We start from the raw sequence: 52,012 nt of genomic DNA, 5'->3' as shown, positions 1-52,012 counted from the left end.
GTCTAAGTATAAATCTAATTTGACCATAGTGTGTGCTTCTATTCATGTGGTGTTAAATTCTGTTTGTTAGTATTTTGTGGAGGGTTTTTGCATCTATGTTCATCAGGGATCTTGGCCCATATTTTTCTATATTCATAGTGTCTGGCTTTGGTATCAGGATAATTCTGGCCTTTTAAAATAAGTTTGGAATATCGTTTTGATATTTTGGAAGAGTTTGAGAAGGATTGGTATTAATACTTCTTTATATTTTTGGTAGAATTCACCAGTAAAGCCATCAGGTCTTGGGATTCTTTCTTGGGAGGTTTTAGATTACTGATTCAATATTCTTTCTCACTTGTTACTGGTCTGTTCAGATTTTTTATTTCTTCATGATTCAACCTTGGCAAGGTATGTATTTCTAGGAATTATCTGCTTCCTCAAAATTTCTTAGAGGTCATTTATACAATGTTATATAGTTTGCTGGGAGTTTTAAATGATTATTTTAATATAAATAGTGTTTATTTGCCTATGTATGTCTTTGTTTCTCTTTGCACAACTTTTGACAGTTTATATTCTAGGAATATATGTATTCATTTCAGATTTTAATTATTTAGTATTCATTTGTGTTATTAAATTCCATTACTGTTATAACTGATTATTTTCTATATTTTATTCTACATTTTGTTTACTTTTTATCTTTTATTATTATTTTTCACTTTCCCATTGATAAATCTTGGCAGTGATCTGCTTATCTTAGAAAACTTTTCTCAATATTTTTTGGTTTGTGTTTCTTTTTTGTAGTTTATATTTAATCTTATTTCAGTTATGTCAGAAATTATCATTTCTACTTTTTCTTTTTTGTTGTAACTCATTTGTTCTCTATCTCTTTACTTATTCTGTTGAATTGAATGCTTAGTTTATTTATTTTAAAGTTTTCTTTCTATTTCTTGATAAATGGTGTTAAATGTGCATAGGTCCTAAACAGATCTGTTATATTTTCCTTGTCACTCAATTTTAAATATTAAAAAGTTTTCCTTTGAAATGCCAGTCTCAATAAAAGATTATTTAACATTGTGTTATTCACTTCCCAGTTCATTAAAACTTTGTTTAGCTACCTTTTGCCATTGGTTTACATTTTTCTTTCTGCATGATAAGATTATGTGTTTGTGTGTGTGTGTGTGTATAAATATATATATATATATATATATATATATATATATATATATATATATATATAATAACCAATACAGTTTGGGGTAACCCAAACTGTATTGGTTATTATGATTTTATTCTGACTTCATTTGTCATTAAGTATATGACCTAGTTTTGTCCTTTTCATGTCCAGTTGAAAATAATGAGACATCCTTCTTTTCTTTTGTGCACAGAATTATCTGTAGAGTTCACACCTTGATCTTATTAATTTCATTTCTTAACACATTTATTTTTGCTATTTTTTTAAAAGTTTCTGAGACAAGTATGTTAAAATATTCTAAGATAATTTTTGATGTATATGCATTTGGTGTTCCATGAAAGTATCAAACTTTTTGACAAAAAGTTCCACCTCAATTCTGCAGATAAGGGGTAGTCTTTTCAACAAATGGTGCTGGAAGTATTAGACATTAATATGCAAAAATATAAATAAATAAATACATACATAAATAAGGTAACACAAATGTGAAAGACCTAAATGTAAAATCTACAAGAAATAAAATTCTAGAGGAAAACAGAAGAAAATTTTTGTGATCTTGTGTCTCAGAAAGGACATAATTATTATCAATCATTAAAAATGTTTCTACTGGACTTTATCAAAATAGTGAATGTCTGCTTTGTTAAGCATAGCATTAAGAAAATGAATACAGTCCAAATGCTGGGAAAAATGTTTTCAAGATAGATATATGATAAAAGAATCTTAACCAGAATACAAAGAAGTGTCCAAACTCAGTAATAAGAAAACAAATAGCTCAGTTTAAAAATGGCCACAGGATTTGAACATTAAAGGAATATCTATAAATGGCAAATAAGGAAGTGAAAATATGGTCAACATCATGAGGAATGAGGGGAATGCATATTAAAAATCATAATGAAATACCACTACACACCTATGAGAATGACTAAAAGGAATTTTAGAAAATGAGAATATCAAGCATTGGTGAGGATGTGGAGGAACTCGAGTCCAGCCATGTTGTCGATCCTTCATAGATAATGTGCTATTCTTGTCTATCTGCTTTTATAATTTACTCCTAACTTTATGTTAAGTAATATCACTATGATGTGCATAGGAACGATTTTCTTTGAGTTGATTTATTTTGAAGTTCACTGACTTTCCTAAACCTGTAGAATAATATCTTTCAACAGTTTGAGGACCAGTGGCCCAGTCAAGTTGATATATAATGTGAACCATGGCAGTGCTCATAGCGCCACTCTTTAACACACAGTTGCTTAAAAATGTTGTACACTGTGCTATCTTCCATTCTTCAAATGACTTGTACAATAAACGTGATCCATGTTTAAGGATTTAAGAAATTCTTGAAAGTAGTGCTTCAAGAAATTAAAATGTGTAATTTAACAGACATCTTGTTCACCATTTTATCTCCATTTTTAAATTTAGTGCTCTATCTAGAATAGAATAGCTTCTTTCTTTTATTTAGTGGGATAAATTTACTAATTGGATGAAATAAATTTTAAGGATGCATCTATAGCCTTGTCTAATCCTGTCTTACCCCTGCTACATAAACAGCATGAGACATGTGTTTGCCTAAACAAGTAAAACGACACACTGCCTTTTTTGTATGCTCTTCTAAAGGCAGGTGATGTCTCTGAATCCCAATCTACCTCAGGAGGGCATGTGCATAAATTTCTACACATGAAGAGACTGTATAAGTACTAATAAAAATAGAATAACTTGATATAAATGAATGAGCTCCTAGTTAACATTAAACAACATTCTTGGGATGCTCTTCATCCGTGGTTGGGGGGATATGATTTATCTGGCAAGTAGATATTGTTTATAATTTCTGGGGGTTATTGTGGTATGTTCCCTCCACCATCCCCACATGGAAAAGTAACATTTTGAAATGTCTAGTCATTGTTGAGTACAGGAAAAGTGAAGACTTTATCAAGTCTTTTTTTATTTTCAGTTTCAAGACAGGCTCAACCTAGGGTCAGCTGTAAATGGATACCAAAATGATGTTTAAATTATCTTATTTGTTCAGGATTATCTTTTTTGTGTTAAAGATTCCAGAATGAGGTTTTTAAAGACAAGAATTCACTAAAAATTTAAAACACCATACAACACTACTATATTCATTTTTACCTGGAAATGATTTAAATAAAAGAAATATAGCTAATTAAAATATGTTTTCCCCACACATTTGTTGCTTTTCATTAATCCTTCCTATTCTGGGGCTTCTAAGTGATGGAGAATAGAGTTTAGGATTTAGTACTGGGTTAAAACACCATACTGTGTGCTGTTCTTTATTCTTCCTTTCTTGGATCATTAACACTCTCCATGTAACTTTGTTAAGCAGAATACTGGCAGCAAAATGTGTCCACATTTTAACTCCAAGATTCTATGAATATGTAACTTTATTTGGCAGAAAGGATGTTACAGAAGTAGTGGAGGATGTGCACCTTGTGCTGGTGGTATTATCTGGATTCCTGTGTGGGCCCAGTCCAGTCAAATGAGTCCTGCAAAGGGGAGAACTTGCCCAGCTGAGTCTGAGAGGAGACAGAAGAAGCAAGAGCAGAGATGAGAGGCTTGAGAGAGACTCATGTCATTGCTGTTGGCTTTGAAGATGGAGGAAGGGGGCCCATGATCCAGGGTCTGCAGCCCCTTCTAGAAACCAGGAATGGCCCTAGCTGGATAGTCAGAAAGAAAACAGGGCACTGGTGCTGCATCTCCAAGAGACTGAATTCTGCCAGCAGTGCAGATGAGTAGGATGTGGATTTTCCCTAAGAGCCCCCAGAAAGGAATGTAGCCTGGTGAGGCCGCTGTTGGAATTCTGACCTGCAGAGCTGTCAGTACAACTTTTTATTGTTTTAGTTGTTCAGTCTGTTGTGGGAGCAATTGGAAACTAATAGAGTAACTTGCAAACTCCTCTCTCTTTTGTGTTGGATCATGAGTACAGAGCAGGAAATTCTGTGACAGCTGCACCCCTGGTAATGTCGCTGTACCATCTTTGGTCTTTTAATATTTGTGCACCGCACTTCCTTGTGATGGACTGTGCTCCTTTGTGACATGCTAAATGTGCTCTTAAGGTAGCACTTCCTCTGCCTGTTCTCCCAGGATACACTCCATGTCAGTTCTTAAGTCTTCACTTTTGTCCAGGTGTCCACAGAGGTAGAAAGTCAATGACAAACTAGTACTGACCTTTTTTGATTTCAGAGATGCCTGTTGTCTTCTCCTTGTTCATTTGCTTCCTTTTTACGCGTCCTTGTCCCCACAGCCCCTGCTCATTGCCTGCGTGCAGAGAGGTCATTAGCTCTTTACCAAACTTTTCCTCTTACCAATAAATAAATCAGGAGAGAACCCCTCATTCCAATTGGAAAAACCATATCTACCTTTAAGAAATTTTAAATATATATCCACATTAATTCCATATGCATCAATATATGTTCATTTTTCAGTATACTGCACAAACCTGGGCTACGTTACCTCTCTTGCTTGTTCGGATTGTTCTCGTTACTGTTAATCTTATACTGATGGACAGTACTTAGCTGTCAGGCATGAAGCTGATCACCTTCAAAAAAGGAAGAGACCCAGTAGGAAAAGTTCACATTTACCTGCGTGTGGTTGTGCGGTTGCTCCACGTAGACAATTGTGGTTAAGTCTGCAAACTCAGAAAGAAAAGAGAAAAGCACAAACTATCTTCCCCACTGTGGACATGAGAAAGCTAAGGTGCAGATAGAGTGTCATCTGAAAAAACAGGAAAAAACCAGGCTTAGAATTAAAGTTTTCTGACATTAGTTCAGTAATTTTGTTTAATCCATGATAACTGCATGTAAGAAAGACCATAACAGAGTTCAGAACATGTTATTTTCTCTATGGCTGAATTGCCTCTTGAGTACAATACTTTGTATATCATGTGGACTGGAACCTTCTCATGTCTTACCACATATCTTGGATTTTATAGTCTTCAAGCATGCCGGTGTGTACATTGAGTCCAAGTGTTGAAATCAAACATTCTTAGCGAACAGACATTATGTTTTCCTATGCAATAAGGTCTCAAGGTTTCCTGTGCAATAAGGACATAATTGTGTTGCAAGCTTCTCTCCAAGCTTCCTTTACCTTCTCATTCCTCAGACTATAAATGAAGGGATTCAGAAGAGGGGTCACTATTGTGACAAGGACAGATGTCACTTTGTCAAAATCCAGTGACTGGCTCTGGCTGGGCCTCACATACATGAAGATGTTGCTCCCGTAGGCGATGGAGAGAACAGTGATGTGAGAAGCACAGGTGGAGAAGGCCTTCTGACGTCCCTGGGCTGACGGGATGCGCAGGATGGTAGAGATGATATAGGTGTAGGACACAGTGGTGAGCAGCAGTGAGGTCAGGAGGACCAAGGTGGATGATACGAAGCTTAACATCTCTATGAAATGAGTGTCGATGCAGGCCACGTGGAGCAGGGGGGCCAGGTCACAGAAGAAGTGCTTAATTTCCCTGTAACAGAAAGGCAGTCTGACCACCACAATTGTTGGACAGAGCATTGACAGGAAGGCCCCCACCCAGCATCCCAGAACCAGCAGGAGACAGACCCGGCCGTTCATGATGACGGTGTAGCGCAGGGGTTTATGGATGGCCACGTAGCGGTCATAGGACATCACTGACAAGAGGATAAACTCCACAGTTACCAGGAAAAAAACAAAGAATATTTGGGTCATGCAGCCAGCCAAAGATATGTCATTCCTGCCTTCTAGGAGAGAGGCTAGCAGCTTTGGGGTGACTGAGGTCGGGTATAAAATGTCCAAACATGACAAGTTACTGAGGAAGAAGTACATTGGGGTTTGGAGGCGGTTATCAGCCCATATGAGGGAAATGATGACCGTATTTCCTGTTAGCGTGAGCATGTACGTGAGCAGGAGGACCACGAAGAGGGAGACCTGAAGCCTGTGGAGAGCAGGGAAGGCGGTCAGGGTAAATTCAGTCACTGTGGTGCCGTTGTGCGTGTCCATCGCAGGTGATGCCTGGTGGCAGCGTGTCTCTGAAAAAATAATAATATAGAGAGATGAAAACCAGCTTAAACAAGTTTCAGCTCTCATTCCCAATGAGAAGAAGATGTAGAAAAAGCTTTGAGTGAAGATGGACAGAGATATATTTTCTCCCTTCCTCTGACCTTAATGCATTTATGATTGGGATAAATTACATGTCTGGGATATGTACACGACTGTGAGAAAATACCGCAGTATTCTTGCATTTAAAATTTTTGGTACAATGAAATTATCTGCTTGGTCTCACAAAACTCTAGTCTTCATGATTTTGTTTTCTATTACCCAATTCTTGTTCCCTTTCTCTTTGACTTTTCCTGACCTGTTATTTACCAGCTAAATTCTGTGCCCAAGTGGAGAGACAGACTTAATTGAGAATCCAGTCAATATGCTTGGAAAATGGAATAAGGGAATGCCAATGCTGAATCACTTCTCTCAAAATAATTTCATCTTTGCAGCTATTGTCTAAACCAAAGAGCAGAAAATTATGAAAACTGGCCATGAGAGTCAATAAAGGGAGCGTGCATTTTTTCTACTCACTTTCGTTGTTGGTTTTGTGGGGTGTGTTGGGGTGCTCTGTGGGAGCACTTTAACTTGAACTGAAGTTGTTTTGATGTCATAAAAATCGATCTCTTCATAAGGCTGCATAGTTTTCCTCTGTTTCTATTACTTGTAGTGACATAAACGTTTCTGTCTACATTGTTACAGAACAACTAGGTTCATTACATATGGTTCATAATTTGTATAATCTTTTTAAGCATAGAAAAAGTCTCTCAGGAGAAAGGTCACTGTATTTCTTCTTTCTTCCTTGGGATGTTACGTCTCAGGCAGCATCCAGAATAATAACGCACCTTCTCTCTCTCTCCGACTCCCAGCCGACCCTCCAGGTTCTATCGGAAAGGTCTCTTACACATTGTATTCTTCGCTGCCATTTGAAGAAGACCAGGGTATTAACAGAAGCCCAGAAAAGTGGGTGCAGAGAGATGGTGTTTGAAATGTTCAGCTTAATCTTTGAGTATTGTTCCCCTTTGCTCAACAGCTGATGCACTCTCCTTAGGGGTATTATTTTGTGACTACTCCTACAGTCTTAAGTTAAAATGACCAATTTATGAACACAGAACTAGTTCCATTTTAAGCAAAGTGCATTAAACACTCTCATTTGCAAACCCGTGTTAAAGCTGTAAGACTTGACATCTACCCTCACTAAAAGTTTTGGCAGAGGAGTAATTACACTGTGCCTTATAAAATAGAAATGTAAACAAATATTGAAGCCTCAAGCTGCTTACCATATAAATACAGGTAATTTCACAATAATGTGTACTTACATCATACTGATTGTAGAACAGTTTATATTTTCTTCATTCAAAGATGTTAAGAAACCTGAGCTTTGGGTATTTTTCTTCGTCCTGCTTTCCATCCGTTTCTCCTTAATTCTGTTAATTGTTTCAATTTTGATTGTGTATAAATCTCTCTAAGATTCAACTGTCACTCTTCCCCATATGATAGTTAATCCCATTCAAAACCACACCACCTGCATGTTCAATATCTGCTTAAAAAGTTCATCCTTCTTCCTTTGAATGAAAACCTGTCTTTTTATAATCCCTGAATACCTTTCCCAGTCCTTTTTCTTATTCCCACAGAAAGAGCGTAAGTGTTGATTTACACAAGGAATAAGTCCAAGTATAATACTCTGGTTTAATTTTTTACTTCATAATCCAGTATATCTCAATCTCAAGTATTCTTGAGTTTTAAGTAATATGTACAACAGTTGGCATTTTTGCTGAGGGAACAAAATGATTAGGTTTGGAGATGAAGGAAGAAATGATACACAGGTGAATTAAGAGCAGGTCCTCTGATTGATACTTTAGATTACTGACCGAAATGGCTGAAGGTACCACAAATCTGTTTTTTGTTGTTGTTGTAGGTGTAATTTCAAGTCTCATCAGGGAATTTCTATTTCTTTTGTGGGTCTATCCAGAAACACTGAAATATTCAAAACTGTAGCGTCAGATTGGAAGAGCATTCAAAAGGCACACAAGCCAGCCCGGTCCTAAAACATTTTGCAGTTTCTCACCACGTTGCTGTGCAGTGATCTTCAACTCACTACTTTTTGGGGCCCATCATCTATTTAACAGCCCCGATTGTTAGAAAAATTTGTGTTTGCACTCACCGAAATGTGTCTCTCAACGTTCGTCATTTGTTTAGGTCACTCTGATCTCTGATCAGGCACATTGTTACTTGATTTTAGATCAATCCACCTTGTTAACTTTCTCCTGAAAATACTATTACATCGTCTATGTGAAAGGGACCACGATTGGATGAAGTGTGATGTTTCATGATATTTTGTTCACCTTTAGAGATGTGGTGTAGGATGGCTCTTGGGACCATGGCATAAGAAAAGTCTAATTATTATGACTGTGATCCCAGAATGTTAGGATTGAAGTAACTAATCAAATCACAAAGTTACAGAGAGAGTCTCCTGGGGGACCCTCCCGGGCGCTTGATTTATTTATTTAAAGACAAATTTAGAGAACTCCTTGCAACCAGGGAACTATCAGCTTGGAAAACTTAAAAAATGTATTTTCTGAAATGTTCATGATGTATTGAAATAAGATTTAGCTGCTTTTCAAACTGAGATTATTTCCATGAATGTATATGTCCATGTCCATATTGTGAACCCCATTTTGTTGATATGATTTATACCTAGAATGTTTTACATTGAATATGTTGAGTTTGAATGATACACAGTCATGTAGCAGCCACCGCTACAGTAGGTCACAGTATTTCCATGACCTTAAAATGCTTCCAGGTGCCCTTTGCAGGAAGTGCCCTCCTCTCTGAACGTCAGTCCCTGATAAGCAGTCATGGGCTTTCTGTCAGTGTCACTTTGAATTCTTAGGATTTTATGTAAATGCAATCTCACAGCCTGTAGTTTTTGTGTATGTTTTTTTTCACTTAATCTGGTGCTCTGACATGAATCCAAGTGTCTTAAGTATGGGTTGTTTCTTCCTTTGTATTGCTGAAAGTTATCTATTATGGGGATTCTAGGGACATATCACCGTTTATTCACCAGACGAGAGACCCTTGAGTTTTTTCAGCTTTTGTTATTACGAATAAAACCGCTATGAATATTTGAGTTCTTGTTTTTAAGCAAATATATATTTTCATTTCTCTTAGATACATTCCTGGGAGTAGAAATATGACATTTTACATAAGTGTATGTTTAACAACGTAAGAAACTGTGAAGGTGTTCTCCAAGGTTTAGCATTTTTTTTTGTTTCTAACAGTAATCCATGCCCGTCCCATAGTTCCACATCCATGCCAGCACTTAGTGTGGTCAGGCTTTTACGTATTAGTGGTGCCAACGCCAAGCTCATGCCACTTGCTGTATGACAAGCCAATAAATTGAGAGACAAGATGTTGGGGCAAGGAAAGTGACTTTATTCAGGAAGCCAGCAGACTGCAAAGATAGAGAGCTTATGTCCTAAAGCCCCACAATAACTCAGGGTTGCTTGGAAGCTTCTTTTATGCTAGGGAAAGGGGAGCAGGTTAGGGAGGGTACAGAAGGCTGTAGAGATCTGGGGACCAGCGCGGGTCCGAGAGGAGAGCCGAGATGCTCTGTGTTCTTGGTTATTCGATGCCTGCCGACCCAGGTCTGCTCACCATGCCCATAAACCCTTTGCTGGGGCAGCATTATCTTCATACATATTTCCCTATTTCTTATGGGGAGGCACGGTCCAGTAAGGAACTATTTGCAAAAATCTTAAACTGTAAGTCAAATTCCTCTTGATGACCAACAAGCCTGAGTGCAGGGCTGTAGGACTGAGCAGAAGCCTTTTATTTTTTTTTCCTTTTTGCCTAAAGGTTAAGACAGCAAAGGAGAAAAATACGGTATGGAGGCAGAGACGCCAAGCTCTTTCTATCTGTAACATTAGTGTTCTAGTGCATGTGAGGTTGAATCATCTTAGTTATCTTATTTTTAATTTTTTTGATATATGTGCGTATAATTGACAAATGAAATTAATATGTTTAAAGTGTACAGTGTGATTATTTGATATGCATAAGTTTTGTGAAATGTTTATCAAAAGCAGGTGAACTGACATCCTTCTCATGTCATCATTAATTTTTTTCTTCTTTTGGTGAGAATGTTTAAGTCTAATTTCTTAGCAAATTCAAGCACACAATAAAGCATTAACTGAAGTTGCCACGCTGTGCGTTTGATTTCATAGAGCTTATCATCTTAGAACTGGGAGCTTGTATCCTTTGACCAGCATCTCCCCATTTTCTGCCTTCCTTAGCCCCTGATAAACACCCTCTGCTCTGTTTTCATAAATTTAAATATTTTTGGTTGCATACCTAAGAGGATCATACAGTGTTTTCCTTTCTTCTTCGGGCTAATTGCACTTAGCACGGTGTCCTCTAGGCTCACCCATATTGTTATACATGGCAGGGTTTCCTTCTTTTTTAAGGCTGAATAATACTGTGTTTTGTATTTGCTGCATGTTCCCTACCCAGTCATCTACCAATAGCTAAAATGTGTGTGTGTGTGTGCGCATGTGTGTGGTGTGTGTGTGTGTGTGTGTGTGTGTGTGTGTGCTGTGTAACTACTTCAACAAGACATTATCTACATGGACATTTCCTTAAAGACAGAAATACTGAATTTTATATGAATTCTCTTGGTACTCACGAAGGTACACCTCTCTGAAAATATTTGCGTTCTTACTTGTCTGTCAGAATTCCTTGTAGCCTAGTGTGTTGTTCCCTGTAGACTGGATCATAGATGGGAGAGGTAACTGATCTTGAATTGAGGAAAATCAGAGATAATCCAATATATTCTCTTAAGAATCATGATCAAATTCCAAATTTAAATAGTCTTAAAATCCTGAAATCAGTTGTAAATGTCCATTAACTTTGTTCTTTCTGTTTAAGACTGTTTTGTCAATTCTAGATATGTTTTATAGCTCTTGAATTCGATAGGTATTACCTACTTCCTCAAAATTGGTTGGAAGTCATCTGTACATATTGAACTCTTAGTTTGCTTAGATTTTTATTTTAATTTTTAATGCTTATTTGCTTATTTATGTTTTCTATTCCTTTTGGCACAACATTGACTTTTATATTCTTCTGGGATTTCATGAATTCAGATTAGATTTTAACTTCTTTATTTAATATTCATTGGTTTTTTAAAATTTATTCCATTGTTGCTGTAACTGACTTTCTACTTTTCATTCTACATTTTGTTTCTTGTATCTTTTTTTCTACTTCCCCATTGATAAATGTTGGCAGTGATCTGCTTATCTTGGGAAACTTTCTCAACTGTGTTTTGGTTTGAGTTTATGCTTTGTCATTTTTATTTACTCCTCTTTCAGTTATACCTGAAAGTATCTTTATCATTTGCACTGTTCCTTCTTTCATTGTTCATTTGTTCTGTACACCATTACCCATTCTTCTGAGTTTAATGCTCATTTTCTTTATTTTCAAAGTCTTCTAATTTCTGGTATATGGATTTAAATGTATAAATTATTCCATAGGCACTAAATAGCTACATTATAGTTCTCTTATTATTCAATTTTAAAAATTACAACTTTTCCCTTGAAATGCCAGTTTTAGTAAAGATATTATTTAAACCTTGTATCACTTAACTTTGAGTTCTGTGAGATTTTTGTTTAGCTCTCTTTTGCTATTGATTTATAATTCTGTTCCTGCATGATAAACCTAACTCTATTGGTTGTTGTGAATTTATTTTGACATCATTTGTCACCAAGTGTATGACCAAGCTTTGTCAATTTCATTTCTTGAAAATAATGAAACATTTCAATTTTGTGTACAGAATTCTCTGTATGTTATATTGACTGGGCTTACTAATTTCATTTCTAAATATCTATTTCTTGTTGTCTTTGAGTTTTGAGACGTGTGTTATAATGGTCTATGATAATATTTGATATATTTGCTTTTGGTTTTCCATAACTGTATCATCAATTAATTTTTGATAATACACCACAATTCTTCAAAAGAAGGATAGCCTTTTCAACAAATGGTGCTGGAAGAATTAGACATCCACATGCAAAAATAAAAATAAATAAAGTAAATGACACAGAATGGATAAGACCGAAGTGTAAAATCTAAGGCTCTCAATTTCTAGAAGAAAACAAAGGGGACAATTTTTGTGATCTTGGTTCCTGGAAAGGTATTATTACATAATATTATGAATATTATGAGTCACTTAAAAAGTTTCTATTTAGATTTTATCAAAATGATAAATACCTTTTTTTTCAAGCACACCATTGTGCTTCTGAAAATGAAGATAGGCTACATATTGAGAAAAATGTTTTCAAAATAGGTATATGATAAAAGAATCTGAATCAGAAAACAAGGAAGTCCCCATAACTCAATAATAAGAAAACAAATAGCTCAGTTTTCAAAATGAGCATGGGATGTGAACATATACTTTACCAAGGAATATCTATAAGTAGAAATAAGGAGATGAAAAACAGTCACGTCAGCATCACTAGGCATGAGGGAAAGAAATGTATATTCAAACCGCAAGAAAATACCACGACACACCTGTGAGCATGGCTGAAAGGATATTTAAAAATGAGAAAAAAATTAAGCATTGGTGAGAATGTGGAGGAACTGGAGACCAGGCTTCCCTTCAGTCGCATTGTTGGCCCTTCAGTTTTGCTCTAGGCGCTATAATAACTTACTCCTGACTTTGTGTTCAATATTTCACTATAATGTGCATCTGAGTGATTTTCTTTGAGTTGATTCATCTGGGGTTCACTGCGTTTCTTGAACCTGTGACATGACATCTTTCAGCAGTCTGGGGACCAGTGGCTCAGTCAAGTTGACAAACAATGTGAACCATGGCAGTGCTCATAGGGCCATTCTTCAGCACACATTTGGTTAAAAATGTTGTGCATTGTGCTGCTTTCCATTTTTCAAATGACTTTTACAATAAACGTGATCCATGTTTAAGGTTTTCAGAAATTCTTGAAAGTAGTGCTTCAAGGGATTAAAATGTGTAATTTAACAGAACTCTTTTTCACTGTTTTATCCCACCACTTAATTCAATGCTATAACTATAATGGAATAACTTCTTTCTTCTATTTAGTGAGATAAATTTAGTAATTGGATGCATCTACAACCTTGTCTAATCCTGTCTTACCCCTGCTACATAAACAGCATGAGACGTGTTTGCTTAAACAAGTAAAATGACACACTGCCTTTTTTGTATGCTCTTCAAAAGGCACGTGATGTCTCTGAATCCCAATCCAGCTCAGGAGGACATGTGCATAAACTTCTATACATGAAGAGACTATACAAGTACTAATAAAAATAAAATAACTTGATACAAATGAATGGTTTCCTAGTTAACATTAAACAACATTCTTTGGTTTAGTCAGCAATCCCAGACAATAAACGTTTTCTTTAAAGGGATTTTTAACATTCATGGAAGAAATACACATCTCTGAAAAGTACATCACACATGACACACAGAAACTCGGTGAACTTCAAGAATGAAACAAATAGTTGTATATTGCTGTATTATTCTGTCATACATTTATCAAGTTAACATTAAGTACATTACAAAATGTAGAACAGGGTGGTGGATGGTGACGTATGGTTTAAAGGCAAGAACCACAAGAGGGATTGAAATTGTGGTTTGCTCCTGACAGTCCCTGCAGGAAGTCCCTGACTCAGCATGAGGGACACAGAAGGAAGTCAAGGCAGCGTGCAGACAGAGGCAGGAGCTGGCGTCCATGCCTTTATTTGGGTCCAGTGGTGGAGCACTTTGGGGTTCCTGGGCCAAATGCATTTTGGTCAATTAAAATCAGAAGAGTGGGGTTTTGGTAAGTTACATGGGAGCCTCATCTAAAGGGTGCATAAGGGGAAGGCACCTTGAGGTGTGGGAGGCTGTTGAGCGCAGGGGATATTGTAGAACCTTATTGGGTATCTGTACACACGTGAGGCTTGCAGCTGGCTCTGTGGGCGTGCACCCGCACGGAGGGGCTAGTGTCCGTTGAAAGGTCCTGCAAACTTCTTGACCAAATAAAATGGAGGCCCAGGCAGCAAAACCATGGAGCAGCTAGCTAAGCTTTTGACACTCCCAAGGAATGATTTTGTATATTTCACTGCAATTCTTAGAATTCATGTAAGGGAATTGGGATATATGTTCTTCGTTTTTCTTACTGAATAATTGGTTCTGACTGAGTCAGGAGGAAGGAATACCTGAGCATCTGCTGGCAAAGGGAAGGAGCAATGAGTTCATTACATGAGACAGTGGTTCTGAGGTCGGGGTGCTCTTCATGCATGGCTGGGGGGATGTGATTTGTCTGGCAAGTGGATATTGTTCATGATTTCTGGGGGTTTTTGTGGTATGTTCCCCCTACCAATCCCACATGGAAAAGCAATTGTTTATAGCACGTAGTCAGTGTAGTATATAGAAAAATGAAGGACTTTCCACCTTTCCCAAATTTGGGGAATAGTAGTTGTCGGTTTTCAAATAACTCAACTAATTAACATCAGTGTAGAAACTTATAATATTATCTGCTATTATAGCAATATGGATCATAAGAGTAATTAGCATCAATGCTTAGTAAAGTATATATGGTTTTTCAGAGTTTATGAAGTCTTTTTGTATTTTTAGTTTCAAGATGTGCTCAACCTAGGGTCAGCCCTAGTTAGATAGAAAAAAGATGTTCAAATTATTTTATTCATTCAGGATTGTCATTTTTGTATTAAAGATACCAGAATGTGGCTTTTGAAGAGATGAGAATTCAGTAAAAATTAAAACACCACAGAGCACAACTATACTATTTACCTGATAATGATTTGGGTAAGAGAGACATACCTCATTAAACATGCTTTCCCAGATGTTTGTTGCTTTGCACCAGTCCTTCATACTCTGGGGCTAGTGAGAGAAGGAAGGTACACTTTAGGATTTGGTATTGGTTTTATCCTCCATACTGTGTGCTGTCTTTTTATTCTTCCTATCTTGGGTCATTAACACCAGCAATGTGACTTTGTTAAGCAGAATAATGGCACCAAATTGTGTCCACTTTCTAATCCCCAGAATCTGTGAATATGTAATTTCATTTGGCAGAAGGGATTTTACAGAAATAATGGAGGATGTGGACCTTGTGTTGGTGGTATTATCTGGATTCCTGTGTGGGCCCAGTCCAGGCAAATGAGGCCTGCAAAGGGGAGAACTTGCCCAGCTGAGTCTGAGAGGAGACGGAAGAAGCAAGAGCAGAGACGGGAGGCTTGAGAGAGACTTGCCCCGTTGCTGTTGGCTTTGAAGGTAGAGGAAGGGGGACCGTGATCCAGGGTCTGCAGCTCCTTCTAGAAACCAGGAAACGGCCCTTGCTGGATAGTCAGCCAGGAAGCAGGACCTGGGTGCCAGCTGTCCAGGAGGCGGAATTCTGCCAGCAGCCCGCATGAGTAGGGTCCCTATGGGCCCCCAGAACGGAATGTAGCCTGGTGAGGCCGCTGTTGGAATTCTGACCTGCAGAGCTGTCACATACTTTCATTGTTTTAAGTTGCTAAGTCTGTTGTGGCAGCAACTGTAAACTAACATAGCAACTTCCAGAATCCTCCCTTATATGACACATTCATGCCTCGTGGCGTTGCAGTTTCTTCCTTTGATCTTTAAAACCTTTGTCCTCTGCACTTACCTATGATGAACTGTGCTAAATTAAAATATTCTGACCCCATTCTAAGGCAGCACTTTCTCTAACTGTTGTTGTCCCAGGATATATTCCATGTTAGTTATTAAATCCTCTGCTTTGTCCAGTGTCCATGTAGATAGAGGTCAACGAGCAAACAAGTAGTGACCTTTTTGATCTCAGAGATGTCTATTGTCTCCCTTTTCGTATGCTTCCTTTTAGGGGGCCTTGTTTAATGGCTACATGGAGAGAGGTCATTAAACTCTTTCCCATCCCTTTCCTCTTAGGAACAAGTAAATCAGGAGAGAACTCCTCATTTCAGTTGGAAGAATCGTATCTACCTTCAAGAAATTTGGATTTGAACTCATATAATTTTAAATATATTTCCATATACTTTCCATATATGTCAGTATACTGTACAACCCTGGGCTATGTTACTCCTCTTGTTTGTTCTAGTTGTTATTGTTTTCTTAATCTTATTTTGATTGACAGTACTTAGCTGTTTGGCATGAAGTCCATCACCTTCAATCAAATGAAGAGCTCCAGTGAGAAAATTTCACATTTTATTACATGTGGTTGTGTGGTAGCATCCACTTAAGACAATTGTGGTTAAGTGTACAAAAACCAAAAGAAAAAAGAAAAGCACAAACTATCTTCCCCACTGTGGACATGAGAAAGCTAAGGTGCAGACAAAGTGTCATCTGATAAAAACAGGAAAGAACCAGGGTTGAACTTCAGGTTTTCTGATGTTAGTTCAGCTTTTTTCATTAATGCATGATAACTCTGTGTGTGTGAAGGTCCAAAAACTGAGTTCAGAACATGTTATTTTCTCTAGGGCTGAATTTCACCCTTGCACTCTGACTACAATACTTTGTGTCTCATGTGATATGGAACTTTTTCATCCCTTACCATGTATCTTTGATGCATGCCTTGTGTACATTCAGTCCAAGTGTTAAAATGAAGCATTCTTAGCAAGCAAACTTTAAGTTTTCCTGTGCAATAAGGACATAATTTTGTTGACAGCTTCTCTCCAAACTTCCTTCACCTTTTCATTCCTCAGACTATAGATGAAGGGGTTCAGAAGAGGATTCACCACCATGGTGAGGACAGATGTCACTTTGTCAAAATCCAGTGACTGGTTCTGGCTGGGCCTCACGTACATAAAGATGCTGCTCCCGTAGGCGATGGAGAGAACAGTGATGTGAGAAGCACAAGTGGAGAAGGCCTTCCGACGTCCCTGGGCTGACGGGATGCGCAGGATGGTAGAGATGATGTAGGTGTAGGACACAGTGGTGAGCAGCAGTGAGGTCAGGAGGACTAAGGTGGATGATATGAAGCTTAACATCTCTATGAAATGAGTGTCGATGCAGGCCACGTGGAGCAGAGGGGCCAGGTCACAGAAGAAGTGCTTAATTTCCTTATAACAAAAAGGCAGTCTCGCCACCACAATTGTTGGGCAGAGCATTGACAGGAAGGCCCCCACCCAGCATCCCAGAACCAGCAGGAGACAGACCCTGCTGTTCATGACGACAGTGTAGTGCAGGGGTTTATGGATGGCCATGTAGCGGTCATAGGACATCACTGCCAAGAGGATAAACTCCACAGTTGCCAAGAAAAATACAAAGTACATTTGGGTCATGCAGCCAGCCAAAGATATGTCATTCCTGCCTTCTAGGAGAGAGGCTAGCAACTTTGGGCTGACTGAGGTCGGGTATAAAATGTCCAAACATGACAAGTTACTGAGGAAGAAGTACATGGGGGTTTGGAGGCGGTTATCAGCCCATATGAGGGAAATGATGACCGTATTTCCTGTTAGCGTGAGCGTGTACGTGAGCAGGAGGACCACGAAGAGGGAGACCTGAAGCCTGTGGAGAGCAGGGAAGGCGGTCAGGGTAAATTCAGTCACTGCGGTGCCGTTGTGCGTGTCCATTGCAGGCAAAGCTTAGTTGGCAGCCTGTCTCTGAAAAAATAATAAAATATAGAGATGAAAATCAGCTGAAAATGAATTTGAGCTCTCATTATGAATGATAAGGTGATATAGAAAATGCTTTGAGTAAAGAGGAAGACCGATATATTTTCATCCTGCCACTTGACCCCAATACATGTGGGACTGAGTATAATTTCATGACTTCTAACCTCAGTATTCTCACCTTTAAAATCTTTGGTAGAATGAAGTTTTCTCCATGGTCTCACGAAACTCTAGTCTTTATGACTTTATTCATTTTACCCAATTTCATACATTATATTCTTTGCAGTGGTTTGAAGACCAGTCATTAATAGAAATGCACAAAAGTGGGTGCAGAGAGATTGTGTTTGAAATGCTCTGCTTACTCTTTGACTACTGCTCCACTTTGTGAACATCCGTTGCAAATCTATGTTTTCAGTTGAAACACTGTCATTTCTCGTATTATTTTTGGCTAATCTTGTCATTTTCAGTGAAAAAGACCAATTTATGAACCCAGAGCTAGTTCTTTCTAGGCTTGGAGCCCACCCAGGTGCTTTTCACAGCAAGATTCTTTACTCAGGATCTCTCCCTGGGAAGTATCTCCCTGCATTTTTTAAAAGATTTTTATTTATTTATTTTTGCTTATCAGATTTCCATCTTTAATGTTGACTAGCTTCTTGATTCCCTGTAATTTCCTCATGATTTCTATTCACCATTCATGCATTCCATGAATCAAATGATCTCTTTTATATTAATAGTAAGGGCTTTCTTCACCTCTGTGTTCTAGATAAGGAAATACTGTTGCTTAGTAGTATTTGACATTTCTTGGTGTTTGTAAGCAATCAAAATGCCTAGTAATTTCTACCCATCTAAGAGTGATTTTTCAAATATAATTGGAGTGAATAGCTTGGCTTGTTGGTGAATTTCAGAACAAAGCCCTTTTGGCTTTCTCTTCAATCCTTGGCACATGTTTCTACATCTATTGAAGGAGTGCATTGGTCATGTAGATATTCCTTTCCGGTCTTTTCTTGTTTTCCATGAAGGCAGGCACCCTGTTTACTTAATCCTCCACTTTTTGAGCACAAAAGGTGCTCATGTATTTCCTATATATTGAAACAGAAGTGATCAATCATAGGGTTGCAGCTACACCAAGATAAGCAATGGTAAACTCTGTAGTTTGCATTTTCATGTATCAAATGGAGACTCTTATCAAAACATATACCTTCTTGGTGTGTGGTTAGGATCTATGTAGTTCTGGATAACTGACTAGCGCAATATTAATGCTGGTTTGGGGAAGGAATGCAAACACTATATACCTAATAGATCAAATCTTTCAGGATGGGGAGGGTCTCAGGAAGGGCGAAGTCTAGGATAAAACACAGCAGCTTACAATAGCACGGGGATGTTTTTCCATTTCTAGTAGTAACCTCCCAAACTGTTGCAAGGAAGTTTGCTTAATCTTGTTACCAAAGGCTGCCAAAGGGTCTCATCCATTGAAATAGCACCTTAGTAACGATAGGAGCTCTTTCCACTGTAACTATTCTAATATTCACTCCTTCTCCCATTGCTCCTCCACCCAGAAAAACATGCTTCCAAAGTGTTTCCCACCACACAAATAGGCATAACCCTGTCTGGTGGACAATATCTATGTTATGGAGATCTAATGTGAACATAGAATTTAGCACACAGTTTAGACACCTAGAAATGCTTAAAATGGCCACTGGGTTCTTCTCCCCTTTCATTACTGTCAAGACAGGAGATTAATTTTTCTTCCTACCATTTCTCAAGATCCTTTAAAAATTGCATAAAATCACACATTTCCATATTTTAAGATTCCCGATTTAGTCAGAAAAATGAGGAATAATGGAAAAAGTATAACCGTTTGTGGAATCAATGAACCTGCCTTGTATTTCCTGTTGGCCATTATAGCTTTGTGATCTCTAGCAAGACTCTGAAGCATTCTGAGTCTTTCTCATCTTCTGAAGGAGTGGAGTCATCAAGCCAGATGCAAGGTCCTAAGATAGAGCCTAACTCAGTGTTGTCTGTGTACTTGATGTTCAACAAGGGTTTGTTAACCACATAGGGCTGGAGGAGGGTGAGCAGAAAAGGACCAAAATGTGGCAGGGGGTGTAGATTAGTGATGGTAATTTGAGATCCTTGCTGCTATCAGTAAAATGTGAAGAAGTTTCATTGTAACCGAAGTGCATTAAGCACTTTCATTTACATACCTGTGGTAAAGCTGTAAGACTTGACATCTGCACTCACTAAAATTTTTGGCAGAGGGGTAATTATACTTTAATTATAAAATATACCTGTAAACAAATATTAAATCTCAGACTGCTTACCGTATAAATATGGATAATATGGAAAATTACATAATAAAGTGTACTTACATCATACCGATTGTAGAACAGCTGGTATTTTCTTCATTTAAAATTGTTAAGAAACCCGAAGTTTGGGTATTTGTTTTTTCCTACTGCTTTCCATCCATTTTTCTTTAATTCTGTTATTGCTTCAATTCTGATTATGTATATATCTCTCTCAGATTCAACGGTCACTCTTCCAAATAGTATAGTTAATCCTATTCAAAACCACACCACATTCATGTTCGATTTTTGCTTAAGTATGTCATTTTCTTTCCTTTGAATGAAAGGCTCTCTATAATCCCTGACTACATTTCCAAGGCTTTTTTCAGATTACCCCAGAAAAAGTCTAAATATTGACTTACACTAGGAATAAGTTCAAGTGTTATACTATCTTTAAGTAATTTATTTTACAATCCAGTGTATCCCAATTTCTGATATTTCTCCTAGTTTCAAGTAACATGTATTCTGAACCACATTTATGCCAAAGAAGGCCCAGTGATTAGTTGTGGTGATGGATCAAGAAGTCATACAACTGAATTAAGAGCCGGTCCTCTGGCTTCTATTGTAGATTTTGGCAAAAATGAAAACTCTCCAAATCCTAGATTTTTTTTTCATTGTAAATATGTAATTTCATGTCTCCTCAGGGATTTTCTATTTCTTCTGCAAGTCTATCCAGAAACATGGAATTATTCAAAACCATAGAGTGTTAGATTAGAATAGGATTTAAGGGCATATGAGCCAGCCTGGCTCTAAAATAGTCTGCAATTTCTCCACCACATTTCTGTCCAGCGATGGGAAACTTCACTATTTCTTGAGGCCCATCATTCTACTTTAACAGCATGATTATTAGAAAAATTTGCATTTACATTCACTGAAATAGGTCTCTAAACTTTCACCATTTGGTTAAATCCCTCCTCTTCGTTCATCATGCATAGTGTGACTTGATTTCGGATATATCTACCTTGTTTGCTTTGTCCAGAAAAAAACTAATACCTTGCCTATGTTAAAGTGACTACAATTGGATAAAGTGTGATGTTAAATGATTTTTTTTTGCTCACCTTTAGAGACTGATTTAGAATAGCACTTGGGACTGTGGTATAAAAAGAGGTTAATTATTATTATTGTATCCATGGAATTTTAGAACTGAAGTAACTAATCACATTTATAAACTTAATGTCTCCTGGGGAACTCTCTTGGGTGCTTATTTTATTTAAAGAAAAAGTTCCAGTACTGCTTTAAAGTCTCAGGGAAGTAGAAACTTGGAGAACTTACAAAATGTATTTTCTGAAATATTCATAATGTATTGAAATAAGCTGTTAGGTGCTTTCCAAACTGAGATATTTACGTAGATCTATTTAGCTATCTATCTATATTTATGTACATCAAAAAATCCATTTTATTGAGCAGTGATTTGCATACAAAAGACAATTATTTACTATGCTGAGTTCTGAGAAATATATATAGTCATGTAGCCACCAACACTCTAAAAATGGTTTAAAATATTTCCATTATCTAAAAATATTTCCATGTGCCCTTTTGTGGTACATGCCAACCTCTCTCTACCTAGCCCCTTACAACCAGTCATTTGTTTTCTGTCAGCCTAATTTTGAATTCTCTATAGTTTCAAGTAAATGTAATCTCACAGTATGCAGTCTTTTGTATTCATTTTCTTTCACTTAATCAGGGGCTCTGAGTTTAATCCAGGTGTTTCAAATATGAGTCTGTGCATTACTCACTATTGTCTATTATAGAGATTATATGGATATATCACCATGTGTTTACCCATTCACGTAATAATGGACACTTGAATTTTCATATTATGAGTAAGCTTCTGTGAACATTTGAGTTCTTGTTGTTTAGTGAATATTTGTTTTCATTTCTCTTGGATACATTTCTGGGGGGGATAAATACTACATTTTATGTAAGTACATGTTTTACTATGTAAGAAACTGTCAAGGTGTCCTCCAAGGTCGTTTGCCATTTCTTGCATGCTAGTATGAGGTGAGAGTCCTATAGTCCCACATCCATGCTAACATTTGGTATTGTCAGGCTTTTAAATGCTAGCATTCTAGTGCATGTACAGTGGAATCATCTAATTAATTTTAATTTTTTTCTTCACTGATGTATAATTGAGAAATAAATAGATGCTTAAAATGTACAGTGTTGTTATGTGTCACAAACATTTTGTGTAATATTTATCTCAACCATGTTGACACATCCTTCACTTCTTATTTTTACCGATTTGATTTATTTATTTTGGTGAGAATGCTTAAAGTCTACTTTCTTAGCAAATTCAAGCACGCAGTATAGTATTTACTGAAGTTTCCATGCTGTACATTAGATTCCCCAGAGCTCTTTCATCTTACAATTGCAAGTTTGTAGCCTTTGACTAGCACCTCTCCATTTCCCTATTCTTGAGTCCTGATAACCACCTTTCTACTTTCTGTAAGTTTGACTTTTTATGATTCCATATGTAGGTGAGATCATACAGTATTTTTCTTCCTCCTTCTGGCTAATTTCACTTACCATAATGTCCTCCGGGTTCATCTACATTGTTGTAAATGTCAAGATTTCCTTTTTAAAGTTGGAATAGTATCCATTGTATATCTACTACATGTTCTTTATCCATTTATCCACCAATGGACACTAAGGTTGTCTCCCTATCTTTGCTATTGTGAGTAATGTTGTAATGAGCATGAAAGTACAGATATCTCTTTGAGATACTGTTTTCATTTCCTTTTATTATATACCCAGAAGAGTATTGCTGGATCTTATGGTAGTTCTATTTTTATTCTTTTGAGGGACCTACATACTGTTTGTCCATAATGCTTGAGCTAGTTTACATGCCCATCAATAATGATCAATGGGCCCCTTTTTCCACATTCTTAGCAGTACTTACTATCTACTTTTTTTATGAAAGTTTTTCTTACACGTGTGAAGTGATATCTCTTTGTCCTGTTGATTTGCATTTCCTTGATGATTTGTGATGTTTCTCAACTCTGTGTGCATATGGCCATTTACATTTCTTCTTTTGAGAAATGTCTTTTTATGTATTTTGCTCATTTTTCCATTAGTTTGTATATATATATTTATTATTAAGTTGTATAAGTTCCTTATATAGTTTGTCTATTATCCTTTTTTGAAATATGATGTGCAAATGAGTTCACCCATTCTGTAGGTTTCCTTTTTTCTTCTCCTGATTGTTTCCTTTGCTGTACAAAATACTTTTAGTTTTATATAGTCTCATTCATTTATTTTTTATTTTAGTGTTTGTGCTTTTGGTGTCATATCCAGAAAAATTATTGCTACAACCAATGTCAAGGAGATTTTCCCCTATGTTTTTTTCTAGGGGTTTTATGGTTTAGGATCTTTCATTTAAGTCTTCAATCTGTTTGATCGAAGCAAATTTTTGTAAGTGGTATAAGATAGGTGTCCAGTGTCATTCTTTTGCATGGTTGTATCCAGTTTTCCCATGATGACTTACTGAAGAGATTGTCCTTTCCTCATATGGGTGTTATTTGGCACCCTTTAAATAGATTAGCTGACTGTATATGCATATGCTTATATGTGGGCTTTGAATTCTTTTCCATTGGGTATGTGTCTCTTTTCATGCTGGTACTATCCTGTTTTGATTACTATAACTTTGTAAGATAGCTTGAAATCAGGACATGTGACGACTCCAGTTGTGCTCTTTTAAAGATTGACTTGCCTATTTGGGGTCTTTAGGGTTTGTTTTTCTATTTTTGTGAAAAATGCTAACAGAATTTTGATAAAATTGCATTGAATGTGTAAATGACTTCAGTTAATATGGACATGTGAACAATATTGATTCTTGTAAACCATGTACATGAGATATCATTTATATGTGTCTCTTTCACTTCTTAAAATGAATTTCTTATAGGTTTTAGCATACACATCTTTCACCTCCTTGGTTAAGTTTATTCCTAACCATTTTATTCTTTTGGATGTTATTGTGAATGGGATCATATTCTTAATTGCTCTTTCTGATAGTTCATTGGCAGTGTATAGATGTGCAACTCATTTTCACATATTGATTTTGTATCCATGACTTTAATGAATGTTTATTAGTTCTAACAGTTTTTTGGTGGAGTCTTTAGGGTTTCTACGATATATAAGAATATGTCATCTGCAAAAAGAGACAATTTTACTCCTTTTTTATTTGGATGCCTTTTTTTTTTCTTGTCTGACTCTGCCTAGTACTTCCAGCATTAAGTTGAATAGTAGTGGGAAGAGTGGGCACCCTTGTTCTATTCTAGATCGTAGAGGAAAATTTTGCAAATTTTTGCCATTGGGCATGGTGTTAACTGTGTGCTTGTTGTATACAGGCTTTACCATGATGAGGTACATCCCATCAAAACCTTATTTGTTGAGTGTTTTCATCATGAAAGGATATTGAATTTTTAAAATTGCTTTTCTTCATCTACTGAGATGATATGATTTTTATGATTTGTTAGTTAATGTGGTGTATCACATTGATTTGCATATGTCAAGCCATCCTTCCATTTGATGGAGAAAACCAATCTGACCATAGTGTGTGATTCTTTTAATGTGCCATTGAATTCTGTTTGTTGGTACTATGTAGAAGGTTTTCACATCTATATTCATCAGTGATATTGGCCTGTCATTTCTTTCTTGTGGGGTTTGGCTTTGATATCAGTGTAATGCTGGTCTTGTAAAATGAGTTTGGAGATGTCCCCTTCTCTTCAATTTTTTGGAAGAGTTTAAGAAGGTTTGGTATTAATACTTCATTAGATATTTGTTAGAACTCACGAGTAAAGCCATGAGGTCTTGGGCTTCTTTGGTGGGAAGATTTATATTACTTACTCTCTTCACTTGTTACCAGTCTGTTCATATTTTCTATTTCCTTATGATTCTGTCTTGGCTGTTTGTGTGTTTCCAGGAACTGATCCACTTTATACTAAGTTGTTAGTGTGCCATCTTATTTACTTAGTTGTGTACTGGATAAGAAACAAATTTTGATTTTGATGGAATATAATTTAAAAAATTGTTTTCCCTGAAGGTTAGTATTCCTTTTTGTTTGTTTTGTTTTCCGAGAAGTCTGTTACTCCAACACCAGATTTTCTTCTTGCTTCTTTTCCTTGGAATTTTATGGTCTTAGCACATGAAGAAACTGTGTAATTATTAATAGGAATAGAATAACTTGGTATTTTATTTGTTGGTCTTTTATAGTAGTTCTCTTCCTTAACATCTCAAGCCCTCTCCTTTACAATATATGGTAATATGATGGTCAATTCTTTCCAAGAGCTGTACTCAAAATGCTTAAAATTATCTAAAATGGTTTAAAAGTTAAAAATTATTAATTACTAAATATTTTATAACTAGAAAGAGTATTTACATTATCACCTTCAACATCATCTTCAAAAAAGGGGTGGTGTATTAGCTGTCAAAGGCTGAAAAGTTCTAAGTTGGTTAGGGAATGGACCTCTATTTAACCTTAGACAACATGCTTGAAATTAGCTAGCAATTCTCAATGATAGTTAAAAAATAAGAGGATTTTTAAAGTTCAAAGAAACACACACCTCTGAAAAGTACAGCACACAGGCACATACATAAACACAAAACTTTACTTTTTAGTCCAGTTCAAGAATGAAACAAATAGTCATATGTCATTGTACAAAGCTGATAAAAATTTATCAAGTTAACATTTATTAAGTAGACATTTCTTAAGGGTGATGGATGGTGAGCTGTGGTTGCTCCCCCACAGGAGGACTCGAATCAGAGAAGTTTGCTCCTAACAGGCCCTGGAGGAAGTCCCTGGTATGCCAGGAGGGACCCCATGTGCAGGTCAAGGCAGAGTGCAGATGGAGAGGGGCAGGACCTGGGACACATGCCTTTATTTGGATCTAGGCATGGAGTGCTTTGGGGTTCCAGATTGGTCAATTCAAACCAAAAGAATGGAATCTGGTAAGTTACATGGGAGTCTCATCTAAGGAGTGCATAGGGGGAAGGCACTGTGAGGTGGGGAGACTGTTGAGCCCAAGGGTTATTGGGGAAGTCATATCAGGAACTTACACTTGCTTGGGACTCTGCAGGTGGCCCTGTGGCATGTGCCTGCATGAGCGGCTAGTGTCAGTGAAGGTCTGTGCAAACTCCTTGGCCAAACACAATGGATGCCCAGGCAGCAATACCACAGAGCAGCTTAGTTAAGCTCTTCACATACCCAAAGTAAATGATTTGGTATATTTCATTGCAGTCCTTGAGATTTCATGTGACACAATTGGGATGTTCTTACTGAGTAGTTGATTATGACTGAGTCAGGAGGAAGGAATACCTGAGAATCTGCTGGTAAACGGAAGGAATCAATGAATTCATTACACAGAACAGCGGTTCTCTGGTTGGGTTGCTCTTCATCCATGGTTGGAGGGATACAACTTATCAAGCAAGTGGATATTGTTAACAATTTCTAAAGGTTATTGTGTGCTCTCCCCACCATCTCCCATATGGAAAAGCAATAGTTTGAAATGTCTAGTCATTGTTGAGTGTAAGAAAAGTGAAGGACTTTCCAGCTGTCCCAAAATTTGGGAAAAGTGTTCTCGTTTTCCAAGTAACTCAGCTAATCAGAATCCATAAAAACTGAATATTACTATCTGCTGTTATAACAATGTTGATCATGAGAATAATCATCAGGTAAAATAGCATATATGTGATTTTCAGAGTTTATGAGGTCTTTGGTATTTTCAGTCTCAAGACCGGGCCAACCTGGGGTCAGCTTTAGCAGGATACCAAAATGCTATTTAAATAATTTTATTTGCTCAGGATTTTCTTTTCTGTTTTAATGAAACCGGAGTGGGGTTTTTGAATAACAGAGGGATTCATTAAAAAGTTAAAACAGCACAAAGGACAACTATATCCATTTTTACCTAATAATGATTTAAATAAAAGAAAGTATAGCTAATTAAAAAATATATTTCCCAGGTATTTCATTGCTTTTCACCAGTCTTTCATATTCTGGGGCTTGTAAGTTCTCATTGCAAATGATGGAAGAAAGAGTTTAGGATTTAGTGTTGGGTTTGAAAAAAAAACACCTACTGGGTCCTGTTCTTTATTTTTCCTTTCTTGGATCATTAACACTAGCAAGGGGACTTTGGTGAGAAGAATAATGGTTCCTAAATATATCCATACCCTAATCCTCAGAATTTGTCAATATATACTTTAATTGGCAAAGGATTTTGTAGAAGTAATTCAGGATACAGACCATGAGCTGTATCCTGGGTTATTGTGTGGGCTTAGTCCAGTCCAATAAATCCTTAAAAGGGGAGAACTTGTCCAGGTGAGTCACAGAGGAGAGGGAAGAAGCAAGAACAGAGATCTGAGACTTGAGAGAGACTCATGTCATTGCTGTTGGCTTTGAAGGTGGAGGAAGGAGGACCATGATCCAGGGTCTGCAGCCCCTTCTAGAAATGGGGGTGGCCCTAGGCTGATAGATAGCAAGATAATGGGACCTTGGTCTTACAACCTCAAGGAACTGAATTATGTCAACCACCTAAATGGGCTGGTAATGGGTTTTACTAGAGTCCCTAGAGAAGAATGTGTTCTGCTATTTTTAGCCTGATGAAACCTGTATTTGACTCTGGACCTACGGAAGTATAAGATAATAAATTATATTGTTTAAGTTGCTATTTGTTGTGGCAGTAATTGGAAGCTAATATAATAATTTCTAAAATCTTATCTATTTTGTGCATGATTATGAGTACAGAGCAGAAAATTATATGACATTCTCATTCCTGGTGAAATTGTTCTACCTTCTTTTGATCTTTAGATATTTGTCTACTGTGCTATATTATGATGGACTGTACTCTACTGTAACATTCAGAATCCATTCTACAGTAGCACTCTCTCTACCAGTTGCCCCTTGATAAATTCCATGTCAGTTCTTTAGGGGTCCATCTTTATCCACACGTCCAGGTAGCTAGAAGGTCAATGACCATACAAGTTGTGACCCTTTTTGATCTTCGAAATGCCTATTATTTTCTCCCTGTTCCTATGCTTTCTATTTAGAGTCCTTGTCCCTATACACCTGCTTAATGGCTACTTGGAGAGATGTCATTAAACTCCTTGATAACATTTTCCTCTTACAAATAAGTAAATCAGGAGAAGCCATCTCATTCCAATTAGATCAATCATATCCATCTTCAAGAAAATTGAAATTGAACTCATATAGCTTTAAATAGAACCTTATATAATCATATGTCAACATATGTTCATTTTTCAGTACACTGTGTAAACCCTGGGATATGTTACTCCTCTTCTTTGTTTTCATTATTATTATTATCTATACTTTTTAGCTGTCAGTCATGAAGCTGATCATCTTCAAACCACTGAAAAGGTCCAGTAAGATGGTTCATATTTAATTACATGTGGTTATATGGTTGCGCATTAGACCAAGTCTCCAACAACAACAAGAAAAAGTGGAAGCACAAACTATGTTCCCTACGTCACACATGAGAACAATAAGATTCAGAGAGGCAAAAGTCATGGTATAAAAAAGTGATAAAACCAGGATTAAAATTCAGGTTTTCTGACTTGAGTTCCATATTTTTGTTTAATCCATGGTATCTGTGTGTGAGATGGCCCAATAATAGATTTTCGAACATGTAATTTTTTCCTGAGGCTGAATTGCCTCCTCTGGACCTTGACTACAATACTTGTTCCCTCATGTGGAACAAAACCTCTTCATATCTCATCACGTCTAGTTGATTTTGTGGTCTTCAAGCATGCCCCTCTGCACACCGAGTCAAGAGTTGAAATTAACCATTCTGAGTAACCTTTAAGTTATCTTGTGCAGCAAGGTGTGCAATAAGGGCGTAATTTGAAAACTGCTCCCCCTAAAACTTCCTTTGCCTTTTCATTCCTCAGACTATCAATGAAGGGGTTCAGTTCAGGGGTCACCATTGTGGTGAGAACAGCTGTCACTCTGTCAAAATCCAGCAAATGGCTCTGGCTGGGCCTCATGTACATGAAGATGCTGCCCCCCGTAGGCGATGGAGAGAACAGCGATGTGAGAAGCACAGGTGGAAAAGGCCTTCTGATGTCCTTGGGCTGATGGGATGCGCAGGATGGTAGAGATGATGTAGGTGTAGGACACAGTGGTGAGCAACAGTGAGGTCAGGAGGACCAAAGTAGTCCCCTTCCCACTCCATCACTGTCAAGTCCAGAGTTTAATATATATCTTGAGACAGAACAATGTGGATCCTCCTGCACCCGCCTGTCATCCATTCCATTGTTCCTTCCACTTTTTCTAGTTAAATGTCTCACCACCTCCATCGTGTCCTCTATTTTCCTTATTGCCTGCGCTGTCCTTGCTGGTCTTGATAGGAGCCTGATTGCTCTCCATTATTGTAAAAGGTGGACAAGTTGGTATCTTCCAAAGTGTTACGACACTTTTTAACAAGAAACTGGGAAGTTTGAACACAAATAGATTTGCTGTTCATCATAGTTGTTACAAGGGTCATGTAACCGTGGAAACGGACTTCTACGGTTTTCTATTCCATTGTATTTCAGTTACATGTACTTCACTGAAAAGAGCTAAAAACAGTAGCATTGCTCTCCTTTGTGGAGTCTCTTGACTTTATGATAGTGAAACAATGTAGCTTTGTGTTAGCCTTTTCTACATGATGTCTGTGCCCTCAGGAGCCCATCATGTCTAGGAAAGAAGGCCATGGATTAGGACAATCTGTGTTAACAGTTTAAATGTAACCTTCCAAACTAAGGCTTTCATTTTTTTTGGCATTATTTTCTTCATTACCATTTCTGTGCATCTTTTAAAAATTGCATACAATTGCACACTTACACGTTTGAAGATTCAGTGTTTAGTCAGATAAATGTGGAGTAATGAAAAAAGTATAACAAGTTTTGGACTCAGTGAAGCTTTGTTGTATTTCCTGTTTGTCCACCTGTAGCTTTGTGATCTTTAAATGATTTTTAAGCATTCTGAGTCTTATCTTCCTCATCTCTGACATGACATAGTCATAGTGCTGTAGTCGACGTCCTTAGAAAAGGCCTATCACAGAGATGTACATATACTTTGCTTTCAACAAATGTTTGTTAACCCCACAGGGCTGGGGAAGGAAGAGCAGAAAAGGACCAGGATGTGGCAGCAGGTGAGGATTAGTGATAATTTGAGATCTTTGCTGTTACAGTGCAATGTGATAAAGTTTAATTGTAAGTGGGATCCATTAAAAACTTTCATTTACATACTCACAGGGTAGTTATAACAATATCACTTTCTAAAATTTTTGGCAGAGAAGTATTTACACTTCAGTTTATAAAATAAACATATAAACAACTTTAGGAAGATTCATACTGTTTAGGTATTAATATGGATAATTACATAATAAAGTGTACTTATATGATACCAATTAAAGAGTAGTTGGTACCTTCTTCATTCAAATATGTTAGTAATCTTGAATTGTGGGTATTTTTTCCTGTTGCTTTGCACTCATTATTCTTTAAATTCTTATTGCTTCAATTTTGAATTCTAAATAAATCACTCTTAGACAGACACTGTCTTTATGATAGTTAGATTCTTTAAAAAAAAACACCAAATGGTAATTTAATTTCTGCTTCTTCCTTTGAATGAAAAAGTCTGTCTTTTTATAACTTCTGTAACTTTTTCAGTTCCTTCTCTTTCTCCCACAGAAAAAAAATTTACATCTGGACTTACACTAAGAATAAGTCATAATATAATACTATCATTTTATCTTTTATTTTATAATCCAGTGTAGCTCAATCTCTAATATTCTTCTGAGTTCCAAGTCATATGTGCTCTGAACTATATTTTTGCTAAAGGGAGCAGAATGGTTAGGTTTGGATATGAAAGAAGAAATCATACCCAACTGAATGAAGAGCAGGTGCTGTGATTTCTGTTTTAGGTTTCTGGCAAAAATGATGAAAGCTCTCCAGTTCTCAGATTTTTTCTTTCTCTGTAGGAATCTAATTTTTGTCTATTCAGTGAATTCCTATTTGTTCTGTGGATTCATCCAGAAACTTGGAATTATTCAAAACCATATAATGTCATACTAGAATTTAAAGGGCATATGGGCCAGACTGGTCCTAAAATATGCTGCAATGTCTCCACCACATGGATGTCCAGTGATGTTAAACTCACTGTTTCTTGAGGCCCATCATTCTCTTTTAAGCCCTCATTGTTAGTTTGTATTTGCATTCAATGAAGTTTGTCTCTAAACTTTCATCATTTGGTTACGTTCCTCCTGTTCATTCATCAGGCTTATTGTGACTTGATTTTAGATACCCACCTTGTTAACTGCCTAGAAAATACTATTACTGTGCTTATATGAAAGTGACTACAACTGGATGAACTGTGATGTTTAATGATTTTTTGTTCACCTTTAGAGATTTGGTTTAGAATGGCACTTGGGATGGTGGCATAAAAAGATTAATTATTATTACTGCATTCACAGACTGTTAGAATTGAAGTGACTAATAACAGTTACAAGGTGAAGGTCTCTTAGGAGATGCACTTGGGTGCTTATTTCATTTGTTTTAAGAAAAACTTAGAGAATTTCTTTAAAGCCTCTGGGACCAAAAACTAGGAGAAATTAAAAATGCTTTTTTCTGAAATGTGCATAAAGTATTGATATAAGCTTCAAAGTGCTTTTAAAGCTGAGATTATTTACTGATATATCTGTCTAAATTTGCTGAGTTTGATGAATACATACACTCATGCAGCCATGGTTTGAAATATTTCCATTATCTTAAACAGTTCCCTCATGCCCTTTGCAGGAAATGCTCGCCCCTCCATACCCCAGCCCCTGACAACCAGTGATGTTTTCAGTGCAATTTTGAATTCTCCAGAATTTTATATAAGTGCAATCTCACAGCATGTAGTCCTTTTGTTTTGTTTCTTTCACTTAATCTGATGCTCTGAGGTTAATCCCAGTGTTTCAGGTATCAGTAGTTTCTTCTTCTGTATTACTGCAACCCTAAATATTACAACACTTAACCTTTGATGATGGGTTATTTTATGACTTTTATATTAATTTCAGTTCTATTCCAAAGCTATGATTTATTTATATTGGACATGGGATCTAGAATTCCAGATTAATTACCGTATTCTTTAGTTACTATGACCAGTTAGGAGCTTCAGCACTAACTTACTACAGGTGGAGATAGTCTGAAAACAGTGAATGTTGCAAGCAGTTCACTTTGGCTCAATATATTTCCCTCCGGATTAATTTTCAAACTTTGAAGCAAATGAAAAGGAATTCCTTAGAGCATTTAACTATAAAAACAAAGTAAAAAAATAATTGGTTTGAAAAAAGGACTAAATTTTATGTATTTATTCCAACTCCTAAGATGGACATCAAAAATTTAAGAGCATGACTTATGAGAGTTTAAGACACATGGAATAAAACAATTTCTTACTTATATACTAGATAATGGTAGTCACTCTTTAGAGATATTCCTGTGTATCAGTATAGAAATAAATTTAACATCTTCCAAAATATTCTTATTCAATTTTTATAAATTAAATGCATGCATTTCCTTATAAATTAAAATTTCTACAAGAAATGTAGAAAAGTAGAGTGTTTAAAAAGTCACCTAAATACCAGTCAGATTAGTCAGCATTGACTATTGGTATATTTCCTTTCAGCCTTTAAGAAATTTTTAAGTGCCAGATAACTATGAATGAATTAAAATATTTTAAAAATTGCTTTTCTAAATATTTAGTTCCATAAATGCCTTTACAGGCTTTACTTTGTATACAAGTGAAAGTACCTTGTACTTCTCATAAGAACGTAAGTTTTCCCTTCTCCAGGCCCCCACCATGCAAGTTGAATGGGATATAGATTTTCACAAGGAAAATGAGACCATCCTGGATATTTTTAAGTGCTTGGCTAAAATCAGTCACTGCTACTTGAGTCCAGTCTCTTCCAGGATGTCAAAACCATGTGCATTGATAGGCAAAAAAAATATTAACACAAGTAAGTTCAGTTTGGTCTTTTAATGTACAGGAACAAAGCTTGTGTTTAAAGAATTGTACCCCAAGAGATTTGGAGTGGTCAACTGACTGACTGCTCTGTCTTAGACCAATGGAGAATTGAGAAAAGTGGGAGAAAAATATCAAAGGAAATACATTTAAAAATTTAATAATTGATTTAATAACTGGCAAGGCCTTAGATAACAATATTTTCCAACTATCACAAAATTGCATGAGAAAATCTAGTAAATAAGGGTAATTTAGTAAATTGGATTCTTAAATGAATTCAAACAGAGTTCTTTGAGTGTAGGAGTGTAGGGTCTGGACCTATGACCAAAAGACAATAGGATTTTAAGAGTGGGGAATTCTAAAGGAAAAATAAAAATAAAGTTTGTATTTGGGGAAAACAATAAAAATGGGGTTTTTCTGATCACAATGTCACACACATTTATTCGTAAAGCCTTCCTGGGGGCCATTCCCCTTTCATAGCATCTGGGTTACAATTATTCCCTAAGTGATGTCCTCATGGGCCTTTGGCACCAACCTCAAAAACAAAAATTGGCTCTGCCGGCTCATGTTTAGATTTTTTCATGGAACACCAGAATGGAGTGCTGTCTCAGCCTGGGGATTTAACAGCATAACTCTTACTGGAGAGAACAAAACCGATTTTATGCATAGAAAAACACAGCTTTATATACCCTTTATTCAGGCATGTAGAGACATCACGTGATCTACATCTGGACTTAATCACCAAGCCCCTTTCATTGGAAACTCATTAGGTGGTGAAGAGCCTCAGGTAGATTCTTGGTCTTTTTTGTGGTTTTTTTTTTTTGTTTTTTTACATTATTCAGAGTTATTATCCACTTTTTCTTATTTTTGACTTTCTCAGATGTCCTGGGAACTGGACTCGGGTGGTATTCTAAGGCTTTATCAGAGTTTCAAGTTGTGCCATGTGTCACTACACTTACACAAAAGACTCAGGAACCAATGTATAGTTGAAAAGTTGGGTTTTTATTCTTCAAGTAAGGGCGAACATGCATGGGGAGAATGTGGAATATCTCAGTAAGACAGTGCGCCTATGATAGGATTTAGGCTTTCGTTGGGTATTTGGGGAGGGTCTGAGGAAGTGAGGGTCTGCTCTGGATTGGATGCTCTCAGAAAGACGGGGTTATTCTATGATTGGGTATCTCAGTCCATCTTATTTATAGTGACAACAGAGTGGAGGTAAGGTTGTAACTGGTAAAGAGGTAGCAGACATTCAATTTGGCAAGAAAAGGAAAGGTTTGGTATTTTGTGTTGCCCAATGACCTTGTCTGTAATGGATATTCTGTGAAATTGTTTATGTCCAACAGGAGAAAAACATGACTTGTCTGTAAGCATCGTATCAGTTTGTAGTAACATTGAGACCTATCTGTGAACATCAGATCAGTTACAGAAATCAGGGGCTGCTTTCTTGTTATGCCACTACAGCTGTCCTTAGAGTGGCAATGTGCTGTTCCCACATCTGGGTTGAATCCTTTTTCTGTTCTTTAGATTATATTTATTTGTTGAACACCTCATTCCCCTTTGAGGTCAACCAGGCTTTCTCATCTAAAGAAACAGGGTCCAAACACCCATGGTTCTAGCTCTCTTTCTAATCTAGCTTCCTACAGCCCTCCTCTCTTCCTATCTCCTCTTGGTTACACTGGGCATTCTGCTCAGTTTCCCTTTCTAGCCAATATAGACTCAGCAGATTATAAGAGTTTGAAGAAAATTAGTTATGGAAATAATAACTTTAAAAGGTGATCCTGTTTTCTAGATAAAATTCTCGTAGGGTCATATTACATTGATAACTTCATCACATTTTTCTTTTCATCATGGAGCCAGAGATCAGATTCATATTAATCAAAATATAATAGTAATTAATTCACAATGACAAAGATAATACTACATGACTTGACACCTATTGTTTTGGCTAGAATAATTTCTCCAAATAGGCAAGTCACATGGAAAACCAAAAATAGGTACCAGGAACCTTGGTGAGTCTAGACTTGGAGCAAGGAAAGTTAGTGACTTAAATGAAAAAAAAAAAACAAACACATTTAATGGAAGCAGGTAAAGATAAAGAGAACCTGAAGCTGACACAACAGGCATATACCTGACTTGGTGAAGAATAGATCCTTTTTTTAAAAGTGGCATTTGATTGTCTTCACCCACCAGTCCTTTAAACTTCTTTCCTTGCCATATCACCTGCAGAGTTAAAAATCTTGCCTCTTACTAAGGTCAAGATCATCAAAGGGGAGGCATCTCAGGGCTGAAGAAACCTTCCAGCTTTCCACTCTTCCAATCTCTACAAGTGATGACAATGTTACTTTTATTCAACTGACCTCATTTTATAGCCCCAAGTGCACTACGAGATGCACAGTAGACATTCCTGCACCATTTACAGATCAGCTAATGGAAGCTTAGAGAAGCATGGAACCAAATTTATTGAAGTTAGTGCCTAAACAAATACTAGACACTAGCTTTTATGACTCAGGGTCTGGAGTGTTTCTTCAACCCTCTATTACTATAATGAAAAATATTTTAAGGACTGATGGGACACGGAATCCTTATTTTTTTCTGGTTTCCTATAATAAGGTTATAATACTTCACTACTGATAATGTGTGATGCTTATTCATCTGCTTATGGATTCTGAGATTTCAGTCACACTTCTGTGCCACTTTTGATACAAACAAGGTGCCATGTAAAGGGAGCATAACTTAGATGTCCTAAATAAATGTTTAATGTCATGTTTCTCTGGAATGTGGTAGAACTATCCTTCTAATTGACTCTCTCAAAACTTCCTTTACCTTCTCATTCCTCAGACTATAAATAAAGGGGTTCAGAAGAGGGGTCACCATTATGATGAGGACAGCTGACACTTTGTCAAAATCCAGTGACTGGTTCTGGCTGGGCCTCACGTACATGAAGATGTTGCTCCCGTAGGCGATGGAGACAACAGTGATGTGAGAAGCACAGGTGGAGAAGGCCTTCCGACGTCCCTGGGCTGAGGGGATGCGCAGGATGGTAGAGATGATGTAGGTGTAGGACACAGTGGTGAGCAGCAGTGAGGTCAGGAGGACCAAGGTGGATAAGATGAAGATCAACATCTGTATGAAATGAGTGTCGATGCAGGCCACGTGGAGCAGGGGGGCCAAGTCACAGAAGAAGTGCCTAATTTCCCTATAACAGAAAGGCAATGTGGCCACCACAATAATTGGATAGAGCATTGACAGGAAGGCCCCCACCCAGCATCCCAGAACCAGCAGGAGACAGAAACCGCTGTTCATGATGACGGTGTAGCGCAGGGGGTTACAGATGGCCACGTAGCGGTCAAAGGACATCACCACCAAGAGGATGAACTCCACTGTCCCCAGATAGAAGTAGAAATAAATTTGAGTGATGCATCCAGCAAAGGATATGGTTTTCTTCTCTCCTAAGAGACAAGTTAGCAACTTCGGGGCAATAGTACTTGTGAACAAAATGTCCAAAAATGATAAATTACTGAGGAAGAAGTACATCGGTGTTTGGAGACGATTGTCAGTCCATATTAAAGAAATGATGATGATATTTCCTGTCATGGTAAGCGTATAATCCAGCAGGAGAATGACAGATAGCAAGATCTGTTGCTCTCGGATGACAGGCAAGGCGACCAAGGTGAATTCTGTCACAGGAGTCTGATTTCTCCCGGCCGATTCTACTTGAGGGGAGAAAAAACAGGAAAACAGGGCAGTTTCAAGTATCTTTCAACATTCCTATGATCTTCCTGAGTATAGAACAGGGAGAACATTCAAGAAGGAGGGGTCCTGGTCCTGTCTGCAACTGTATTATGTGGCCGTGGGCACATCAAATGACCTCACTTGGCCTCAGTTCTCATCTACATGAGTGATGGGTTGGAAAAAGAAATGTTCTGTGGTCCCTTTAAACTTTAACTTTTTAATTTATACTACATTACATGTTTCTACTCTCTATTGCATTCTTTAAATCCAAATCCATTTCAGGTAACTGAAGTGTGTAATTAACTGAGATTCAAAACACAGAAAGGAGATGAAGTACAGTCAGAGAGTAAGGATAAGATCTCCTACAAGAGGAACAGCCATTAAAATGACCGCCAGTGGTTCTGTAACATCTTTCTATGTTGACAGATAGTAACCACACTATTTGGGGTGAGCACTTAATAATGTAGATAACTGTTGAATTACTATTTTGTATGAAACTAATGTAATATTGTGTACCAATTATGCTTCAATTACAAAAATAAAGGAATAAATAAAATGACTGTTGGTTTCAACAACAGCAATGGAAGACAAAAATTAGTTTAATTATACCTTGAAAGAGTGGTGGGAAAAGAACTGTCACCTAGAACTCAGAACTGCACATCCAGTAAGAGTATTTCTGTTGTAAAATAAACACATCACAGATAAAATCCTCAGGAATTTATTGTGAAGAGACAAAATAAAAGTGATTTCCAAGTAACATAACTCAAGCATAGATGAAATAATCTTGAGATAATTTAATGTATAAAAGGGGAAATACACAGAATGGTAAACATGTACACTAATTTAAATAAAAGTTCTTTGAAAAAAAATAGTAACAATGTTGTACAATTGAAGTTAAGCTAGAATTGGTAGGTCAATGACAGTAGCATGTAAGTGTGGAGAGGAAAAATTGGATCTAAAGCCTTCTTGTATCATTTGCAAGGGACAAAGGGGTTAAAATATTGTTCCACTGTAGATTTAATTTAAATAAGCCTGATAAATTTTCTAGGATACTCATGGGAAGAATAGAAATAGAGTAAAATGTCAAATCTTGTAAAAAAGGAAACAGTGGCATATAAGAAACAAAACTCCTTTATAACAAAGATGCAAATATACCAACAGTCAAAGCAATTAGTTAATTCAAAATAATAAAGAAAATTATGAAAAAAGAAACAGAAGATTGGGCCAAATAAAAAAACCTAAAATGGAGGATTTAATTCTGATTTGTAAGTTTTCACAATGAAGACAAACTGGAGTAAATTCCTTAGTTAAAAGCCAGATGTTGTAATATTATGTTAAAAATAATTCCAGCTGCATTCTGTTTATTAGAGACATGGACAAAAGGCAAGAACATGAAAAAATGGAAAATTAAAGGATAAAAAATTGTATATCAAATACACACTAACCCCACATAGCTGTACAATGCTCCCCTACTTGTTGAAAGTTTGCGCTATGCTACTTCGCTTTATGAAACATCTGCCTTAGTACTTGCTTGGCTAACTGAAAGAAAGCCAGATATCTGAAGAGGGTGTTTGCTTTTTCAAAAATAGGTGAAAAGCGAAAATAGTGTTCAGTGTCTGGTCCTCAGTGAGCTGAGCTGCTGTAGAGGCAACGCACATGTTGAGCAGCAGAAATGGCCCCACGAAGCTCCGTCCCCCAGATCCGCACTCGGCATCTCAGCCCCAAGCTGCCATAGCGTTGACCTGTGTCTGTGAGCATCTGTGCTTTATCTTGATTTATTTTGCGCATCCATTAGCAAGATGCGTCCTTAGGTATCAGAAAAGCCTAAGAAAGGTTATTTTTTGGATTTGGGAACACAAAAATATTTCCATATAAAGTTAAGGCGATCACTTCCTTGCTTTACATCCTTTTGGCTTGTGAAAGTACTCTGCTTTCAGACACAGGGGAAACCTGTATTAGTGACTGGCAATAGAGACACTAAGACAAAAACACATCTTTAGGGATGGGCAGGGCCAGTCTGATTAAAAAAATTTCAATTCATGATGACTTACTACAATTCTAAGCATGTATATGCCTAATAAATATCTTCAACACACAGAAAGAAAAAGACATAAAACTGTAAGAAGAAAATATTATTATAGTGGACAGTTTCAATAAAACCATCTCTCAAAAAATCAGAAAACATAAATAGTATGAACAGAACAGTAAGGAAACTGGATATAATGGCCTTTTATGAAATACTGGACTCAGATAGTACAGAGTATACATACTTGTCAAACACACGTGAAAAATTTAAAAACATTAACATATACTTTACCATAAAGCATGCCTCCAAAAATTTGAAAGACTAGGTATCAGAGATCCCAATAGACTTAATAGTTAATAACAAAATGGTATGTTAAGAAAAGTCACATTTTAGAAATTAAAGAATACCCTCCCAGATAATTCAGGGATCAAAAAGGAAATATAATGGGAATAAAAAATAAAATAGAATACATATCAAAATTTGTAGGATATAGCAAAGTGATTCCATGAGTGACTTTTATAGATTTAAAAATTCATTTCTGAAAGAAGATAGGTTCAATTGGAAACATTTAGAAAAAACTAGAAAATGTAACAAAAAATGTAGATGAAAGCAGACATAGACTAAAGCAGATATCGCTACCATGGAAAACAAAAATAAAAAAGATGATTAATAAAGAAAATTAGCATTCCCATCTTCTCAAAGGCTTTGCTTTCTGTTTTCAGGTTTAAAGGAAGAGCCGTGATAGTAACTAACATACATGAAGTTCTTGGTTTTGTGTGCCAGACACTTGGTTAAGGTGCATTAAAAATGTAATGGCATTACAAAGAATATGTATTATCTATTTCTCAGATGCAAAATTTTCTTGGTGATTTTTGTATTTGCAGCTTTTGTTTCCATACCACCTTCTTGTTCTGAGCTATCAGTTTCTGATGGATGTACATTAATTAAATCATCTTTATGATTGGCTTTGAATTTGTCATATTCTCTTGCCAGTTTGGTCAGTAAACGTTTTAAACTATTTCAAGGCCCTGCTATTTCTTAAATGTAATTTTAGCAAGCCTTTGAAATAAGAAGCAGGTATTACTGTGGTCTACATTTTGCACATAAATATATTGAAATTTGCAGAGATTAAATAACTTACCTAAACTCTCATAGCTAGTGTGTGGCACAGCCAGATTCAATTCCAGTCCTGTCTGACTCCAAAGACTTGCATTCTCAGATAAGGGCATGCTACGGACCCTAACCCCACTTTTGCAGAGAGGAAAATCAAGATCACAAAGTTATAGTCTAAATGAGCGATAAGTCACATAAAGCTGATTCAGGACTCAGGCCTCTAATTTTGTCAATACAGAAATGTTCATTTTACTTCCATGTTCCGTGCTTGGGAATGCTGGCCCTTAATAATTTGAGTAATTGAGTTACTGGAACTCAAAGTTCTAACATCATGTGTTTCTATCAAGTTCTAAATATCAATACCAGTATCAATCAATATCAATATCCATCTAGCCTGAAGGTCTCACTGTGGGTGGCCTGTTACGTCATTGTACAGCTCTGTCACAAAATCCATCGTTACCTTGACTTGGAATCTACTTGATGGTTGTTTTTATGTGTTTACCCTGAAACCTCCAAACCACTGGAACTCTGAAACTCCACTTCTTTTTTCCTGTGTCTACGTTGTGATGTGTTCTTTCCTCTACAAAAGCAGACCATGAATAAGCAGTGATATTTGAAGGTTTGCTTGCTCTTACGGATTTAATTGAGAATCACTCTAGGGAATTTGAGGTGAAAGAGATTAATTACTATCACTGTAATCAAGAATGTTAACTCTGAAAAACCAATCACAAAGTTTAGCTGGAGATGCCAAATAGATATGTTCAGGACTCCAGGGGAATTATTTTATGTTTTTCTAATTCAATGAATAAAAGCTTCGTGGCCAGTTTTAGAGCTTTAGAAAACTGAAGCAGAAAACTTGATATCCAGAAATAATTGACAAAGTTGTGTCATGCTTTCCATTCCCTGGAATGCTGGCAATAACGGTCCTTCCAATGTTCTGAGAATGGTTAAGTTTCCTCTTTTTCTCTGTGAAAATGGAGAAAAAGTCTTCCATTCTTGCCAATATCTATAAAAGGTGACTTTCTCTTCCTTTATCATAGTAGTCTGTACATAAGCCTTATGTTAGCCTAAAAATATGTAGGCTAGTGAATTGGGGTGATGGTTAGCTTCTAATAAATGCACACAGACATTTTTCTAGATGGACCACATGCAATAACCAAAAGGCACGAGGCTGTGACGTTCCCAAGCAGCCAAACATCGAGCAAAGAGCCCAGCTGGCACTGTGTGCTGACTGTGTGCCCTGTGTGCGTGCTTTGCATTGTGGCTCTTGTCCACTCCACTTAGTTGAACATCACATACCTAGTTTATGGAAACCATCAATTTCCTCCTATCCAAGCCTTGAAACTTGGACATTTCTACCTATGAAAAGTAGATTTTTAATCTACTGTTGGAGTAGGTTGAAAATATAGTCACATTTTAGTTACTGGAGAAACATTGAAAACAGAAGCAGAAATAATTATAGAAAAATAAAGGACTAGAAAAGAGATAAACACGGCAAACATTCATCAAGCTTGGTAGATAGATGTTGTATAGCTCCCAATCATTATGCACCCCTTTTCTTTATAAGAGGATTCCATCCCATTTTCACATTGACTATGTGACATGCTTGAGGAAATGGCATGTGAATGGACCTGAAGCGTGCATTGTCCAAGCTAAATTGTGAGCTATTACTCTATGAACTCTGTCAAAAGAACCATGTGTCTCTGCTGGGGCTCTGCTTCAACCTGAATCCAAAAGGAGAACTTATGTGGAGCAGAGACAGAACAGATTGGGGGCCTGAATTATGAATGAGAAAGTAATCTTTTTGAGTATGTATTATTAGCCTTTGAAATTTATTTGTTAATACAACATAATGTAAATTGACTAATATTCTAATATTTGGTGCATGGGGGGAAAGCAACTGCCAACCTAGAATTTAAAATACTTTGGAGGCTACATCTGGGTTTATTAGAGTACCACAAAATAAAAATAATATCTCCCATGACTCTGCATAAGATTAAAAGCATGCATGCCACCTGTGTCTCATCCCTGGCTTAGCCTGTTTCTTGCTTCCTCTCTCTTAATTTTCTCAACTGATCTTCTGCACATTGGTGGGGACATTATTCACATATGAAATGATTCCAAACGCAATCGGCCTTATCGATAGCATGGGAGAGGCTTTCTATGAGGGAGGTATAAACACTTACAATAAAAACATACCTTCTTCTTTCAAAAGCTACTGGCAGTTTTAGTAATCTCTATATAAATGCTGTGTAAATTTTTGTTTCTTTGAGGGATGGGGAAGGAATTAGAGGGTTTTAAAAAAATAATTTTATAAGAAAACTTTGCTTACAATGAATAGTTGAATTGCGTTTTTTTCTAATAATGAGAATTGTATAACTAAATCTATTAATATGTTTGCCTTTGTTTTGGATGCTTAGAAACACCAACGGATATGAAGCTCAAACATATGCAACTATTTAGGCTTTTATGATCTAGTTCTGCTTTCTTCTTTTGAATTTCTTGACTGACTGTTATTTATATTTTCCTAATTTCTAAATTTTTATTTTAATCTTACCACATTTATCTTCAGGCATCACACTCTGAATTGATTCAATAGTAAATATTACTGATTTAATGTCAGAATTATTTATTGTTGAATCCATCTAATTTTTTCCATCTCTATTGCCATTACTCTTTAGAGCTGAGCTGGGTTCAGAAGAACCCACATGTAGATCTGAGACCACACTTCCCATGAGGTCAAGCGCTGTTGGTGGATGCGAGAGGCTCAGTCAGCTAGTTTCTTTGCTGTCCGTCAGGGAGACAGAGGTCATGAAGATGTCTTAGCCGTGGCCAGGATGGACAAGGGCACATAAAAGGAGGGTGCAACCAGGTTGCGGGATTGCTGATGTGCGTCTTCATCAGTGTGAGCCCTGGGTTGAAATCTTTGTCCAAGCAACATCTGGAGTCAGATATTCTGTGTGGAGGGAACATACTTAATAAGGAGGTTAAGAACGCCTGGCCTGGCTGGATATGAGGCCTAGGAACAGTAAGACCCCAAGTGAAGTGATGGGAGAAAATTGGAAATATTTGGAAATCATGGAGAGATATTTTGAGAAAACCTGAATTCAGGATTCCATCTATTTTAAAATGACTTCGTATTAGAATCTAATATTGATAAGGCTGCACTATTGAAACTTAATCCTTTTGTTTCTAAAATCACCCTCATTTTTATTAGATGCATCCATATTAACACTAATTTTGTAAAAATAAGTATAGCTTCAAAACACTTGGTTTGATTATCTACTTAAGTGCAGCAGGAACAGCAATTGATCACATAGGCTCTTTTAAATGTGTTTTGCTGGAACTTTTCACAAGGAATTTCTGATTAAACCTTTAAAGGCTTCTCGAAACCAGGAAAGCCAAGCCAAACTTGCCATCAGGTTTCGCTTACAGTACGTTTAGATTTGGTGAATTCCTCTCCTCTTGAGGTCGCCAAAGATATGCGGGGGTTCCTGCACTTGCCAGGAAGTGATTTTCCTTATTCACCTGGTGAGGCTGCTGGGAACCCTGCAAACAAGTTACCAGGTCAGTTCTTCCAAAGGGCTTTGTTGGCTGCATCAAGTCAACCTTAGTTCCTTAAAGCTGTCTGGTCACACCTGAGTCTATACACGTCTCTCTCAAATATGACATTACAGTCAAAGCCTTGGTAATATAACCAGTGGTTTTTAATTGGTCCTGTCACAAGGAGAAAGATTTTTATTGAACTTACAGAAGTACATATATTGCCATAAAATAGAAAAGTACTCACTGAGAGTTTCTAAATGCTGGAGGGATCAGGTAGAAAAAGAAAGAGAAATGTTTCAGTCCTGCTTAAGACATAATTTACCAAACTTTTGTTAAGTCAGCTTGAGAAAAAAATGTTTAAAACAAACATACTTTATTTTTACGATCATGAATACTTGATGCAAAAAGACATAAAAGTTAAAATCATCCTCTTCAGTTTACTCAATCTTATGTAACTAATTCTTGCTCTGCTTGAATCCAGATTTTTCACTAGTTCCGGAGTAAAACAGTAACTATAAATGACAAAAGACTCAAAAATGGCAATGGTTAAAGATCTCAGAAGAGTTTATCACAAGGCAATTGACAAAGAAATTTGTTCATTTCTGCAACATGTTACATATCAATAATCTAAAGGTTAGCATCATTCATTTGGCAATGCTTCCCAGATAATTACATATCAAATAAATAAGCTGTATTAGCTGTAACTATTTCTCCCTTATGAGGAGATGATACTCTGACATGTGCCAGCGGCCCTCTGGAAAATCTCAGTTAACTAGAGGTAAGATTACTTATTTGAATTTGATTTTGGGAAGTTGTCAAAAATATCAAGTTTTAAAAGCACTTGTATAAATAGGATTTGAGGTCACTATGAAATAATACTTAACCACTTAACCAAAGTGACAATAAAAGATTTTAAAGACAGATACAGAAGGTTACATAATTGTTCACAAAACTATGTGAAAAAAGAGCTTCTAGCTCTTTTAATAGTAAGATTTTGTTTTCTTTAGTACTCAAACATCTTATTGAGACAGTAAGCATGAGAAACCATTCTGATAAAACAATTAGAATAACACTTCACTATCTTTCAGTTTAAGAGCAGACCAGTAGTTTAAGAAAATTTTGTCCTTTTAACAAACAAAATGAAATTCTAATCTCATGGTGTAATTGATATTAAACCTCATTTACTTCCTTCCATATGCCTTGTACAACTTTATTACATTCAGAATTTTTCCTCTTTAAATCATCAGCTCTTCTTTAGGACAAAGTTACCTTCTTTTCCCTTAATAAAAATGCATTTCCAAACCTGATACCTTCTCTTATCAAAACACACATCTTTTCTAGCATGTTTCCCTTATTATTTCAAGTAGTCAAAGCCTTCATTAACCATGAAAGCCAATCACCTCTCTTTTCTTAGAAAGATTTAACAGATAACATCAATTTAAATGACTTTGAGTAAACCTAGGCAGCTGATAACCATAAAGACATGTCTGTTTCAGTTAAACTTAAACTAGCATCAATGGTGAATATTTTCTATCAGAATTTATGAAAGTTTTAGAATGTCCAGTTTTTACAATTGCTCATCTTTAAGCCAATTAATTTTTAGCAATACCATCTAGAGGTAAAAAAATGTCATCCTTTTACACATACAGACATACAAACATAGAGCCTGAGACGTAATGACCACAGTCACTCTAGGCTGTAAGAATCACGAGGACTGGCAGCACGTCGGTAAGACCCAACTTGCAAATGAAGTTCTAAGCCACACTTCTCTCCAGCCACACCTGGGCACAAATGGGGTGTAAACCACACCTCTGTGATCACAGGATCTCCAACCAGATGGTCACCAAGAAAACCCCACAGGACACAAAATAAGCTTGGCAATACTAACCATATAAGAACACGTACACAGACAGAGAAACTGATGTGAAGATTATCTAGATACTAATATCCAATTGCAAATGGTGTTGTACTTAAGGGTCACATTTTGGGGCTATTTTTCTCTGCTTGGCAGTTTGTATTGAGGCCAAGCGGCATTACAGGAGGAATTAGCTTCTTTCTTTTTGACTCATCTGATTAAAAGTATCTCAGTTTTTATATATCCTAAGGGCTAGTAGTTCAGAGTGACATTTAGAGGCCAGGCTGTATTTCAGAAGATTAATTTCTTCTGTCAATGGGAGTCTAGTTTAAGATCTTCCCCAATTTTTGATGTACCCCAATGGGATAGTAACCAAAGTGGTCTTAGATTCTGAGTTGCCCATCTGAAAGACACCAGGGAAGAGAAAGCATCCCCCTTTCTGTTTCTGGCATCTGAAAGCAAAGGTGTCCTATGGCCTGTCCCTCCCTCTTACAGGGAAGTCTGTGCCCCCTTCCACACTGGCAACAATGTCGGAAAAGGATCCATTCCGGACATGCCAGTCCCTCTGTAGTACCTGCAATCCGCCTGGGGATGGACTCCAGGCCCTCTCAGTCTGAGATGCAACTGCTTGATTCTCAGTCTAAAGTACGGATCTTGGTATGCCTCCCATGCCAGATGGAACCATTGCCATAAGAGATGTCTCAAGGTGTTTTCCAGTAGGGAGGGGCACCTGACCCACTGGGTACTGAGTAGGTCCTTTCTGACCCTGGTGGTTAGATTCAGAGAAATCCTCTGGCTGGAACAGGAAGAGGTTGGAACAATAGCTTCTCTGCCGGAGGAGGTGGCCCAAGTCACTCTCACAAGGAGGGATATTAAGGGGAGCCTCCCCTTCACTTCCCCCACACCTCCTAGGAGAGTGAAACAGAAAAGCAGAAGTGGCTTCTTATGGATGCCTGATCGGGCCGTTGGGGTCTGAGTTCTGATAGGACGCATCAGGGAGTCCATGAGGAATAGCCTTGGCAGGGACCTCGCCGCTGTCTGCGTGTCTCTCCCGGTCCCTCACATCCAAGGACAGCTTTGAAAGAGAATTCTGGCCCTTATTCAGCTGACATTCCCAGATCTTGCGGGATCAACCAGGGAGGGGGAAACTAACAACCAAGTCTTAAGGTTGGCAGTTGTGCTGTCGCTTTAAAATGGCCGACGGGTGTCCAGTGTTATGCACAGCAGTCGGTGCAACTCTAAAAAGGGGAGTAAAAGAAAGATGCTGGTTACCACCAGTCCTCATCCTCCAAAGGAGATCCCGGATGAAGAAGTTACCAGCTGAAATGCTGCTTTTCCCAGGATTGTGTCTCGGAAGTGATGAGGGATGAAGCCAGCAGACAAGACTATGGAGGAACCAGCAAGGCTTTTAATGAGTGAAAAGACAAAGAATTCTGCTAATCAGGAGGGGTTCCAAGGAATGACATTGTCAGGGCTGCAGTGTGTCCGGTTTGTAAGCATAGAAAGATTTACATGATTGGCAGGTGGTTAGGGTGGGGGATGGGGGGAGCTTGTGGCTATGGCCGAGCTGGGTTCAAAAGAAAAAACTCCCTTGTTTTTCAGGCTGAATTTTTCGCAAGTCCAGGTTGTAGCTTCTTGTTTACTGCAAAGCCTTCACCCTACGTTCCTCCTGACTGCAAGTTACTGTGGCTTTGAAATACTACAGTCGTATAGCTCCGTGGGAAGAGTGTTCCTGGCCCCGGATGAACCCTCTGTGAAACCCATGAAACCAAAATAAATCAAGGGAAAGAGGAGCTTGGGGAAAAGCTTGTATTGCTCACATTTGGCTTGAACTCGCTAGCTAGGCGCGGCCCCCGTCTGTCTCCTCTGGCCGCTGGCGACACCTTGCAGCCACGGCAAGCTCTCTTCTTCCTGCCTGCCCCTTCTGGGAGGAACTCCACTGATGGGTCCTCGGTGACTGGCGACACCAGACCAATATGTACCAGGAACACGGGCAAGGGAAGGAGAAATGGCCGTTCCCTCTCCTCCCCTTCCCCAGAGGCTGCAGGAGGCTGTAAAGTAAACACCTATGGATGCACAAACGGACTAAGGCCAGGTGGCAGATTCTGGAAATTCTGTCATTTATCCCACAAGGGCCCTTCAGACTTACAGGAGCCTTGAACTCTATCTGCCTGCATCCTGCTAACACCTGCCTCAAACATGCTTGGAGTTAGCCAGCAACTCTCAACAATAAAGAACTTTTTAAAAGAGAGTTTTTAAAGCTCAAATTAACACACACCACTGAAAAGTACAGCACACATGCACAACACAAACACAAAAACACAAAACTACATTTTAGTCCAGTTCAAGAATAAAACAAATAGCTGTATGTCATTGTACCAAGCAGGTAAAAATTTGTCAAGTGAACATTTATTACGTGGACATTTCTTAAGGGTGATGGATGGTGAGGTGTGGTTGCTCCCCCACAGGAGGACTCGAATCAGAGAAGTTTGCTCCTAACAGGCCCTGGAGGAAGTCCCTGGTATGCCAGGAGGGACCCCATGTGTAGTCAAGGCAGGGTGCAAACAGAGAGGGGCAGGACCTGGGGCACATGCCTTTATTTGGATCCAGGGGTGGAGTGCTTTGGGGTTCCAGATTGGTCAATTCAAACCAAAACTGGAGTTTGGTGAGTTACATGGGGGTCTCATCTAAGGAGTGCATAAGGGGAAGGCACTGTGAGGTGGGGAGACTGTTGAGCCCAAGGGTTATTGGGGAAGTTAAATGAAAAACTTACACTAACTTGAGACTCTGCAGGTGGCCCTGTGGCACGCACCTGCATGAGGGGGGAGTGCCAGTGGGACGTCTAGGCAAACTTCTTGGCCAAACAAAATGGATGTCCAGGCAGCAGAACCATGGAGCAGCTTAGCTAAACTGTTGACATACCCAAAATAAATAATTGGTACATTTCCTGGGAGTTCTTGAGACTTCCTCTGGTGCCATTGGAATGTATGCTAATAGTTGTTCTTACTGAATAATCTATGGCTGAGTCAGGAGGAAGGAATACCTGAGAATCTGCTGGCCAAGGGAAGGAACAATGAATTCATCACATGAGACAGTGGTTCTCCTGTTGACATGATCTTCACTCATGGATGGAGGGATATAATTTATCTATCAAGTGGATATTTTTTATGGTCTCTACAGATTATTTTGGCATGTTCCCCAATCATCCTCTATATTGAAAAATAATGGTTTAAAATGTCTAGTTTTACTTGAATATAGGAAAAGTAAAGGACTTTCTAGCTGTCCCCAAATTCAGAAAAATTAGTTACCATTTCTCAAATAACTAGAGTTCATGTAAAAACTGTTCTTACTTGCTGTTATAACAATGTTAATCATAGAATAATCAACACTGGGAAAAATAGTATATATGTGATTTTTCATATTTCATGAAGTTTTTCATATTTCAGTCTCAAGATTGACCCACCTGGGGTCAGCTTTAGTAGGATAACAAAATGCTATTTAAATAACCTTATTTGCCCAGGATTTTCTTTTCTGCATTAATGATATCAGAAAGGGGCTTTTGAGTAACATGGGATTTCATTTAAAAGTTCAAACAGCACAAAGGACAACTATATCCATTTTTATCAAATAATAATTATTTCCATGAAAGTAAATATAGCTAACTAAAAAAGACATTTTCCAAATATTTTACTGCTTTTCCACAGTCCTGGGAAATTCTGGGGCTTGTAAGTTCTTCTGGTTGCAGTGATGAAAGAAAGAGTTGAAGATTCAGTATAGAGTTAAAAAAAAAACACCTGCTAAGTCCTGTTCTTCATTTTTCCTTTCCTGAATTATTAACACAAGCAATGTAACTTTGGTGAGAAGAATAATGGTTCTTAAATATACCCATATCCTGATCCCCAGAATCTGTCAGCATGTTAGTTTATTTGGCAGAAAAGCATTTTGCAGAAGTAATTCAGCATAAGGACAACAAGTTGGTGATATTATCTGGATTGCTGTGTGGGCTCAGTCCAATCAAGTTAGTCCTTAAAAGGGGAGAATATGTCCAGCTGTCACAGAGGAGAAGAGAGAAACAAGAGCAGAGATCTGAGACTTGAGAGAGACTCATGTCGTTGTTGTTGACTTTGAAAGTTGAGAAAGAGGGGCCATAAGCCAAGGGCCGCAGCCCCTTCTAGAAACTAAGGTGGCCCTAGGCTGATAGACAGCAGGAGGATAGACCTTGATCTTACAACTTCAAGGAATTAAATTATGTCTACAACCTAAATGGCTCAGTAGTAGGTTTTCCTAGGGCCCTGGAGAGCAAAAGAGAAATGTGTTTTGCTGATTTTAATCTGGTGAGAAATGTGTTTGACTCTGCATGCACAGAAGTATACAATAATACATCTTTACTGATTTAAGTTGCTAAATATGTTGGGGCAGCAATAGGAAATTAATACAGTACTTTCAAAATCCTATTTTAGTTAGTGTCTGATTATGAGCAGAAAATTGTACAACAGCTTCAGTCTTGGTGCTGTTGTTCCACCTTCTTTTGATCTTTAAATATTTGTCCACTCACTGTGTTATGATGGACTGTGCTCTTTCGCAGCATTCCGAATCCTGTAAGGTAGCACTTGATATATTCCATGTCAGTTTTTTAGGCCTCCATCTTTATCCAGGTGTCCATGCAGCTAGAAGGGTAATGACCACGCTGGTAGTAACCCTTTTTGCTCTTAGAGATGCCTGTTGTCTTACTTCTGTTCCTATGCTCTGCTTTTAGAGTCCTTATCTGCATATCACCTGCTCAGTGGCTTCATGGAGACAGGTCATTAAATTCCTTGATAACATTTTCCTCTTCTAAATAAGTAAATTAGTAGAAGCCATCTTTTTCCAATTGGAACAATGAGATACCCCTACAGGAAAATTAGTTTTGAACTCAGATAGTTTTAAATATATATCCATATATATTCTGTGTATATTAACATGCATATTAATATATGTACATATTTTAGGACACTGTACAAACCCTGAGATATAGTCTCCTCTTCCTTGTTATTATTATTTAAGTATTTGGCTTTCAGAGATATAACCAATCATCTTGCAACACCTTAAAAGACCCAGTAAGAAGGATTCACATTTCATTACATGTGGTTTTGTGGTTGCATTTCTTAGAGCATTCTGGTTAAGTCTCCAATAACCACAAGAAAAAGTAAAACCACAAACTGTATTTCTTACTTCACAGGTCAGAAAAATAAGATTCAGATAGGAAAAGTATCATGTGATATAAAGAAGAGATAGAACCAGGCTTGAAATTCAGATTTTCTGACTTTAGCATTTTTGTTTTCCATGATATTCTCTGTGTAAGATGATCCAAAAATAGAGTTTGGAGCACTTGATTCTCTGTAAGGCAGAATTTTCTCCTTGGACCTTGACTACAATATTTTGTATCTGATGTTCACAAAGCCTTGTCAATGTCTTAACTTACTATCTTTGATTTTCTGGTCTTGAGGCATGCCTGTGTTCACACTGAGCCCAAGAGTAGAAATTAGCCACTCTTAGCAAACAAACATTAAGTTCTCCTGTGTGATGAGAACATAATTTTCTTGACAGCTTCTCTCAAAACTTCCTTTACCTTTTCATTCCTAAGACTATAAATAAAGGGGTTCAGAAGAGGGGTCACCATTACGGTGAGGACAGCTGTCACTTTGTCAAAATCCAGTGACTGGCTCTGGCTGGGCCTCATGTACATGAAGATGCTGCTCCCGTAGGCAATGGAGACAAACGGTGATGTGAGAAGCACAGGTGGAGAAGGCCTTCCGACGTCCCTGGGCTGAGGGGATGCGCAGGATGGTGGAGATGATGTAGGTGTAGGACACAGTGCTGAGAACCAGAGAGGTCAGGAGGATGAGGGTCGATAATATGAAGCTTATCATCTCAATGAAACGAGTGTCGATGCAGGCCACGTGGAGCAGGGGGGCCAGGTCACAGAAGAAGTGACTAATTTCCTTGGAACAGAAAGGCAGTCTGGCCACCACAGTCACTGGGCAGAGCCCTGAGAGGAAGGCCCCTGCCCAGCATCCCAGAACCAGCAGGACACAGACCCTGCTGCTCATGATGACGGTGTAGCGCAGGGGGTTACAGATGGCCACGTAGCGGTCATAGGACATCACTGCCAAGAGGATGAACTCCACAGTTCCCAAGAAAAAAAAGAAATATATTTGGGTCATGCAGCCAGCCAAAGATATGGCATTCCTGCCTTCTTTGAGACAGGCCAAGAGGTTTGGGGTAACCGATGTTGTGTATAAAATGTCCAGAAATGACAAGTTACTGAGGAAGAAGTACATTGGGGTTTGGAGGCGGTTATCAGCCCATATGAGGGAAATGATGACCGTATTTCCTGTTAGCGTGAGCGTGTACGTGAGCAGGAGGACCACGAAGAGGGAGACCTGAAGCCTGTGGAGAGCAGGGAAGGCGGTCAGGGTAAATTCAGTCACTGCGGTGCCGTTGTGCGTGTCCATGGCAGGCGATGCCTGGTGGGCATCGTGTCTCTGAAAAAATCGTAACAGATGAAAACCAGCTTAAATTTGAATTCTCATGAATGACTAGATGATAG

At 37.6% G+C, this 52,012-nt stretch overlaps 3 protein-coding genes and 1 pseudogene across 3 annotated transcripts; all 4 read right to left on the bottom strand.

The window, feature by feature from the left end:
- Window positions 1-4,844: 4,844 nt before the first annotated feature.
- LOC140850237 (olfactory receptor 6M1-like) lies at window positions 4,845-6,151 on the bottom strand. The gene has a single exon (XM_073239984.1). The coding sequence runs from the start codon at window positions 6,149-6,151 to the stop codon at window positions 5,204-5,206; it is 948 nt and encodes a 315-aa protein (XP_073096085.1). The 3' UTR covers window positions 4,845-5,203.
- Window positions 6,152-16,831: 10,680 nt separating this feature from the next.
- Window positions 16,832-17,779, bottom strand: LOC118967336 (olfactory receptor 6M1-like). The gene has a single exon (XM_036992608.2). The coding sequence runs from the start codon at window positions 17,777-17,779 to the stop codon at window positions 16,832-16,834; it is 948 nt and encodes a 315-aa protein (XP_036848503.2).
- An 18,132-nt stretch (window positions 17,780-35,911) lies between these two features.
- On the bottom strand, window positions 35,912-38,671 carry LOC140850289 (olfactory receptor 6M1-like). The gene is made up of 2 exons (XM_073240028.1): window positions 38,540-38,671; window positions 35,912-36,907 (listed from the first exon to the last, which is right to left on the bottom strand). Exons 1-2 carry the CDS (start codon window positions 38,669-38,671, stop codon window positions 35,912-35,914), a joined length of 1,128 nt encoding a protein of 375 aa, XP_073096129.1.
- Window positions 38,672-50,968: 12,297 nt separating this feature from the next.
- Window positions 50,969-51,917, bottom strand: LOC108397631 (olfactory receptor 6M1-like; annotated as a pseudogene).
- Window positions 51,918-52,012: the final 95 nt, after the last annotated feature.

Source organism: Manis javanica, chromosome 6, assembly GCF_040802235.1.
Source record: "Manis javanica isolate MJ-LG chromosome 6, MJ_LKY, whole genome shotgun sequence".
Lineage (NCBI taxonomy): Eukaryota > Metazoa > Chordata > Mammalia > Pholidota > Manidae > Manis > Manis javanica.
Note: the sequence above shows the minus strand (reverse complement) of the source record. Positions and strands in the feature narration are given on the sequence as shown.

Bases quoted from the DNA above. Each gene is read 5' to 3' on its own strand.
- LOC118967336 (XM_036992608.2), bottom strand. From the start codon at position 17,779: ATGGACACGCACAACGGCACCGCAGTGACTGAATTTACCCTGACCGCC.
- LOC140850237 (XM_073239984.1), bottom strand. From the start codon at position 6,151: ATGGACACGCACAACGGCACCACAGTGACTGAATTTACCCTGACCGCC.
- LOC140850289 (XM_073240028.1), bottom strand. From the start codon at position 38,671: ATGCGCAAAATAAATCAAGATAAAGCACAGATGCTCACAGACACAGGT. The intron at 36,908-38,539 runs GTGCGTTGCCTC...GAATGTTGAAAG, and splicing joins CCATTTCTGCTGCTCAACAT to ATACTTGAAACTGCCCTGTT.